The sequence below is a fragment of the Ranitomeya imitator genome, chromosome 2 (assembly GCF_032444005.1).
Source record: "Ranitomeya imitator isolate aRanImi1 chromosome 2, aRanImi1.pri, whole genome shotgun sequence".
NCBI classification, from domain to species: domain Eukaryota; kingdom Metazoa; phylum Chordata; class Amphibia; order Anura; family Dendrobatidae; genus Ranitomeya; species Ranitomeya imitator.
This window is the reverse complement of record NC_091283.1, coordinates 131,801,788-131,873,876: the sequence shown is the minus strand read 5'-3', so window position 1 is coordinate 131,873,876 and position 72,089 is coordinate 131,801,788. Positions and strand designations below refer to the sequence as shown.

The 72,089-nt window shown below is 46.5% G+C and overlaps 2 protein-coding genes across 2 annotated transcripts; one reads left to right on the top strand and one right to left on the bottom strand.

Moving 5' to 3' along the window:
• Window positions 1-10,849: 10,849 nt before the first annotated feature.
• Window positions 10,850-16,873, bottom strand: COX7B (cytochrome c oxidase subunit 7B). The gene is made up of 3 exons (XM_069747243.1): window positions 16,718-16,873; window positions 13,099-13,223; window positions 10,850-11,060 (listed from the first exon to the last, which is right to left on the bottom strand). Exons 1-3 carry the CDS (start codon window positions 16,752-16,754, stop codon window positions 10,983-10,985), a joined length of 240 nt encoding a protein of 79 aa, XP_069603344.1. The 5' UTR covers window positions 16,755-16,873; the 3' UTR covers window positions 10,850-10,982.
• Window positions 16,874-42,766: 25,893 nt separating this feature from the next.
• On the top strand, window positions 42,767-64,459 carry MAGT1 (magnesium transporter 1). Its single transcript, XM_069747242.1, has 10 exons — window positions 42,767-42,924; window positions 54,126-54,295; window positions 55,161-55,278; window positions 57,788-57,928; window positions 58,024-58,164; window positions 58,793-58,882; window positions 60,542-60,605; window positions 61,263-61,337; window positions 62,975-63,065; window positions 64,061-64,459. Exons 1-10 carry the CDS (start codon window positions 42,841-42,843, stop codon window positions 64,074-64,076), a joined length of 990 nt encoding a protein of 329 aa, XP_069603343.1. The 5' UTR covers window positions 42,767-42,840; the 3' UTR covers window positions 64,077-64,459.
• Window positions 64,460-72,089: the final 7,630 nt, after the last annotated feature.

The following is a 72,089-nucleotide window of genomic DNA, read 5'->3' as shown; positions in this document are numbered from 1 at the left end:
CCCACCTCGCAGTCTCGTCTAACGTAATCCCACTGCGGGCCTTGGAACCATGGGCATGCACAGTGCATAACCTCGACTCTCACTCCCCTCCTTCCCTCTTCTTCAGACTGTGCGGTGTCACGGCCGTGGCATGCTAGGGATCAGCTGACGGCGCACAGTCTAAAGAAGGCGGAGGGAAATGAGCGAGAGCCCGAGGGGAAGATATGCACTGCGCATGCCCATGGATCCCAGGCCCGCAGTGTGACTCAATCAGAAGACACTGCGAGGCGGGATCTCGGGCAGCGCGGCCGCACAGGCGCAGCCAGCCTGACACCAAATTATGTCAGAAGACAGGCAGCGCAAATAGGGCATGCCCAAGGGATAACAGAACAGCGCAGGCTCCGTGACAGCTTAAAACAACGCTGAGGAGGCAGCGCATGGCACCAAGGGGGTAGGAATGACGGCTGTGCTGCGTCACATTACGAAGGAAAGTCCCAGCTCCGGGACGGTATAACGGTATCAGTGAACACATTTTATAAGTGTTAAGTTCTGCGTGTGCAAAGAGCTAAAAAAAAGAGCTACCTTTTCCTTGTGCAGCATTACTGCTGCACAAGATGGCTCTTTCAGTAACAAACGACGGGGGGGGGGGGGGACAGGTTCCCTTACATTTAGGTTGTTGTGCCAGCGTGGCGGTCGCAGGACACATTGCCGGCTACACAGCTGGGGATCAGCTGACGTTACTGAAACCCAATAACACTGGGTCGTATGTTTTTACTGTGCAGCCTGCACTTCTGAGCCGCAACTGGCGGTGTTGGAGCCCAGGAATAGCAGTTCAGGTGGTAGAAAGATGAACACAGCAGGAGACCTGGATGACACCCAATTACTTAATCAGGCAGAGGAGTGGCAAATTCCTGCGAGATCCAGGCCTGGTTCATTTTCAGGAAAGTAAGCCGGTCAACGTTATCGGAGGATAGTCGCATGCGACGGTCTGTTAGTACACCACCTGCGGCACTAAAGACACGTTCCGATAAGACACTAGCCGCAGGGCAAGCCAGCACCTCCAATGCATACTGGCTTAGCTCTGGCCATGTATCCAGCTTAGAGACCCAAAACTTGAACGGGGAAGAGCCGTCTGGGAGTACAGTAAGAGGGCAAGCCATGTAGTCTGTCACCATCTGACGGAACCGTTGCCTCTTGCTGACTGGAGCCGCCGGTGATGGTGTAGACATTTGGGGCGGGCACACAAAAGTGTGCCAGAGTTGTGCCATACTGGGCTTGCCTTGGGCAGAGGCACTGCTTCTGCTCCCTCTTTGGGCAGAGCCTCCCCCACTGCCTCGACGCACTGAGCTGCTTTGTAAAGCACTAGCAGCACTCCTCTCAGTTGGACAGGAGAAGATGATGGAATTCACCAGTGTGTCGTGGTACTCCCGCAATTTACGCTCCCGGGTCAACGCAGGGATGAGGTTTTGGACGTTGTCCCGGTAGCGAGGATCGAGGAGGGTGAACACCCAATAATCAGGCATGTTGAGAATGTGGTCGATGCGGCGGTCGTTTCTCAGGCACTGCAGCATGAAATCCACCATGTGCTGCAGAGTGCCAACTGGCCCAGAAACGCTGTCCCCTGCTTGAGACATGATCTCTGCCCGCTCGTCATCACCCCACCCTCGCTGTACACACTGACCACTGGACAATTGTGTCGCTCCCTCCTCTGGACGGAGCTCTTCCTCCTCCATTGACTCCTCCTCATCCTCCTCACAAATTGGCCCCTGCGTACCCCTTTGTGAGGAACCACGTGGCGCTGACTCTCCAGAAGCTGATGGAAAAGGTGACTCCTCATCCTCCACCTCTTCCACCACATCATCCCTTAACCCTTGCAAAGTTTGCTGAAGCAGGCAGATAAGGGGGACAGTCATGCTGACTAGTGCATCATCTGCACTTGCCATCCGCGTGGAATAATCAAAAGGACGTAAAACCTGGCAGACGTCCTTCATAGTGGCCCACTCTGTGGTTGTGAAGTCTGATTGGCGCTGACTGCGACTTCTTTGCGCCTGATGCAGCTGGTACTCCATAACTGCTTGCTGCTGCTCACACAACCGCTCCAACATATGTAACGTGGAATTCCACCGGGTAGGTAGGTCACATATGATGCGGTGTTCCGGAAGGCGGAATCGGCGCTGCAGAGCAGCAATGCGGGATCTGGCCAAGCTGGAACGCCGCAAGTGAGCACACTCTAGGCGGACCTTGTGCAGCAGGGCATCAAGATCCGGATAGTCCCTCAGAAAACTCTGCACAACCAAATTGAGCACATGTGCCAGACATGGGATGTGAGTGAGGTTGCCAAGGGCCAAAGCTGCCACCAGATTTCGGCCATTGTCACACACTACCATGCCTGGCTGGAGATTCGCTGGCAGTAACCACACATCGCTCTCCTGCTTGATGGCATTCCAGAGCTCCTGCGCTGTGTGGCTTCGATGCCCCAATGAAACTAGTTTCAAGACGGCCTGCTGACGTTTGGCCACGGCTGTGCTCATGTCGGTCATAGGTAAACGTTCACGGGTCCATGTGGAGGTGGACTGTGACGGATCCTGCAAAGAGGAATCCGAGGAACTGGTGTAAGAGGAGTCGATGCGTACAGACTGGATTCCTGCAATCCTTGGAGTGGGCAGGACACGTCCTGCGCCACTCGCACGATCTGTACCTGGCTCAACAACATTAACCCAATGGGCAGTGAGGGAAACATCGCCCCTGTCCATGCTGACTGGTCCACGCATCGGTGGTGAGGTGGACCTTGCTACTGACGGCGTTCAGTAGCGCATGTTTTATGTTTGCCTCAACATGCCTGTGCAGGGCAGGGACAGCCTGCCTGCTGAAGTAAAAGCGGCTGGGCACCTTGTACTGTGGGACTGCCAATGCCATCAAGTCACGGAAGCTGTCAGTCTCCACCAGCCTGAACGAGAGCATTTCCAGGGACAACAGTTTGGCAATGCCTGCATTCAGAGCCTGTGCTCGGGGGTGGTTGGCCGAGAATGCCCGCCTTTTCTCCCATGCCTGGACTACCGATGGCTGTAGAGTAGACTGGGAGTGTGAGGATGACTGGGAAGGTGGTGCTGTGGGTGGAATTACACTAGGTCTCTGGACAACAGTGGAGGAAGAGGCAACACGAGATGAAGAGGTGGTAGCTGCCGCTGTTGGTTGGCCTACGTCTTCACTGTGTTTCTGTAACTCCACCGCGTGCCTGTTCCGCACATGTTTCCACATATTTGTGGTATTGAGGTTGCTGACACTTCTCTTTTTACTTTCTGATGACACAGCTTGCATTTGACAAAACAAATGTCATCTGCAACTGTGTCAAAAAAGGACCAGGCACTGCAAGTCTTGGGAGCGCCCTTTTTGGCTTTGGAAAGAGACAGGCTCCTAACGGGTGCCAAAGTGGAGGCTACAGGCTCCGCAGTCTTCCCCCTTCCTCTCCCTCTTTGGCCCGTAAGGGGAAGCTCTTCCTCAGAGCTGCTCCCACCACTTTCCTGTTCCTCACGCCACGATGGGTCAAGGACCTCATCATCTCCACTACCCTCTGCCACCAACTGCTCCTCCTGGGTAGTCTCGGCAGCACAGTACGCATCAGAAAGCGGCACCTGAGTTTCATCATCAGATGCGTACTGCGCTGTGGTCACCGGAGGCACTGGCCCACCTGCCTCTTCAGAGTCAGAGAGATAAAGCTTTTGGGCATCACTGCACACTGCCTCTTCTTCCATTTCTCCAATGCTGCTTGGCTGGCCCCCTGTTTCCAAGCCAAGAGATTCAGAGAACAGAAGTAGAGACGGCTCCTGTCCTGGGCTCTCTGACTGCCTGGCCAATTTGGCAGGTGGTGAAGAGACAGATGGCTGCTCTCCAGTGCTCTGTGCCTGAGAGGATGTGGCACTAACTGAAGTCGATGCCGAGGTGTTAGCTGCCATCCACCCGACAACGGCTTCAATTTGGTCTTCACGTAGCAGCGGTGCACGGCGCTCTCCGACAAAGCTGCGCATGAAGGACTGTTCCCTGCTGAAACTGAGTGACGACGAGTCACCGGCGCCCGCAGCAGGCACAGAATCACCACGTCCTCTCCCTGCTCCGCGCCCACGCCCAAGTGCCTTACTCCCTGCCCTCTTCATCTTGGTTGACAGATAAAGATAAGCAGAAAAGTACTAAGGCCTTAGTGTGCTTATTCCTGAAATGCTCCTCCTAACAGGTGTAAGAAACACTAATGTTGTAAACTGTGGACTAAACTTTATTATTTTTCAAATGTGGCCTACACAAGTGTTAAGTTGTGTTTGGTGAACTTAACTTTTTTTTTGGTGCAGATCGGGCTACAGAGCTAGTTTAAATCACACGGAGACCGTGTAGACAGCCGTAAACGGCGCTGCAAGGCCAAAAAACCCTCCTCTCGGTTATCCTATATAGTGTTTTTCCACTATTTAGCTGGATACGAGTGGAAAGACACTAATAGGAATTTTTTTTTTCAAATTTTAAACTGGCTGCACTATTTGAAAAAAAGGAAATTGTTTTTCAAGGTATGAGGCAGTAACGCACCCGGAGCTGAATCCAACCGGCTATGGCTGCACACAGACTACAGGGCGAGCTGCGCTCACACAGAGACCGTGCAGACAGCCTTAAACGGCGCTGCAAGGCCAACAAACCCTCCTCTAGGTTATCCTATATAGTGTTTTTCCACTATTTAGCTGGATACGAGTGGAAAGACACTAATAGGAATTTTTTTTTTCAAATTTTAAACAGGCTGCACTATTTGAAAAAAAGTAAAATTTTTCTCAAGGTATGAGGCAGTAACGAACCCTGAGCTGAATCCAACCGGCTATGGCTGCACACAGACTACAGGGCGAGCTGGGCTCACACGGAGACCGTGCAGACAGCCGTAAACGGCGCTGCAAGGCCAAAAAAACCTCCTCTAGGTTATCCTATATAGTGTTTTTCCACTATTTAGCTGGATACGAGTGGAAAGACACTAATAGGATTTTTTTTTTTCAAATTTTAAACTGGCTGCACTATTTGAAAAAAAGGAAATTGTTTTTCAAGGTATGAGGCAGTAACGCACCCTGAGCTGAATCCAACCGGCTATGGCTGCACACAGACTACAGGGCGAGCTGCGCTCACACAGAGACCGTGCAGACAGCCGTAAACGGCGCTGCAAGGCCAAAAAACCCTCCTCTAGGTTATCCTATATAGTGTTTTTCCACTATTTAGCTGGATACGAGTGGAAAGACACTAATAGGAATAATTGTTTTTCAAATTTTAAACAGGCTGCACTATTTGAAAAAAAGTAAAATTTTTCTCTAGGTATGAGCCAGTAACGAACCCTGAGCTGAATCCAACCGGCTATGGCTGCACACAGACTACAGGGCGAGCTGGGCTCACACGGAGACCGTGCAGGCAGCCGTAAACGGCGCTGCAAGGCCAAAAAACCCTCCTCTAGGTTATCCTATATAGTGTTTTTCCACTATTTAGCTGGATACGAGTGGAAAGACACTAATAGGAATTTTTTTTTTTCAAATTTTAAACAGGCTGCACTATTTGAAAAAAAGGAAAATTTTTCTCAAGGTATGAGCCAGTAACGAACCCTGAGCTGAATCCAACCGGCTATGGCTGCACACAGACTACAGGGCGAGCTGGGCTCACACGGAGACCGTGCAGACAGCCGTAAACGGCGCTGCAAGGCCCAAAAACCCCCCTCTAGGTTATCCTATGTAGTGTTTTTCCACAATAGAGCTGGAGACTGGTGGAAAAACACTAATAGGAAATTTGAGAAAAAATGTGCAGCAGGCTGCACTAAGAGCAAAAAAGGACAACTGTGTGAGGCAGTGTGAACCCCCCCTGAGCTGAATACAACCGGGTATATGGCTGCACACACACACACACAGAGACCTTGCAGAACGCTGTTAAAACAGCGCTGCAAGGCAAGAGCAAGGTGAACAGTGAAGAACACACAGCGTTTTGCTAAATTAGCCTTTGGAAAGGAAAATAAAGCAATTAGCTAGCTCGACTGGCCCTCAGTTAGAACACAGCGTCCTGTCCCTAACTGAAATCACAGCAGAGTGAGCGCAAAATGGCGGCAGCGTTTTTTATAGTGCAGAGTGACATCATTTCAGCAGCCAATCACAGCCTTGCCAGTACTTACATGCCCACCATGCTAAACAGGATGTGCCCACACTTCCAATCATTCCTCATTGGCTGCTGCGTTCAGTTTGAATTCTGGGAATTTCCGATTCCGGTATCCGATACGCGGGAAGTATCGGAATTCGGTATCGGAATTCCGATACCGCAAATATCGGCCGATACCCGATACTTGCGGTATCGGAATGCTCAACACTAGTTATTAATTTGGTGCATCCTTTAGCAGCCATGCAAGAAATATACTCTAGTCAGCCACCCAATGCCATACCTTTTATCTCCAAACATTGACTGTTCTATACAAGCAGTTCCTCAGGTTCGTTTATGCTTATTTGGTCATTTTGTTAATTTCACAAGTTATTGCTTCTCCACGCTAGCATAGAAACTTTCTACTTTGTGTCCATCTCCTAGTGGCAGAAGCTATAGCCAGGACTCAGCCTACCCAATAAATGCTGCGAGAAAATGCTTCTCTTATCTGACATCCGCTGTAAACATACAGAGCACGTTGCGTCTGCTGGATGGAGCAGGCTCAGGAGTTGAGTCTGCACACCGTGCCTGGCAGATACTACACGCTGCAATATTTAGCCAGCATCCGGCTATCACGGCAGTGTCCGGAGCGAGGCTTCGATCTCTACTGCTAATCTCTAAACAAATGGGAGCCCAGGGCCGCCATTCTGAAAAAATAAAAAATGTTTGACCCATAAAGCTAAAGTAGAAAAAAAAGCACAAAGGTGAAAATTGACTGAGATGGAAAGGGGTTGCAGTAAGTCACAACAAAACAAGTTTTGGAGTGTTTATTGGCTGGGCATGCAAGCAGCTACAAGGAAACAGCACTCCCTGCCCATCTACCCTGCCCGAGTACCCACTGGGCAACCAGGTGAAATCCCAGCTAATTGTATGCAGGAATTCACCGGACAGCAAGCCATGGCAGAAGGACCAGTAAAGAAGCAGGAGGACACTGTGAGAAGCCGGACCTGACATCCAAGATCAGCAGATACCAGAGCAGGCTAGGCAGCCACAGCAGGACCAGCAGCCCGGCGAGCCATCCTGTGCCATGCGAGCCATCCTGTGCCCGGCGAGCCATCCTGTGGGGATATAAAACAGATTGGGTGGCTATGGAAATCCAATCGTCATCAGTCTTAAATGGAACTGGTCACCATGAACATGCAGCCCCAGTTATAAGCAGGGGTGAGCAGAGCAGAATGGTCAATAGTTTTGTGAGAAAAGATTCAGTAAAACTTGTGCAGTAATGCGAACCTGTCGGCAGGATTGTGCACAGTAACCTACAGACAAGCCACCCTGGAGCACCAGAATTTCATTAACCGAAAATAAAGATTAAACAATAACCACAAGACGGATTTCATCACCAAGGTATCAATCAGTATAACGGCGGCGACCTGACATTGCAGGTTACTGTGCACAGCCTGCTGACAGGTTCCCTTTAAATCATTTAATCCTCTGCTCTAAGCGGTTCTATCGTTAACTGACATCTCTGTATTCTAACTTATACAAAGAAAGCGGTCACCGATAGGGATTTTCGGACCTGTGAGTGGTCCTGAAAGAGCAGTTATACTGAATCTTTTCTCACAAAACTATGGTATATATATATATATATATATATATATATATATATATATATATATATATATATATATATATATATATATATAAATAATCAATCTACTCTTCTAAGCTTTATAACATGATGCTTACAGATTGGACTGCATTTTCATGGTGAAAGATTCCCGTTAAAGGATTTGTCCCATGAGTGAAGTACATTTTAAGCAATAGATATTGGAATAGGAATACATTCCACAATTGGATGCGTTAAAAAGAAAATGTTCTTGTGCTGAGAATCTTATGAAATAAAGAAAAAAAAAAAGTCACTATATGCTGTCCCTGACCATGCTCTGCTTCATGGTTGTCACATACCACACCTGGGCAAGGGAGGAAGCATAGGTAACTTACCATAAGTAAATATACATATGAAACCGCATAGGCTCGCAGCTACTACTTTCTGAGATAACATTTCCCTGCCTGGTTTATCACAGGAGCATTTGTTTCTGCGGTATCTCCAGCCTATTGAACTGATCCTAAATAAAGCCATTGACGTAGGAGGTCCATCAGCTGCTGAGCTTGAATTTCACTGACTTGATATACTGTATGATGAGCTCACAGGACTGGTGAAATGGCCAAAGGAAATCACTCCTGTGATAAAACAGCCAAGGAAATGTGTTCCCTCACACAAATAGCTGTGAGACTGTGCTGCTTTGTCCGTCTCGCTTGTGCATCCTCCCCTAGCCAGAAACTGGAGCAGCTCTGCATGGTCTTACATCGCCATCATACAGTACGGGCACATTTATAAGATTCTTAGCAGAGGAACATTTTTATTTTTTAAACATCCAGTTGTGGAACCTATTATTCCAAGAGCTATTAAATGAAATGTACTTAGAAAACCCTTAATATTTTAAAGAATGGTCAAAAGAGAAAGCTTTGAGTTTAGCATCTGTCATCTCCTTACATAGCGACAGTACAGGAATCAATGCAGATTGGCCAGAAAAGTTTCTTTGGCCAAAATATCCTATTTCCTTACATGAGAACTGTTTATATTGTGGCGAAGAAAGATCGCTAGTGTTCTTGTCCGTTTCTCTGTATTCTTAGGAAAAGTGTTCATTGACTCTGGAGCAGCAGAGAATTTTACATAATTTTCATTGGACAAAAGACTTCCAAAGTTCGTTGGCGGATGGCTGTGAAGCCGATCTGTGAATAGCGACATAATACCGGTCGTGGACTTGTTGTCCAACCAGATCGCCCACCGGGGATCATCATGTTTTCATAACGGCCTCAAAGCTGTACCTCCACACCTTCTCTGAATCTCTGTTCTACATCCACAGCCTCTTTTACCTGCCTCTTTCCAGGACTTTGCAGAGGTCTTCTCCAAGCAGATGGCCAACACGCTACCTCCTCATTGGCCATATAAATGGTCCATTCACCTCCTTCCAGGTATGGAACCATCCAAACAAAGATTTTATCCTCGATTTCTCTGAGATGGAGAGAATGTAAGCAGGGCTGTGGAGTTGGAGTCCTTTTTGGTTGAGTCTGTGTCTTGGAAATTGAGGAGTCGGAGGTTTGGCTTACCGACTCCACAGCCCTGATTATAAGCCTATACCAACAAGAAACTGGATAGGGGATTCATCTAGAAACCTTCACCCCGGCCGATACAGGCTTTTTCTTCATTAAAAAGATAGGCCTCTGATACCATATATACAGATAAATATGACACATCAACATGGTAATCAGAACAATCTTTAGAATTTCATAGATATACTCAATATATAAAAATAGATATATATACCATGTAAACTACAACAAAGGAATTGAAAAAGGAGACCGAAACGTGCGTCGGGGCGCACGCGCGGCTACGGGTGTTAGAGTCACATCCCCCACTACCATACCAAGGTAATTATGTGCATGGCTGTTTATAATATGTAGCCTCTTGGTCGGGTACCATTTTCTATTTGTGCGGTGGATGTATCTATGCCCGGGAGATGTGATAGAGCTTTACATATAGGTAGCACATACTTTGGGACCTATGTCCTGCCCATTATAGGTGTATGTGGAGTGTCCTATTATGAGGACGACTATATAGATTATTTATAATAATAGCTGTTTCCTAGGACATAGCAGATAGATTTGGACATTACTCTATTTTCCGTGGTTGTGCGTGTATATGGGTGAATGTGATTTTTGGAGTGGTTCGTCTCTCTCTGTGCACCTTTGCTGTATGTTTTTATAATGTTTTTCAATAAAAATTGTGATTTTATTAGTAATATTTGGCCTTTTGATCATCTTTTTTGTCATTGTCTCTGATACCATATGTAGACTATTGGGATCTAAATAAAATCATGCTGAAAGCCATGTATCCAATGCCACTCCTCCCTCAAGGTGCATTCAACTGTGATTTGTCCTAAATCTGAGCTGTCATTCACAGACTGGATGCAGGCGGAAGGGTTGGGGAATCAGAGGGAGCAGACCCCCTGTACAGTCCAGCCTCTGTGCACCAAAATAAAATTAGAAGGCAAATAGTTATTTAATTAGAACAATGGCATTTTCTTCACTTAAAATGTCAATCTAATCAGTATTTGGCCACATCCACAAGTTGAGCATTTTACCTCAGTATTTGTAATCCATAAATCAGAGAGAGTATAATAAACAAGTCGCCACTTCTGCATTTTTCACCCTCTCCTGGTTTTGGCTTCTAAATACTGATGCAAACTAACCAAATACTGAACATGTGAACGTGGCCTTAAAGCACGCGCCATTACAGTCATGTCTTTACATTACAAAATTGTGTTGACAGGTTCTCTCAATGATAAATTCAAGAAGCTAAGCACTGTGGATTGACGAATCAGGCTCGGCCTCAAAAGTGTTAAGATACCGCCTGGGATTGGTTTAGGAAGAAGTCTCAATGCTGGTACTGTTATCTATAGAACAGAAATCTAGAATGCGTGATGGGAAGGCTGGAAGGAGCAATGCACATCTGCACCGTGCTAAAGGCTGATCAATGGAGGTGTTACACCATTTGGGCATCTGTTCATTTTTGGGGAACATGTGCATGAATAGAGAATATAACAACATAATAGGCACTTGCAATACACTGCTGATGCAAGGGAGGGGGGGGGAAAAAACAAAATACACTCTTCCATGGTCATTTTGTTCCATTTTTATTACAGCAGAAACCTCCTCGCCCTATAAGGGACAATGAGGTTGCATATAAGGTATATACAAAGCATACACTTGATAAAAGTAGGGGAGGTAGGTCTAAGACAGTGGTGTCTGTTCTATTGGTCCCTCCATTCCTTTGGGGTAACTTTACCCACCGGAGACAGATTCCAACAAATTCCAGTTTGCGTTATCACCTGAAATAGGAACAGACAGTCAATGAGCACCAAGTAATGGAAAACATTAAATCTAGAACTCTGCATTAAATAGGAAGATAAGGAGGCAGTTTTAGGGCTTCAATGTATGCCTTTCCTTTCCATGATTATATGTATCTACAGTGTTACCACAGTCAGATAAGGCATGACGTGAAAGTACAACACCAATAAAAGCAACTGAATTATGAAAATGAGGATTTCCCAGGTTACAGGGTACAAAGTTCTTGCAACACATGACAGATGCCTCACTTATTGGTTTCATTCATACAGAACGCTCAAATAGATCGTGTATCAAACATGTTATTTCCAATAAAGCATAGTTGCGCACCACATCACGTCGCCCCATCCCTGGCTGCGCAACTAGGAAGGCAATTTTATTACCCATCTGAGAAACTTGATTTATTGTTTAAATTCAGTTTTTGTGATAAATGGCATGTTTTGTTTTTACACATCAAAATCTAGTTTAATAACAAAAAAATAAAATAAAAAAATCTTGCAATTTTTGAACTGGACAGACCTTGACCCTATTTTGTGTTTTGGAGCATCTAATGAGTGTGTACATGGCTCATTATGAATGGAGGGGGAGCAGGTGAGCTGTGAGAACCAGTCCTGTTGTCCCATGTAATCAACTGTGTAGAGCTGTTACCTCATTCTAAGGCCGGGATCACATGCGAGAAATACGGCCGAGTCTCGCATGTTAATACCCGGCATTGCCGCCGTCACTCAAGAGCAGCAGAAGCATGACCACAACTATGAGATCCATGTTGTATATGTATATGCAAGTGTATTGTGCCAAGCCCGACATGTCTAGTCTGAATGTGATCAGGAGTATGCATATTTGTCTTGCAGCCTAAGGCCGGACAACCCCTTTAATAGAGAAATCATAAGGCAATAATACAGAAAACATGTAACTATTTTACTGTTCAACTTTGCCACATATCTTTTTGTGCAAATAAATATTCAAAGATACAACGGGGAAAATAAGTATTTGATACACTGCCGATTTTACAAGTTTTCCCATCTACAAAGAATGGAGAGGTTTGTAATTTTTATCGTAGGTACACTTCACCTGTGAGAGACAGAATCTAAAAACAAAATCCAGAAAAGTCACATTGTAGGATTTTTACATAGTTAATTTGTATTTTATTGCATGAAATAAGTATTTGATACAGTAGAAAAACAGAACTTAATATTTGGTACAGTTACCAAATTACTGTTGTTGACCAAGTTTGCACACACTGCAGCAGGGATTTTGGCCCACTCCTCCATACAGATCTTCTCCAGATCTTTCCAGTTTCTGGTCTGTCGCTGGGCAACATTGAGTTTCGGCTCCGTCCAAAGATTTTCTATTGGGTTCGGGTTTGGAGACTGGCTAGGCCACTCCAGTACCTTGAAATAATTATTACAGAGCCACTCCTTGGTTGTCCTGGCTGTGTGTTTTGGGTCATTTTCATTCTGGAAGACCCAGCCATGACGCATCTTCAATGTTCTTACTAAGGGAAGGAGTTTGCTGGCCAAGATCTCACGGTGCATGACCCCCATCCAATCACGCTTCAAGTATGTAAAAATCAGACAATGATTTTGTTTTTTTATTTAATATTCTGTCTCTCACAGGTGAAGTGTACCTACAATTAAAAAAAAAAAAAGACCTCTCCATTCTTTGTAGATGGGAAAACTTGGTAAATAGTCAGTGGATCAAATATATATTTTCCCCACTGTACATAGATTACTTTGCAGGCTAAAGTTTCTTACAATCCCCCCTCGGCATCTTCAGAGGATGAGGGAGTTCCCCCAAAATGCTGTGTCCTGCCCGAACATGAAGGAACAATAAGGGCAGACTGCCTGGCACTTCAGCAAGCGGAAAGCTTTATTCTTCAGCGATACATTATATAGCTCTGAACATTAGCAAAAACTAGATGAAGGTGAAAACTCAAGCACTGCTGCACCCGCGGTTATATGAAGCTGATGAACGAGTGAGCTCCCCTGTAAAGGGAGGGACAGCCCTGTGCACAATACTTACATATCCCCAGATGGACACACAGAACACGGCTCCAGATGCCAGAATGAGGTTTCCATACTTGTCATGAAAGTCAGGAGCCGCTCTGCTATGTGTCTGCCTGGAGACCGATCTCTGCACGCCACGGGCTGCAAGACACAAAACGGATTATCAGCACCATATCATCCCCAGAGGTAAGGGCACCCGACATTGGAGTATAGTGGATGAAGGCCGCACGCTGGGTGCAACACCTGATGCTTTCCACAACTACGATTACGCATATTAAAAATCACTACAAAATACTAAAATATTTAGAATTGAGAGTCCTCAGTGGCTCAATTCTAAATATGTTTCTATCTACTGGCTAACAAGGTACAAAGATCTCTATCTTTCCTGTACAACATACAAAGAATGAAGAGATTCCATCTGGTGAGAAGTGTTCTCAGGCCATGTTGGTCAGGATTTCCACGCAGATTGAACAGCCAGGTAAGTAGCACAGCGGCTCAGTTTTAGCACTACTGATTGGCAGCGCTGAGGTCCTGGGTTCTCCCCATATGTGTGGGTTTCCCCCTACAGTCTAATGATAATGGGGAAATTAGATTGTGAGTGACGATGGGGACAGTGATGTGATGTCTGTACAGCGCTGCAGAATATGATGGTGCTATATAACCAAACATAATAAAAAATACTGCAGTCAGTGCCTGAGAAACTATTTGGGCCCAGCTCATAAGCCTGGAGAAAAAAAAAAAAAAAAAAGAACGATGATTTTTATAATCCACAGCACTAGAGGGCTAGTGAAAGTGATACAGCAGGAGAGTCAGACAACGTGATCTGCCTGCTGTACAGGGCTCTGGATGAGCCCAGCACTAGGCCTGCTGCAGTTCAATGATACAACAATCAATAATAGACAAGTAAGTACACCAGCCCGCAGTCACAAGGGCACACAGACCAGTTACACACATTAGGACTGGCGACTACTGTGGAGGTCAAAGCAGGGGGGTATTGTCCATAGCAACCAAAGAAAAGTCTAAGCTGAGACGACACAACTTTGGCCGTGATACAGGTTATAGGGCCAAATATCACAGTATGGGGCTGCTAAGTCACAGTGTAAAGTAGGTGAGAGGGGCTGCACTGCGTCCCACAAAACTACCTGGTTCCCAATGTGCGGCTGCACCCTGCAGGTCGAAATAAGACCCCAGTCACCTGGACTACGATGGACAATGGAGGGTCACATGTGGCTGCACAAGGTGCTCCACGTCCAGCATTATAGAACGCCGTGATCAGACCGGCTGCCATGGAATATACCTGCACACCTTGTCTGTAGTGGTCTGCCATACAGGAGGCCAGAAGGGCAACAGAGGGCACATTGGACGCCACGGTGACAGGGCCCGACAGCCCAGTACGGGCCCACACCTACTGCTGGATCACTAGAGAGCACGCCCTGCACACAGGGTACAAGGAGGACGTGACGCTCCGCTCACACACAGGGCTCTGCTGAGCACTACACCAGGCTTTGTGGCAAAATGCCCCCAAATACTGTATCACGACGGAGCCACCTCACAACGAAGCCAGCGGGGTCACCGTGGACACTGTGCCACTTTATAACCAAGTGCTTCTCTGAAGAAGAAGAAGAGAAATACTGGAGGGGCCACTGCCGGCTTCACTCCAATGAATGGCTGTCGGGGTTAGAATCAGAAAACAGCTTTAGGCTACTTTCACACTAGCGTTTTCTGCAATCCGTCACAATGCGTCGTTTTGCAGAAAAAACGCATCCTGCAAAAGTGCTTGCAGGATGCGTTTTTTCCCCATAGACTTGCATTGACGACGCATTAGCGACGGATTGCCACACGTCGCATCCGTCGAGCGACGGATGCGTTGTGCTTTTGCGGACCGTCGGGAGAAAAAAACGCTACATGTAACGTTTTTTTTCTCCTGACGGACCGCTTTTTCCGACCGCGCATGCACGGCCGGAACTCCGCCCCCACCTCCCCGCACCTTACAATGGGGCAGTGGATGCGCCGGAAAAATGCATCCGCTGCCTCCGTTGTGCAGTGCGTTAAACGCTAGCGTCTGAATCTCTCCCCGACGCATTGCGACGGGGAGATTCCGACGCTAGTGTGAAAGGAGCCTTATTTGGGGATTGCAATAAAACCCTGACCTAGCGCTCCACGCAGAGCCCTGTATGTCTGCAAGCCGGACCCCGCAGAGGATACACCTCAGACCCCCGTACATGACGCTGATGCGCAGGGGAGACCCCCTATATCACATTGCTCTGCAGGGGAGATTCCTACACACTGCAGCCTGACATTGCTCTGCAGGGGAGATTCCTACACAGTGCAGCCTGACATTGCTCCGCAGGGGAGATTCCTACACAGTGCAGCCTGACATTGCTCCGCAGGGGAGATTCCTACACAGTGCAGCCTGACATTGCTCCGCAGGGGAGATTCCTACACAGTGCAGCCCGACATTGCTCTGCAGGGGAGATTCCTACACAGTGCAGCCTGACATTGCTCTGCAGGGGAGATTCCTACACAGTGCAGCCTGACATTGCTCTGCAGGGGAGATTCCTACACAGTGCAGCCCGACATTGCTCTGCAGGGGAGATTCCTACACAGTGCAGCCTGACATTGCTCTGCAGGGGAGATTCCTACACAGTGCAGCCCGACATTGCTCTGCAGGGGAGATTCCTACACAGTGCAGCCCGACATTGCTCTGCAGGGGAGATTCCTACACAGTGCAGCCCGACATTGCTCTGCAGGGGAGATTCCTACACAGTGCAGCCCGACATTGCTCTGCAGGGGAGATTCCTACACAGTGCAGCCCGACATTGCTCTGCAGGGGAGATTCCTACACAGTGCAGCCCGACATTGCTCTGCAGGGGAGATTCCTACACAGTGCAGCCTGACATTGCTCTGCAGGGGAGATTCCTACACAGTGCAGCCCGACATTGCTCTGCAGGGGAGATTCCTACACAGTGCAGCCCGACATTGCTCTGCAGGGGAGATTCCTACACAGTGCAGCCTGACATTGCTCTGCAGGGGAGATTCCTACACAGTGCAGCCCGACATTGCTCTGCAGGGGAGATTCCTACACAGTGCAGCCCGACATTGCTCTGCAGGGGAGATTCCTACACAGTGCAGCCCGACATTGCTCCGCAGGGGAGATTCCTACACAGTGCAGCCCGACATTGCTCTGCAGGGGAGATTCCTACACAGTGCAGCCTGACATTGCTCTGCAGGGGAGATTCCTACACAGTGCAGCCTGACATTGCTCTGCAGGGGAGATTCCTACACAGTGCAGCCCGACATTGCTCTGCAGGGGAGATTCCTACACAGTGCAGCCCGACATTGCCCTGCAGGGGAGATTCCTACACAGTGCAGCCCGACATTGCTCTGCAGGGGAGATTCCTACACAGTGCAGCCCGACATTGCTCTGCAGGGGAGATTCCTACACAGTGCAGCCCGACATTGCTCTGCAGGGGAGATTCCTACACAGTGCAGCCATGTCTAGGTACCAAACACAGTCGGCACGTCCGATCTGTGTCACCATAACGCTGAGAGGACTGCCGCTCCACAACAATGAGCGCAGTGACCGCCCGCAGCGGTCTCACCCCACAGGACACAGGCGGGAGCGAGCATCTTACCGGCCAAGGACAGCGCGGACCTCGCCAGAGGAAACATGTCACCACCTCACTGTACCCTTGAGCAAATGAAGGAAAACAAAATGGCAGTTCAGGATATCCCGCAGTGGCCACGCCTCTTTAGAAACGTCAGGAAGTCCTGGTGCCACTGCCGCCTAGACGCAATGCATGCCGGTACTTGTAGTTCTACTTCCTGCTAAATCTATCATGGCCCATGCTTGAAATTGTCTCATTTTGCGTTTCTCTCTGTGGCACAATGCACCCCTAACGTTCACACGTCACGTGACCTGCGCCACCCCACCTCAGGGCACGGCAGCACAGTGCCTCGTTTCCTGCAACTTTCAACGTGCCGTAAAGCTGTAGCCCCAGATGCTGCAAAGTGGAAGCTGTGTTTTGTCAAATTGTGACCAATTGTGTAGGTGCATCCCCATGGTCTTGGCATTGCTTACTGCCTTCTCTCATAGGTTTTCATTAACACTGCATCCAATTGTATAGAATATGACGGCTCCTGCTATTTGTAGTGGTGTGTAACCTCACATTGCAGTTGTCACATAGGGACTATGGCCTGGAAGCAGGCGGCCGCCTGAGCTGTGCACATTGCACAATGCCTTGCGATGTGACTGGTCTGCGCAGGTGTGGACCGGCCCACAGGAGAGCAGGAGAATCCTCCGGTGGGCCACCACCCTCATATATGAGCAGTACTTGGCACAATACACTGGAGTCACTGTGTAAAGACAGAGGCTGCATCTTATGCATTTATCAATCTGCCCAGCTCATTGTTATATAAATGTGTGGCTGAGGATAATGTCTCTTTTGTATGTAGGTGAAGAGTGGAGCCTGGAGTTGGTTACTGGTGGGCCCTTAGCACCCCAGTCCGACACTGGATGACGGCGTACCTTCTCAGTTGTTACAGCAGAAGACACTTCAGGAAAACGCCAGTGAAGCGCCTATGGTGCCTTTCTGGTCATTGTTGCAGTGTCTTTGCCACCAGCATCTTTTTTTTTAAATTTTTTTTAAACTGTATAAATAAATAAGTGAGCGGCGTCCTAGGAGAAGTGTCAAGAAGAATGGTCGGGTCACTGCTATTAGCCATTTTACGGCATATGAAGCTCCAACAGACTGAACATAGGAACAGCAAGTCATTTTTTACATTAAATTGCATATATTCATGCTTTTTAGCATTATTAAGGACTTATCTAGGCAGATTTCAGGCGGAATCGGCTTTAAAAGGAACCTGTCACCCCCAAAATCGAAGGTGGCCTAAGCCCACCAGCATCAGTTGCTTATCTACAGCATTCTAGAATGCTGTAGGTAAGCCCCCGATGTATCCTGAAAGATGAGAAAAAGAGGTTAGATTATACTCACCCAGGGGCGGTCCAATCCGATAGGCGTCGTGGTCCGTTCCAGGGCCTCCTATCTTGTTACGATGACATCCTTTTGTCTTCATGCTCCGGCGCAGGCGCACTTTGCCCTGTTGAGGGCAGATCAAAGTACTGCAGTGCGGGAAAGGTCAGAGAGGCCCAGCGCCTGCACACTGCAGTACTTTGCTCTGCCCTCAACAGGGCAAAGTGCGCCGGAGTCGCAGCGTGAAGGCAAGAAGAGGACGTCATCGTAAGAAGATGGGAGGCCCCGGACCGCAACACCCATTGGACTGGACTGGCGCGGGACAACCCCTGAGTGAGTATAATCTAACCTCTTTTTCTCATCTTTCAGGATACATACAGAATGCTGTAGATAAGCCCCTGATGCCGGTGGGCTTAGCTCACCTTCTATTTTGAGGGTGACAGGTTCCCATTAAAAAGCATACACCCTAAGTTCTTCCAGCACTGTTACAGGAATGGCCACTACAGCGCTGCACTTAACAGCTAGTGTCCATCATAACATAGAAAAACATACAGTACCTCCCGGACCAGCACCATTCCTCTATTGTCTGTCAATCCAGGAGCAAAGTATATGTTCTTTTATCATGGACACTGTGATAAGATTGGCTTTGACCAGTAGTGGACAGCCCCATAATGGGGGTTATCCCACAAAGAACAGTATGATCAGTGGAGTCCAACTGCTGGGACCCCCAGCAATTACGAGGCAGGGTACTGTGTCACCTATGTGACTTGGGCAGTAGTGCACACAGGTGATCACTGCTCCATTTACTGTCTATGGCTGAGGTCACACGGTTGTAGCAAAAAAAAAAATAATCTGATTTTCATCCATAAAAATGGACAACTTTTCCTTGGCCTTGTCACCCATGCGGGACTCATTTTTATACATCAGCAGTAAATAAAAGACCAAATACAGATTCCTATGTTCATAATTCCAATGTATCTGTAATAATCGGATGCAATACGGATGATCCATATTGGATCCAAATGCACTCATAGATTTGAATAGGTGAGTCTTATCCGATATCTGGAAGACACTAGTGTATGCTGCAATGGTTTTTTTTACATTAGGTCCGTATAAAACAAAAAAACATTTAATCTGAACAGCCCTAAAGAACATTGTTCCTAGTGCTGTCTCGGTGATATTTTCTCACAGGCAGCACTCAGACCAGCAATACAGTCGTTTGAATGTACATAAACGTTTGCACTCAGACATAGAAGGGAATAAGTGGTGTTCCAACATGTGTATTATCACTCCATTCATATAGGACTTTGAGCCCTCAGTGTTAAGCGTGTTAGGTTTGTAGTGGTCCAGTGGTGGGTCCTCCACCTATCATACATCTCCACAGACTACCAAATGACACAACCTGATGTGAACATGAAACAATGGAGGATAATAACATATATAAAATGAAACCACAAAAAACAGTGAAACTAAGTCTCAAATAAATCTAATCTTTAATAATTTATCACAAGGAAAAACTTAACAGTGGAAACAAAAAAAACGGCCATTTAAAGCATAATACCCATTTGTGAAGGTAAAAAGCTAAGGATAGAAGTAGCAACCAATGATGGTCAATGCCGAAATTTTATAAAGATAATATCTCAAGAAAATGCCAAAAATTCATACAAGTAGATAAGTTTTGAAAGCCTTCACTAATGACAATAGTGTCGGCTACATGTCCCCGCCTCAAGGCGCATTTTTACAAATCTTCCTCAGGAGACATGCCCACGGACTAGCTGATAAACATTGTTCATGGGATAATCTCATTTTACAATTTTTCCAACTTCAAAAAACTTGGCCCCATACACTTGTGTACATATTTCTTAACGTACAGTGCAGGTACTCACCTTCCCCGGGTCCAGCACATCTATGCACCACTGTTCCCAGTGCAGCTGTCTTTTTTCACTGGCTGCAACAGTGACTTAAAAACAGCAGCACACATCACTGCTGCAGCCAATCTCTGAGCTCAGCCGCTGTACAAAGCAAGAGCCTCTGATCCCATTACAGTGCTCTGTCAACAAACTTTGTATAAATTAATAGTGCAGGCGATTATAGGAAACTTTGTAATGTATCTTATCAGAGAAATTTGTTTATTTCTACACCTATCGGACTCTTCTCTCCCCCAACCCCCCGCCCCCGCACCCTCCTGAACTTACCACACACTCTGAAAAAAAAACTGCTGAAATCTGTCTTACTCAGACAAGAGGGTTTGCAGATGTCATGTGACACAGTCCATGATATTCTATTGGATGGCGGAGGGGCAGATGTCATCTGTATGACAGCTTGGGAAACGACGGCACTGTGGTTCTTATCGGCGGGAGGAACGCTACCGCCGGTAAGACCATCAATCAGAGCACTGCGGGGTTATGCTGTAACATGTCAGCGTGACCCCGCAACTGTGACTCGTTGCTGTGACCTGCAGTAAAAAGCTTACCGTAAGTCAGCAGGCGTGGGCTGGTGAGACTACTGCTCCCATCGGGCTACGTCGGCTGTCACTGATAACACTGACAGTAGATGCCGCTGATGGGAAAGGTAGTCTCATCTGCCTGAGCCTGTGCTCACAGTTAAAAAAAAAAGTTAAATAGTTACATACATGTTCAAATACAAATAAAAACCCATTATACTCACCTAACATCAAATCCCCGATACCCTCAACTTCTAGAAATAATGTAAAATAATAAACCAACATATGCTCACCTGTCCGCTGTAGTCCACGTAATCCTGAGTGTCCCACTGTGATCTCACATGTAGAACAGTCACATCAGGAGATGTGACCGCTCTAACCGGACACTGGCGATACACTGACAGGAGGTAATCTCTCCCACAGTGCATCACTGAGCTGCCATGAGAGAGGTCACCGGAGTTCATCAGCTGATCAGCTCCAGTGCTCTCACGGCAAAGTTGCATGAGAATTTTCAAACAGCAGTGCTGCCGTAAGGCAGATCACAGGAGCTGATGAACTCCAGTGAACTCTCTCACGGCAGCTCAGTGATGCACTGCGGGACCAATTACCTCCTGTCAGTGTATTGCCGGCTGTTTTTGAGAGCAGTCACATCAGTGACTGCTTTCAAAGTCATCAGGATGGTCGTGGGACATTATGGATTATCTGCTCTGTGGACAGGTGAGGAATATTATTGTTTATTATTTTATTCTTGTTAGAGGAGACGTTGGCTTCGGTGGATTAGGCATTGTGAGTATGATTTAATTAAGATTCATTAAATGAGTCTGTAATTATTTCAAATAAAGGACTTTATTCTGGGTGTCTATGTTTTTTTATACAATATCACTATGGGGCTACTAATGGATAGGTATCTTATAGACTCCTCTCCATTACTAACCTGTGGGCTTGATGTCATCTGACAATACAAAGGTGACATCAACCCCACAAATATGAACCCCACTTGCCACCGGTACAGGGCAAATGGGAAAAGAGGCTAAGCGCCACATTTGGCACATCTTATAGATGCGCCTTTTCTGGGGCGGCTGAGAGCTGATGTTTTTAATATCAGCCCACAGCTGTCTGCCTAGCCTTTGCTGGTCAAATTTTTGGGGGGTCACCTTGTAAACTAGCCAGTAAAGGCTAAGCAAACAGCTGTGAGCTGATATTAATAGTCTGGGAACCTATATGGCTATTGGCTCCTTCTCAGAATATTAACTGTTCTGTCCTCACTAGCTGAGGCAGGCTCATACGTAGCTATACAGTCAGCTAAACCGCTATACCGGGGTCCAATAAGGAGACTGTGGTTGAGTCTGTGCTTTATTAAACGTAGTGGTATATTGATGCGGTGAAACTGTGAACAATGATATACATAGAATCAGTGCATGGCATAGAACAGATACATAATACACATGATATACATTATGCATAACATTTAGAAAGCTAGTAACTAAACTGGGAGTACAACTGGTTAAACTAAGCTAATATAGAGCAGGAATATCTATAGGAAGCATAAAGACATACCGGCAATGCAATCGCAAGGGGGATGAAGTGAAGCGTCTTTCCTTGAAGGCAAACTGAAGAAAGTGAAAGGAAAAATGGAGGGAAATTGAGGCTGAGCTACCATAATGCATTGCAAAGGAGGAGGAGAATCAGACATGGATAATACAAAAACAAGATTGAACTGCCAACATAACTCTGACCGCTAGAGGGAGCCAAAGCATCACAGATGAATAAAGGCATGAATATATCAATACTGTATACTGAGGAAACTTCAATTATGCAAGCAAATAATCAGGGTAACAATATTAGATGGCGGAGACAGAACACTCCCCGTCTGGCATCAACGGATGTCACTACTCCTTTCTTCCGAAGGCAACAATAGGACCAGTTCAGATACCGGTCTGGAAAATGTCTTAGGTTCATTCCCTTTGGTCATCCTTAGCTCAACTTTGCGGACGTTGCCGTCCTTGCTCGGGAACGTTGCGGTAACTAGACCAAGTGGCCACTGGTTCCGATGAATCTGACAGTCTTTCACAAGAACAAGGTCACCTATGTTCAGATTAGGTTTAGTAGATTGCCACTTTGTACGTGGCTGCAGGGTAGACAAATATTGTTTGCGCCACCTGTCCCAGAAAGTATTTGCAAGACTTTGTACCTGTCTCCATTGGCGCTTGTAGAGGTCCTTAGCGTCGAATCCTCCTGGAGGGGCACTGGACAGTCCTGTTTTCTGGGTAAGTAGAGTAGCTGGAGTCAATAATAAGAGCTCCTCAGGGTCGTTAGGAACTGGAACCAGGGGTCTTGCATTGATTATAGCTGCAGCTTCAGCCATGAAGGTGATTAGGCTTTCGTGGGTAAGCCTCGCTGCTCCTTTACATTTTTCCACGTCATGAGTTCTGGTGGTCCTGAATGAGCGAGCTATATGTGTCAGGCAGGTAATGGCTCGAGTAAGTGACTTCCAACTTGAGAATCTGTAGAACCTGCAAGATCCAAGCTGGATAACAGAGGTCATTGTATGTAGTGTAGACACCTGAGGGCGGATTTCAGCATCTGAGTCCTCTCCTACAAGTTCGAAGGTGTCTGGAAAACATTCCTCAATGTACAATAGTTTTGGTCCAGAGAGCCACGTTGTGCTTCCTAGTCGACTTGCGTTAACTGCTCTAGTTGCATGATCTCCGGGATTCTGGTCTGTGGGTATGTAATGCCACTGCTGTGGGTGAACTGATCTCCTGATTCGTAGCACTCTGTTATTGACATAAACGTAGAATCGCCTGGTTTCGTTGTGGATATATCCCAGGACTACTTTGCTGTCTGAGTAGAACTTGGCCTGTTTCAGGTCGATATCCATTTCGGATGCGATGAACTCCGCTAACTCAACGGCTAAGACTGCGGCACAAAGCTCTAACCTGGGTATAGTGTGCTCTGGTTGTGGTGCGAGTTTGGCCTTTCCCATGACGAAACCAATGTGGCACTGACATTTGGAGTCTACAGTTTTGAGGTAGGCAACAGCGGCAATTGCTTTGACAGAAGCATCTGCAAATACGTACAGTCTTTGGCTCTGTATCTCAGTAGATGGCACAGGGGTGTATGGTCTTGGCACATGCAGGTTGGAGAGTGCCGCTATGAGTTCTTCCACTCTTCCCACTGGATCCTCTTATCAGGTGGCAGAGGTGCATCCCAGTCAGATGTTTCCCTAGTTAAGTCTCTTAGTAGGGCCTTGCCTTGTATAGTAACAGGAGCTGCGAAACCCAAGGGGTCGTACAGACTGTTGATGGTAGACAGGACGCCTCTATGTGTGAAAGGCCTTTCTTCCTGGCTGACCTGAAAGGTGAAAGTGTCTGATTGTAGATTCCAGAGAAGCCCAAGCCTGTGTTGCATTGGTGCGGGGTCTGACCCCAGGTCCAGGTCTCTGAGACCATTACATAGGTCTTGAGAAGGGAACGCTTCCATGAGTTCTTGGCTGTTTGAGGCTATTTTATGAAGCCTAAGGTTCGAGTAGGCAAGCATGTCCTGAGCTTTCCTGAGAAGACTGATGGCAGTCTCATTTGAAGGCATGGCTTTTAGACAGTCTGTCATGATTCCAATGGCAGGGAATCACAAAAGGACAAGCACCAACGAGCTCTAGGGTGATGGAACCTGAACTGACCGCGACCCTAAACCTGAACACACAAATAACAATAGCCGGGGAACGTGCCTACGTTGATCCTAGACGTCTCGCACCAGCCGAAGATCTAACTTCCCCTATTAGAAGAAACACAGACCTCTCTTGCCTCCAGAGAAATACCCCACAGAAATAGCAGCCCCCCACATATAATGACAGTGAAATGAGAGGAAGGCACATATACAGTATGAAATCAGATTCAGCAAAATGAGGCCCGCTAAAACTAGATAGCAGAGGATACAAAAGTAAACTGCGCGGTCAGCAAAAAACCCTTCAAAAAACCATCCTGTAATTACTTGAACTCATGTTCCAACTCATGGAACATGAGGAGCAATTACAGCCCGCTAGAGCAACCAGCAGCAAAGAAACAATTATATGCAAGCTGGAAAAGACAAAAATAAATCAAAACGTGGAACAAGAAAATCAAAAACTTAGCTTGTCCTGAAGATTACTGAAGCCAGAAGCAGAGGTAACAAAACACTCTGATAACCTTGATAGCCGGCGGGGAAATGACAAGAAAGCCCGGTTAAATAGGAAACTCCCAAATCCTAATAGAACAGGTGGACACCAGAGACGGCAGAACACAAATCACCCAGTACCATCAGTTACCACCAGAGGGAGCCCAAAAACAGAACTCACAACAGTACCCCCCCCTTGAGGAGGGGTCACCGAACCCTCACGAGAACCACCAGGGCGACCAGGATGAGCCCTATGAAAAGCGCGGACCAAATCATCAGCATGAACATCAGAGGCAACCACCCAAGAATTATCCTCCTGACCATAACCCTTCCACTTGACCAAATATTGGAGTTTCCATCTGGAAACACGAGAATCCAAGATCTTCTCCACAACATACTCCAATTCTCCCTCCACCAGCACCGGAGCAGGAGGCTCAGGCGAAGGAACAACAGGTACCTCATACCTCCGCAACAACGACCGATGGAACACATTATGAATAGCAAACGATGCCGGGAGATCCAAACGAAACGACACAGGGTTAAGAATTTCCAAGATCCTATAAGGACCGATGAACCCAGGCTTGAACTTAGGAGAAGAGACCTTCATAGGAACAAAACGAGAAGACAACCACACCAAGTCCCCAACACGAAGTCGAGGACCCACGCGGCGACGGCGATTAGCAAACTGCTGAGCCTTCTCCTGGGACAACTTCAAATTGTCCACCACATGACTCCAAATCTGATGCAACCTATCCACCACCATGTCCACTCCAGGACAATCAGAAGGCTCCACCTGACCAGAGGAAAAACGAGGATGAAACCCCGAATTACAAAAGAAAGGAGAAACCAAGGTAGCAGAACTAGCCCGATTATTAAGGGCAAACTCGGCCAGCGGCAAAAAGGTAACCCAGTCATCCTGATCAGCAGAAACAAAACACCTCAAATAAGTTTCCAAGGTCTGATTAGTTCGCTCCATCTGGCCATTCGTCTGAGGGTGGAATGCAGACGAAAAGGACAAATTAATGCCCATCTTAGCACAGAACGTCCGCCAAAATCTAGACACAAACTGGGATCCCCTGTCAGAAACGATGTTCTCCGGAATCCCATGCAAACGAACCACGTTCTGGAAAAACAGAGGGACCAACTCAGAGGAGGAAGGCAACTTAGGCAAGGGTACAAGATGAACCATTTTAGAAAAGCGGTCACACACAACCCAGATGACGGACATTTTTTGAGAGACAGGGAGATCCGAAATAAAGTCCATGGAAATGTGCGTCCAAGGCCTCTTCGGGATAGGCAAAGGTGACAACAATCCACTGGCTCGAGAACAGCAAGGCTTAGCCCGAGCACAAACCTCACAAGACTGCACAAAAGAACGCACATCCCTAGACAAGGAAGGCCACCAAAAAGACCTGGCCACCAAGTCTCTAGTACCAAATATTCCAGGATGACCTGCCAACGCAGAAGAATGGACCTCAGAGATGACTCTACTGGTCCAGCTATCCGGAACAAACAGTCTCTCAGGCGGACAACGATCAGGTTTACCCGCCTGAAACTCCTGCAAAGCACGTCGCAAGTCTGGGAAGACGGCCGACAAAATCACCCCATCCCTAAGGATACCAGTGGGCTCAGAATTTCCAGGGGAGTCAGGCACAAAACTCCTAGAAAGAGCATCCGCCTTCACATTCTTTGAACCTGGCAGGTATGAAACCACAAAATTGAAACGAGAGAAAAACAGTGACCAACGAGCCTGTCTAGGATTCAGACGCCTGGCAGACTCAAGGTAAATCAGATTTTTGTGATCAGTCAAGACCACCACACGATGTCTAGCACCCTCCAGCCAATGACGCCACTCCTCAAATGCCCACTTCATGGCCAAAAGTTCCCGATTACCCACATCATAATTCCGCTCAGCAGGCGAAAATTTTCTAGAAAAGAACGCACATGGCTTCATCACCGAGCAATCGGAGCTTCTCTGTGACAAAACCGCCCCCGCTCCAATCTCGGAAGCATCAACCTCAACTTGGAAAGGAAGCGAAACATCAGGCTGATGCAACACAGGAGCAGAAGAAAACCGGTGTTTAAGTTCCTGAAAGGCCTCCACAGCCGCAGGAGACCAATCAGCAACATCAGCACCCTTCTTAGTCAAATCCGTCAAAGGCTTAACAACACTAGAAAAATTAGTTATAAAACGACGATAGAAATTAGCAAAGCCCAAGAACTTCTGCAAACTCTTAAGAGATGCAGGCTGCGTCCAGTCACAAATAGCCCGAACCTTGACGGGATCCATCTCAATAGTAGAAGGGGAAAAAATATACCCCAAGAAAGAAATCTTCTGGACTCCAAAGAGACACTTTGAGCCCTTTACAAACAAGGAATTAGCCCGCAGGACCTGAAACACCTTCCTGACCTGCTGAACATGAGACTCCCAGTCATCAGAAAAAAACAAAATATCATCCAAATACACAATCATAAATTTATCCAGATATTCACGGAAAATATCGTGCATAAAGGACTGGAAGACTGAAGGAGCATTAGAAAGTCCGAAAGGCATTACCAAATACTCAAAATGGCCCTCAGGCGTATTAAATGCGGTTTTCCACTCATCACCTTGCTTTATTCGTATAAGATTATACGCACCCCGGAGATCAATCTTAGTGAACCATTTAGCCCCCTTAATGCGAGCAAACAAATCAGTCAACAAAGGCAAAGGATACTGATATTTTACGGTAATCTTATTCAAAAGACGATAATCTATACAAGGTCTCAAGGACCCATCTTTCTTGGCCACGAAAAAAAAACCTGCTCCCAAAGGGGACGAAGATGGACGGATATGTCCCTTTTCCAAGGACTCCTTAACATAATCCCGCATAGCAGTATGCTCTGGCACTGACAGATTGAACAAACGACCTTTAGGAAATTTACTACCAGGAATTAAATCTATAGCACAATCGCAATCCCTGTGAGGAGGAAGCGAACTGAGCTTAGGCTCCTCAAAAACATCCCGATAATCCGACAAAAATACAGGAACCTCAGAAGGAGTAGATGAAGCGATAGAAATCGGAGGTGCATCATCATGAACCCCCTGACATCCCCAGCTTAACACAGACATTGTTTTCCAGTCAAGGACTGGATTATGAGTTTGTAACCATGGCAGACCAAGTACTAGAACATCATGTAAATTATACAACACCAGGAAGCGAATCACCTCCTGATGAACGGGAGTCATACGCATGGTCACTTGTGTCCAGTACTGAGGTTTATTCATAGCTAAAGGTGTAGAGTCAATTCCCTTCAAAGGAATAGGGACTTCCAGAGGCTCAAGACTAAACCCACATCGCTTGGCAAATGACCAATCCATAAGACTCAGGGCAGCGCCTGAATCTACATAGGCATCGACGGAAATGGATGATAATGAGCAAATCAGAGTCACAGACAGAATGAACTTAGACTGTAACGTACTAATGGCAACAGACTTATCAACCTTTTTTGTGCGTTTAGAGCATGCTGATATAACATGAGCTGAATCACCACAATAAAAGCACAACCCATTTTTCCGCCTATAGTTTTGCCGTTCACTTCTAGACTGAACTCTATCACATTGCATTGTCTCAAGTGCCTGTTCAGAAGACACCGCCAAATGGTGCACAGGTTTGCGCTCCCGTAAACGCCGATCAATCTGAATAGCCATAGTCATAGACTCATTCAGACCCGTAGGCGCAGGGAACCCCACCATAACATCTTTAATGGCCTCAGAAAGGCCATCTCTGAACTTTGCAGCCAGGGCGCACTCATTCCACTGAGTAAGCACTGACCATTTCCGAAATTTTTGACAATATATTTCTGCTTCATCTTGCCCCTGAGAGAGAGCTAATAAAGCTTTTTCAGCCTGAATCTCTTGGTTAGGTTCCTCATAGAGCAAACCCAATGCCAGAAAAAACGCATCCACATTAAGCAACGCAGGATCCCCTGGTGCCAATGCAAATGCCCAATTTTGAGGGTCACCCCGCAGGAAAGATATAATAATCTTAACCTGCTGAGCAGGGTCTCCAGAAGAGCGAGATTTCAAAGAAAGGAACAGCTTGCAATTGTTCCTAAAATTCAGAAAACTAGATCTATCTCCAGCAAAGAACTCTGGAATAGGAATTCTAGGTTCAGACATAGGAGCATGTACAACAAAATCTTGTATATTTTGAACCTTAGCAGCAAGATTATTCAAGCTGGAAGCTAAACTCTGGACTTCCATGATAAACAGCTAAGGTCAGAGCCATTCAAGGATTAAGAGGAGGAAAAAAAAAAAAAAAAAATCAGCCAGACTGCAATTAGGGCTAGGCAGCAACCTCAGAGGAGAGAAAAAAAAAAAAAAACTTCCTCAGACTACTTTTCCTCCTACTTCAGCCCAAACATTTTGTGGCCGGCTATACTGTCATGATTCCAATGGCAGGGAATCACAAAAGGACAAGCACCAACGAGCTCTAGGGTGATGGAACCTGAGCTGACCGCGACCCTAAACCTGAACACACAAATAACAATAGCTGGGGAACGTGCCTACGTTGATCCTAGACGTCTCGCACCAGCCGAAGATCTAACTTCCCCTATTAGAAGAAACACAGACCTCTCTTGCCTCCAGAGAAATACCCCACAGAAATAGCAGCCCCCCACATATAATGACGGTGAAATGAGAGGAAGGCACATACACAGTATGAAATCAGATTCAGCAAAATGAGGCCCGCTAAAACTAGATAGCAGAGGATACAAAAGTAAACTGCGCGGTCAGCAAAAAACCCTTCAAAAAACCATCCTGTAATTACTTGAACTCATGTTCCAACTCATGGAACATGAGGAGCAATTACAGCCCGCTAGAGCAACCAGCAGCAAAGAAACAATTATATGCAAGCTGGAAAAGACAAAAATAAATCAAAACGTGGAACAAGAAAATCAAAAACTTAGCTTGTCCTGAAGATTACTGAAGCCAGAAGCAGAGGTAACAAAACACTCTGATAACCTTGATAGCCAGCGGGGAAATGACAAGAAAGCCCGGTTAAATAGGAAACTCCCAAATCCTAATAGAACAGGTGGACACCAGAGACGGCAGAACACAAATCACCCAGTACCATCAGTAACCACCAGAGGGAGCCCAAAAACAGAACTCACAACAACAGTCGTCGACATAAAAGTCCTTTTCTATGAATTGTCTGACATCTGCTCCGTATTCTGGTTCTCCTTCCTGAGCTGACCTTTTGAGTCCGTAAATGGCAACTGCAGGTGAAGGACTGTTGCCAAAGATGTGCACTCTCATGCGATACTCTGTGACTTCTTTAGTAGGATCATTGTCTCTGTACCAGAAGAATCTTAGGAAGTTCCTGTCTCTCTCTCTCACAAGGAAACATTTGCTGGATGTCAGCGATGAAGGCAATGGAATCCTTACGGAAGCGCATAAGTACACCCAGTAGTTTGTTATTGAGGTCTGGTCCTGTCAGCAGAACGTCATTCAGGGAGACATCATTAAATTTAGCACTGGAATCAAACACGACTCTGATCTGGTCTGGTTTCTTAGGGTGGTATACTCCGAACATGGGTAGGAACCAGCATTCTTCAGAGTCTTTGAGAGTGGGAGCTAGTTCTGCGTGACGGTTTTCAAAAATCTTTGACATGAAGGAGAAAAAGTGATCTTTCATCTCTGGTTTCTTTTGCACATTACGAATGAGAGAGGAGAAACGTTGTAATGCCTGATTTCTGTTGTTCGGTAGACGTGGTCTGTGGGTTTTGAAGGGAAGAGGTGCGACCCAGCTGTTGGTCTCATCTTTAACGAGTCCCTTGTCCATTACCTCTAAGAACAACTTGTCCTCTACCGACATTGCCACTTGGTTGTCCTGCTTAGTTCTCTGGAAGACTGTGCCCCCTAACTGATCCTCATAGCTTCCCGACACTATACTGCTGTCGTGAGTAAAGTCTATTAAATGATCGGGCAGTTGGATGCTGTGTGGCAGTTCCCTGACATGGAACTCACTGTTACAAGGTTGAAACAGAGATGGACGTCCTTTCTTTAATGTATTTGTCAGCATGCTTGTCACAGAAGATGGGGCGTGCATGCGTCCCAAGCATACGTTGCCAATTATGACCCATCCTAGGTCTAGCCTTTGGGCATAGGGAGCATTGTGGAGTCCATTGATATGACGTCTCACTTTATGAACCTGCAGGATATCTCTCCCCAACAGCAGAATTATCTGGGCCTGATGGTCGAGTTCCGGTATAAGGTGTGCTATTCGTTTTAAGTGAGCGTGATGGATTGCTACATCTGGCGTAGGGATTTCAGATCTGTTGTCTGGGATCTGGTTACATTCGATGATCGTAGGTAGCGGTAGGCAGAATTGTCCGTCTAAAGACTCGATCTGGTAGTCAGTAGCTTTCCTGCCTGCTGTTGTCACAGTACCTGCACACGTCTTTAAGGAGTAGGGAGTGCTTGGCCCTTTGATGTTGAATAGGTCAAAGAACGTTGATCTAGCCAAGGATCGATTACTTTGGTCATCTAAGATAGCATACAGTCTTACAGCTTGGTCTCTATGGCCCTTCGGGTATACTTTGACGAGGCATATTTTTGAACAGGACCTACTGTCTATTGTCCCTTTGCAGACCTCGGTACATTGTGAAGTGATCTCTGGCGTAGCTGTATCAGTGCTCCTTTCCTCCCCGCCATGCTCACTGTCAGCTGGCGTGTTTTGTCTACTCCATGGAGCTGGGCCAGGGTGTAGAGCAGTGTTATGATCTGTGGTGCCACATTCTGTGCATTTTACACTGACCTTGCAATCCTTGGCGAGATGAGCTGTGGACGAGCAGCACTTGTAGCAGATACCGTTTTCTTTCAGGAAGCTTCTGCGATCTGGCATAGATTTTCCTCTGAAGGCTCTGCATTTCAGGAGAGGATGAGGCTTCTGATGAAGTGGGCACTGCTTGTCAGGGTCCTGCACCTTTGTCTCTGATTGGGAGCAGCCAGCAGACCTGTAATTAGAACCTGGAGAAGAAACATAAGTCTTGTGTACTTCCACAGATGTTCTGCGTGGATTTGCAGGTGGTGACGGTGTGGCATATGGTATTGCAAAGTCAAAGCTGGGATCGTTTCTAATTCTTGCTTGTTGGTGTATGAAGTCAACAAAAACGGAGAAGGGAGGGAATGGAACGCTGTGTTTGTATTTGTACGTGGAACCATGTGTGAGCCACCTCTCCTGTAGATTGTAGGGCAACTTCTGGACTATAGGATTAATGTGCGGTCTGCACCTTGACAAAGAAGACGAAACGCGCGTCGGTGGCGGCGGGGAGCATCGGTCCCGACCTGGCATTAGCATGGGTAAGCAGATTGGGTAGTGTATGAACCGGGCTGTAGGTTGTAGGTAGTGCGCACTACATTATACAAAGGATTTAATTAGTCATTGGACTTTATATTGATTTACTACCCTGGGTTCCTCTATCTATTGATGGCACTTAGCCTGCTTTCTTTTTCCCATGTTGGCCGTTTATTACATCTTATTGGTCGGGACCCTTGCCCTCCTTTTCCCGATCCTAGTCGTGTAAATTCTGTATTTTGTACACTATTGTTGTTAATATTTAATAAAGTTGTTATTTTGTTATCTTTGGACCTTTCTCCATTTTTCTTATGTAGTATATAGCTTGGGATTTTGCGCGGCTTCTAGCGATTCTGCTTCGGCGAGGGCTGCGGCAGCTTCCCTTTTTGCTGCTAGGCTTTCTAAGGCGGCATCCACACGTGCCTTCTCTAACTGCGTTCTTCTCTCTTGGTCGGCTCTCTCTAAGCGTGACCTTCTCTCTTGCTCGTCTCTCTCTAAGCGCGACCTTCTCTCTTGCTCGTCTCTCTCTAAGAGTGACCTTCTCTCTTCGTCATCTAGGCGTGCTTTTTCTAATTTAAGTTGCATCTCTTGGTCAGCAAAGCTCACTCGTACTTTGGCGGCTTCAGCATTTGCGCGGGCAATGGCGACCGCGCTGCTGATGGATGTTGTCTTTGAGGAGACGGAAGTAACAGATCTTGTCCTATGCGATTTGTGAGACATGGTGTCTTGGGAAAGTGCTTGGCTGTGCAGAGATTGCTGTAGCTGTATTTAGTCTCTGAGTAGCCGGTGACTTGAATCCCACTAGTTGGATGGCTGCCGTTTCACTGTTCTGTCCTCACTAGCTGAGGCAGGCTCATACGTAGCTATACAGTCAGCTAAACCACTATACTGGGGTCCAATAAGGAGACTGTGATTGAGTCTGTGCTTTATTAAACGTAGTGGTATATTGATGCGGTGAAACTGTGAACAATGATATACATAGAATCAGTGCATGGCATAGAACAGATACATAATACACATGATATACATTATGCATAACATTTAGAAAGCTAGTAACTAAACTGGGAGTACAACTGGTTAAACTAAGCTAATATAGAGCAGGAATATCTATAGGAAGCATAAAGACATACCGGCAATGCAATCGCAAGGGGGATGAAGTGAAACGTCTTTCCTTGAAGGCAAACTGAAGAAAGTGAAAGGAAAAATGGAGGGAAATGGAGGCTAAGCTACCATAATGCATTGCAAAGGAGGAGGAGAATCAGACATGGATAATACAAAAACAAGATTGAACTGCCAACATAGCTCTGACCGCTAGAGGGAGCCAAAGCATCACAGATGAATAAAGGCATGAATATATCAATACTGTATACTGAGGAAACTGCAATTATGCAAGCAAATAATCAGGGTAACAATATTAGATGGCGGAGACAGAACATTAACATCAGCCCTTAGCCGTCGTCTTTCCCTCTGCTGGTTATGAAAATTACACGGGAGACCACGTAATTTATTTTTTTATTTTTTTTAACCCCTTAGTGACGGAGCCAAATTTTTGAAATCTGACCAGTGTCACTTTATGTGGTAATAACTCTGGAATGTTTCAACAAAGCCCAGTGATTTTGAGATTGTTTTTTCGTGACACATTATACTTTATGATGATGGTAAATTTAGGTTGATATGTTTTGTGTTTATTTATAAAAAATATCAGAAATTTGAAAAAATTGTTACAAAATTAGCAATTTTCAAATTTTGAATGATTATCCCTTTAATCCCGATAGTCATACCATAGCAAAACATTAATAAATAACATTTTACACATGTTGGCTTTACATCAGCACTATTTGCAAAATGTTATTTTATTTTGTAACCATTTTAGGAGGTTTAAAAATGTAGCAGCAATTTATATTTTTTTCAAGGAAATTTACAAAATGAAATTTTTTAGGGACCCATCCATGTTTGAAGTGAATTTGGGGGTCCTATATATAGGGAAACCCCCACAAGTGATACCATTTTAAAAACAGCGCCCCATGACATATTGAAAACTGCAGTCAGGTAGTTTGTTAACCCTTCAGGTGATTTTCAGGAATTAATGCAAAGTGGCATGACAGAAATGAAAATGTGCATTTTTAACACCTAAATGTCACTAACTTCTGAACAGATTACTACAGCCGTCAGACTCTATGGCCGCTATTTGGCCGTGAATTGCCATGGCAAACATCAGGACCACAAAATCATGATCTGAGACCACCAATTGGGATAAAGAGGAAGCCCCCACACTCTGTTAACCATTTATAATGATGTAGTCACTGCTGACAGCAGCATCTAAGGGGTTAAATATATTTGGATGGTGCAAAAACTGATAATGGCTGATGCAGCAAGTTATCAGCTATAGTGTCCAGTTGACAGCTGCTGGATTGTCACCTGTATGGGGATATAAGTCTCTTATATCTCAGGTCAGTTAAAAGGCGTATTGGCGGTCATTAAGGGGTTAAAAATGAACAGTTACTGTTTGATTACAGCTTATGTAGGTTCATTCTGTTAACGCTCCTACATAGGCTGGTGACAATGTGGGACATCGCTTTAACCCTTGGGTTATTGTTGGACCTGGGGTGAGTATATTGGGTTGATATAAATGATAAAAGAAAATGTCTGTTTTTATTTCAAATAAAGTGTTTTATTCTCAGTGTGTGTTTATTAATCTACTTACCCGTTTAGTAATGAGGGTGTCGGACTGACACCTCTTCATTACTAAGCCTAGGGCTTGGTGTCAGTGAGAGCTGTTGACACTAAGCCCTAATCCCATTACCCTGATGCCACTGCATCAGAATGAAAAAAGAAGGGGTTGAACAAAGAAATTACAGCACAAAACAATTTTTTTTAAATAAATCTTTATTTAGGTCAAAAAGCCTTCATTGTTGTACAAAACTGCATGCAAAAAACGCATACAAAAACGCAAGTTTTTACTGCCAGCAGTAAGGTAGCTACAGGGGGGCAGAGGTGGTGGTGGCCCAGGGCTCCGTGCTCTGAGCGGGTCCATCCAGAGCTAAGCTATGTAACTGCATCGGCGTGCACAGCGCGCCGATACAGTTACATTCTCTGGCAGAGCAGGAAGACACGTTCTCCCTGCTCTGCCTCCGGGCTGCTATGCGGCCCCTGAGGAGGCGGTGGGGGGCTCTGTGCCAGCAGTGGGCCCCCCGCCCGTCATCGCAGGGTCAGCTTGATGAGAGAGAAAGCTTTACACTCCTCCCATCATCCCCCTGTCAGCATCTGATGTCACCGACGCCGACACTGACGGGGTAGCGATGACGTCAGTACCCAGCACCCGCTGTAAAGATGAGCAGGCGCTCAGAGCACCGCGGGAACAAGGAGGAAGAAAGGTGAGTATTGTTTTGTTTTTTTATCTGGTGCATTATACTATACAGGCTGCCTAATAGGGATGCATTATACAATACTGGCTGCCTAATGGGGGTGCATTATACTATACTGGCTGCCTATGGTGGTGCATTATACTACACTGGCTGCCTAATTGGGGTGCATTATACTATACTGGCTGCCTAATGGGGGTGCATTATACTATACAGACTGCCTAAAGGGGGTGCATCATACTATACTGGCTGCCTATGGGGGTGCAATATACAGTACTGGCTGCCTAATGGGGGTGCATTATAGTGTACAGACTGCCTAGTGAGGGTGCATTATACTGTACAGACTGCCTAATAAGGGTGCATTATACTGTACTGGCTGCATTATACTATACAGGCTGCCTAATGGGGGTGCAATATACTATACAGACTGCCTAATGGGGGTGCATTATACTGTACTGGCTGCCTATGGTGAGTGCATTATACTGTTCAGGCCTATGGAGAGTGCATTATACTGTACAGGCCTATGGAGAGTGCATTATACTATACATGCTGCCTAATGGGAGTGCATTATGCTATTATGCTGCCTAATGGGAGTGCATTATGCTAGACTGCCTAATGGGGGTGCATTATACTGTACTGGCTGCCTATGGTGAGTGCATTATACTGTACAGGCCTATGGAGAGTGCATTATACTGTACAGGCCTATGGAGAGTGCATTATACTATACAGGCCTATGGGGAGTGCATTATACTGTACTAGCCTATGGGGAGTGCATTATACTATACAGGCCTATGGGGAATGTATTATACTATATTGATGACTATTTGGCACATAAAACTATATGGAGGCCATCTAGTGGGCCATCATACAGTGTGGGGATTACAGTGAAGGGACCATCACACAGTGTTAGGGACATCAAGCAATTTGGGGGCTACTAAGGGGTCAGTATACTGTGTGGGGGTACATTACAGTGAGGAGGCATCATGGTATGTATAAGATACTATCATACTGTGTATAGGGGAGCTGTACATGGGGGAGACTTGGGACATTATTCAATGTTAAGTGGGAACTTAGTGTTATAGGGGAACTCAGGTTACTGTGACTATCAAAGAGGCACACAGGGCAATATTACTTTCTAGGGAGCAAAATATGAGCACTGTTTTCTAGAACACTTGCACAGAGAACCACACAGCAGGTGCAGTAATAGGGTCACATATAGCAGCAGCGGCTCAGTATTGGGGTATCAGGTGCAGTAATAGGGACACATATGCCAGCAGCGGCTCAGCATTGGGGTATCAGGGGCAGTAATAGGGAGACATACGGCAGCAGCGGCTCATTATTGGGGTATCAGGTGCAGTAATAGGGACACATATGGCAGCAGCGGCTCAGTATTGGGGTATCAGGGGCAGTAATAGCGTCACATACGGCAGCAGCAGCTCAGTATTGGGGCATCAGGAGCAGTAATAGGGACACATACGGCAGCAGCGGCTCAGTATTGGGGTACCAGGGGCAGTAATTGGGTCACATACGGCTGCAGTTGCTCAGTATTGGGGTACCAGGGGCAGTAATAGGGTCACATATGGCAGCAGCGGCTCAGTATTGGGGTATCGGGGGCAGTAATAGGGACACATACGGCAGCAGCGGCTCAGTATTGGGGTATCAGGGGCAGTAATAGGGACACATATGGCAGCAGTGGCTCAGTATTGGGGTACCAGGGGCAGTAATAGGGACACATATGGCAGCAGTGGCTCAGTATTGGGGTACCAGGGGCAGTAATAGGGACACATACGGCAGCAGTGGCTCAGTATTGGGGTATCAGGGGCAGTAATAGGGACACATACGGCAGCAGTGGCTCAGTATTGGGGTATCAGGGGCAGTAATAGGGACACATATGGCAGCAGTGGCTCAGTATTGGGGTACCAGGGGCAGTAATAGGGACACATACGGCAGCAGCGGCTCAGTATTTGGGTACCAGGGGCAGTAATAGGGACACATACGGCAGCAGCGGCTCAGTATTGGGGCATCAGGGGCAGTAATAGGGACACATATGGCATCAGCGGCTCAGTATTGGGGTACCAGGGGCAGTAATAGGGACACATACGGCAGCAGTGGCTCAGTATTGGGGTACCAGGGGCAGTAATAGGGACACATACGGCAGCAGCGGCTCAGTATTGGGGTATCAGGGGCAGTAATAGGGACACATACGGCAGCAGCGGCTCAGTATTGGGGTATCAGGGGCAGTAATAGGGACACATATGGCAGCAGTGGCTCAGTATTGGGATACCAGGGGCAGTAATAGGGACACATACGGCAGCAGTGGCTCAGTATTGGGGTATCAGGGGCAGTAATAGGGTCACATATGGCAGCAGTGGCTCAGTGTTATGCTAGGCAATTCAGTAACACAATGTACATAGCGATCAGAGCACATACAGTGATCTGACAATAACCCAAAATAATAGAACGAGCTCTGAGACGTGGAAACTCTGTAGACCGCAATTCCTGATCCTCTCAAACACAACTAGAGGCAGCTGTGGATTGCGCCTAAAGCTCCCTATGCAACTCGGCACAGCCTGAGAAACTAACTAGCCTGAAGATATAAAAATAAGCCTACCTTGCCTCAGAGAAAAACCCCAAAGGAAAAGGCAGCCCCCCACATATAATGACTGTGAGTAAGATGAAAAGACAAACGTAGGGATGAAATAGATTCAGCAAAGTGAGGCCCGATATTCTAGACAGAACGAGGATAGGAAAGATAACTTTGCGGTCTACACAAAACCCTAAAGAAAACCACGCAAAGGGGGCAAAAAGACCCTCCGTACCGAACTAACGGCACGGAGGTACACCCTTTGCGTCCCAGAGCTTCCAGCAAAACAAATAGACAAGCTGGACAGAAAAAATAGCAACAAATAGCAAAGAAGCACTTAGCTATGCAGAGCAGCAGGCCACAGGAATGATCCAGAGAAACACAAGTCCAACACTGGAACATTGACAGGAAGCATGGATCAAAGCATCAGGTGGAGTTAAGTAGAGAAGCAGCTAACGACCTCACCAGATCACCTGAGGGAGGAAACTCAGAAGCTGCAGTACCACTTTTCTCCACAAACGGAAGCTCCCAGAGAGCATCAGCCGAAGTACCACTTGTGACCACAGGAGTGAACTCTGCCACAGAATTCACAACAGCTCAGTGTTGGGGTATCAGCAGGATAAGGAGTTTGTGCAGGTTGGGAATAGATGGTGATGGGCAGGGCTGCCACTAGAAATTTCGGGGCCCCATACTGGCAAAATTTTCGGGGCCCCCTTGAAACTCCGCCCAGGCTCCACCCCAGCCCCGCCTCCGGGCTCCACCCCTCGAACTGTCCACAGTCCCACCGCTCTCTCTTGGAAAATCTCCACTTCTCGCCTATCACACATTAACAGTTCCCATCACCAGATCACACATATAGCTGGCAGCTTTTGTTTTGGCCAAAAGATTTTTTAAGCCGCCACCATAACATGGTAGACACTTTTGGCCGGGCCCTACTCTACTGTAACCTACTAAGTATTTGTTAAAATATGCAATACAATTTAGGTATATTTTTATTTATTTTTCAATTTTTAAAATGACCTATAATACTACATACAAGGAACAAATACCACAGCACTATGACCAGATGACATATTACCACCACAGTGATCGAATAATATAAAATACAAGGAACAAATACCGCTACACCATGACCAGACCGCACATTACCACAAATGACTGAATACTACAATACTGATCAGTAATAATAAAAAACCACAATACTATCACCATCAGTGCCATTATGCACAGGAGATCTGTATATAATGTATAGGTAATACAGTGATCACTGGTAACATTGTACACAGGACCGCTGTATATAGTATACAGTGTATAGTGTCAGTGTAAAGGTAACATCGATATTTGCAGATGATACAAAACTATGTAAAGCAGTTAATACAAGAGAAGATAGTATTCTGCTACAGATGGATCTGGATAGGTTGGAAACTTGGGCTGAAAGGTGGCAGATGAGGTTTAACAATGATAAATGTAAGGTTATACACATGGGAAGAAGGAATCAATATCACCATTACACACTGAACGGGAAACCACTGGGTAAATCTGACAGGGAGAAGGACTTGGGGATCCTACTTAATGATAAACTTACCTGGAGCAGCCAGTGCCAGGCAGCAGCTGCCAAGGCAAACAGGATCATGGGGTGCATTAAATGAGGTCTGGATACACATGATGAGAACATTACACTGCCTCTGTACAAATCCCTAGTTAGACCGCACATGGAGTACTGTGTCCAGTTTTGGGCACCGATGCTCAGGAAGGATATAATGGAACTAGAGAGAGTACAAAGGAGGGCAACAAAATTAATAAAGGGGATGGGAGATCTACAATACCCAGGTAGATTAGCGAAATTAGGATTATTTAGTCTAGAAAAAAGACGACTGAGGGGCGATCTAATAACCATGTATAAGTATATAAGGGGACAATACAAATATCTCGCTGAGGATTTGTTTATACCAAGGAAGGTGACAGGCACAAGGGGGCATTCTTTGCGTCTGGAGGAGAGAAGGTTTTTCCACCAACATAGAAGAGGATTCTTTACTGTTAGGGCGGTGAGAATCTGGAATTGCTTGCCTGAGGAGGTGGTGATGGCGAACTCAGTCGAGGGGTTCAAGAGAGGCCTGGATGTCTTCCTGGAGCAGAACAATATTGTATCATACAATTATTAGGTTCTGTAAAAGGACGTAAATCTGGGGATTTATTATGATGGAATATAGGCTGAACTGGATGGACAAATGTCTTTTTTCGGCCTTACTAACTATGTTACTATGTTACTATGTAACACTGACTCACCAGTGACGTCTCTAGGTGAAGTCCTTCATCTTTCATCCAGCACAGACCGCCATCACTTCATCCAGCCAGGACTCGTCTCTGCAGGAAATAAAACAGTTATCTCGAGTTCCGCTTGTAGAACACATTACTTAATTTTCCCAACTTCTACATTACACCACATGAAGGCAACATAGTATCACTCTACACAGTAACAGGACCGCCCCCCCCCCATTTAAAACAGTATACTCAAAAAATAAAATAAATACATCACTGCAATAATAATATCCCTTAATTAGCCCCTATGGTAATATTCGCCATCCTAGCCCCCGTGTGTCCCATTCCAGGCTCCAGCCATATGTTCTCCCATCCTGCCCTCATGAGTATCCATTCTGCTCCATATGATCTCTCCATCCTGCCCCATCTGTCTCCATCGTATCCATCCTGCCCCATCTGTCTCCATTCTGCCCCATCTCTGTCTAGCACTCTGCCCCATCTCTGTCCAGCACTCTGCCCCATCTCTGTCCAGCACTCTGCCCCATCTGTGTCCAATCCTGCCCCATCTCTGTCCAGCACTCTGCCCCATCTCTGTCCAGCACTCTGCCCCATCTCTGTCCAGCACTCTGCCCCATTTCTGTCCAGCACTCTGCCCCCCATGTGTCCAGCTTTACTACCCCCTCTGTTGTGGATTCTGTTTTTGGGCTCCCTCTGGTGGTTACAGATGGTACTGGGTGACTTGTGTTCTCTGCGGTCTCTGGTGTCCACCTGTTCTATCAGGATATGGGAGTTTCCTATTTAACCTGGCTTTCTTGTCATTTCCTCGCCGGCGATCAATGTAATCAGTGTGTCTTGTTACCTCTGCTTCCCGCTTCTGTAATCTTCAGGACAAGCTAAGTTTTTGATTTTCCTGTTCCACGTTTTGCTTTATTTTTGTTTTAGTCCAGCTTGCAGTTATGTGATTCCTTGTTGCTGGTTGCTCTTGTGGGCTGATATTACTCCTCATGTTCCATGAGTTGGCACATGAGTTCAGGTAATTTCAGGATGGTTTTTTGTAGGGTTTTTCGCTGACCGCGCAGTTCACTTTTGTATCCTCTGCTATCTAGTTTTAGTGGGCCTCATTTTGCTGAATCTGTTTTCATTACTACGTATGTGCTTTCCTCTCATTTCACCGTCATTACATGTGGGGGGCTGCTATTTCTGTGGGGTGTTTCTCTGGAGGCAAGAGAGGTCTTTGTTTCTTCTAATAGGGGAAGCTAGTCCTTCGGCTGGCGCGAGACGTCTAGAATCATCGTAGGCACGTTCCCCGGCTACTGCTAGTGTTGTGAATTAGGTTCAGGATCGCGGTCAGCTCAGTTTCCATCACCCTAGAGCTTGTTCTGTTTTTTGTGTGCTTGTCCTTTTGTGATCCCCTGCCATTGGGATCATGACACCCCTCTGTGTCCAGCTTTACTGCCCCCTCTGTGTCCAGCTTTACTGCCCCCTCTGTGTCCAGCTTTCTGCCCCCTCTGTGTCCAGCTTTACTGCCCCCTCTGTGTCCAGCTTTCTGCCCCCTCTGTGTCCAGCTTTCTGCCCCCTCTGTGTCCAGCTTTACTGCCCCCTCTGTGTCCAGCTTTCTGCCCCCTCTGTGTCCAGCTTTACTGCCCCCTCTGTGTCCAGCTTTCTGCCCCCTCTGTGTCCAGCTTTACAGCCCCCTCTGTGTCCAGCTTTACTGCCCTGGGACCCCCCCCCCCCCCCGACGTCAGACGCCGGCGACCTGCACGCTGCGGCTGGCAACTATTGACGTGCGGGAGCGGGCCTGCATGTCAATAGCGTACAGCTGTAGCGCCGGCCGCCGCTAAGGGCCCGGTTCAGCCTGCGGCTGCCGGTAGGGGCCCGGTGAGCAGGTAAGAGGGGCGCCCGATGCGGGCCCCCTCTGCTCACCGGGCCCCATACGCCAGTCACGGCTGTAATGCCGTGATGGCGGCCCTGGTGATGGGGCTGGAATATGAGAAGTTAAATGTGTCTTTGTTGTATTCTCTGCAGACGAGTCGTGGCTGGAAGAAGTTGTGTCGGTCTGGGCCAGAAGGAAAAAACGGGAAAAATGAACGATTCCATCAGAAAGAATGTCAGCGGTAAGTCATTATCTGTAACTGTGCTGTGATCTCTTATATGTCCTGCAGGGCTGGTATCTACCACTGACCATATGGCGGTAATATCCATGTTGGTCTTTATATAGAGATTATCTTCAGTAACAGCGCGGTTATCTCCTGAGAAACCTTGCAGAAGTTTCTGCAAGCAAATACCCAACGTGTGCACATACCTAACGCTGGCATAAAATGATTAGAGAACATTAGAAACCTGGTAAATTTCACGTAGACGCATGGGAACCGCCTGGCACTCGGCCGCACGTCACACACAGAAGCGCACACAAACCTCACAGCGCCGCGGCACAACATGAATGAAGCTGTCACACTGGCTCCACCCACCGCACTGCTGACGAATAAGACTGTAACAGCTTGCTGCTGGCTGATTGGATGAGACTGCCGGGCGCAGCCAATCAAGGACAGCCACTGAATGATCCCGCCCCCTCACTGTGGACGTTGTGACGCGGTGACGCCTCCTGCCGGTCTTCCTGGTCGGAGAAAAGTTTAGCCGGGGAGATGGCGGCGGTGCGAGTGCTGCTGGCCGCGGTGGTCCTGCTCGCCCTGTGCGGGGGTCTCTCTGACGGCCAGAAGAAGAAAGAGGTGGGTCAGGTAGACGGCGGAGAGCGCCCGGCCTTATGGTGCAGGGACAGTCCGGGGGGACCTCAGCCATTACTGGCTCCTGACTACACAGTGCGGGGTCGGTAGAGCTGCACCCTGGTGACGTCTCGTATCCGTTCGTCGGGTCCGGCTGCCTCCTGACTGGGCACCATGGACTATAGTGTGACCACTGCAGCCAGTCACCCGCTCACAGCAATCACCATTCTGCCGTGTGATTGGCTGCAGCTGTCACGTGTTCATCCCCCCCACAGGCAGCAGCATAATACTGCCAATATCTGTGGGTTGTGTATGCCCCCGTAAGCGCCAGGTCTCTCCCCCCATTGTCACAGGCGCCCGCAGTCCTGCTCAGCAGAGGGTGAGATCCCCAGAGTATGGGCAGAAATGGTCCATCCTGTGACCCCGGGGAGCCTGGGCCGGCACGGAGTGGCTGCCCAGTGTCCGGCCGCTCCCAGTAATGGCGGTCACAGAGGTGGCTATCCATCCACTGCCTCCTCTGTGGTCACAAGATGGTGGCATAAGGCTAGGGTCCGGGAACTTGGATAAGTAGAACCACTCCAGTGCTGGAATAAACCCAAATGTTGGCGCAGGGCTTTACCGCTTCTGTTTGCAAACCCTGAAGCGTTTCTAAGCCGACAGTAGACACAACGTGTGCACAGTAATGTCGTCCTGACCATGCTGCACAATATTCATATTATGGGGCCTGGAGAACATGATCAGGGATGTTTTTCCGCAGTCCCCTATCACATGATCGCCGTTATTTGGTGAAGTATGATTTAAAATTAATTTCGCCCTCCTGTATGATCTAGCATATCAGAGAAGTTAGAATCGGGGGTCCCCGGGCTCTCCTACTCTGTCCCCCGGGCCCTCCACATCTTTGGGTCCATGCGCACTGCACCTGCTGAGATCTGCCAGCCGGTACCCGGCAACAGTAGGGAATTGTTCCTATTGGTTCATTTTGATCACTGTGACTGACTCTATCACAGTGATCAAAATAAAAAAATATAGTCAATCAAATCCCCCTTTTACTCTTAGAAAAAAAAACCAACAATTTTTAAACTTATTTTCCATTGTTTGCGGGTAAAGTTGGGATAAGGATTGTGTTGAGGTTGGAGTTGAGAATATTTTTTTTTTTTCTCTCAAAAGTAAAAAAAAAAAAAAAAAGACACTATGATGGCTAGTGTTGAGTGCAAGTGCTCACTAAAGTTTGCGTTGGGTGCTCTGGTATGCACGGAGTATTGCGAATCCCTGCATGGTTTTTTGGGTGTCTAAGGCTGGGTTCACACTTGTGTTCGGCAGCCCTGTGTAGGGCTGCATACTTTCTCCCTTAAGCTCCGCCTACTTCCACATGCATCCTGCGTACTCATCTTTAACATTGGGTACGCAGGGACATGCGGATGCGTCCACATGTGGCGTTTTGACGTGCGGCCCAATGCAACATGTTGTATTTACTTACGTTCATCCGCAAGTCAAAACACCACATGTGGACGCATCCGCATGTCCCTGCGTACCCAATGTTAAAGATGCATGCAGAAGTGGGAGGAGCTTAAGGGAAAAAGTATGCAGGGCTACCGACCGCAAGTGTGAACGTAGCCTAACAGCTGCGAAAAATGTGGGGCAGGGACTTGAGCACCCTCAATATTTGGTGCGCACCTGATGCAAACTGGCGTAGCAAGCACTGGCACTCAACACGAATGACTACATATTCAATACAACGACCTAATGTTATCAAATTCTCTGTCCTACCTGTGGGTTCAAAATGCTCACTATACCCCTGTCTAAAATCCTGGAGGGGTGTGGTTTCCAAAATGGGGTCTATGGGGGGTTTCCACTGGCGTAAAATACTGACCAAATACGGAACGTGTGAACGTGGCTTTAGTAGGACTATAAACTCGGCACAAGTTCTGCAGTGACTATCATTATATTTAAACATAGATATTATGTACTTGCAGAAGCGCCTGGCTTGGATAAGTGTGAGCTGTGATGCTGGAGACTGTAATTCTACAGGAATGATAAGAGTAGCTCAGCAGAAGATGGGAGGGAGGTAAATGAGCAGATAACAGCTGTATAGAAATCAATGGGCAGGAGAGAAGAGGCTGCTATGTTAAGAATTAACCCCTGGAATGTAACTACTGTGCACACAGGGTCTAGGCAGGCACTAGTAGCTGAGCGCTTGGAAGCCAGCTCTACACTATAAGATAAAAACTCTCATTTCAAGAGAATGACATCAGATGGAAAAAGCAACTCCATTGCAAACTTGCTTCTTTTCATGTTGCCTAACTAATGGAACCAATTAACCCCTTCATGACCCAGCCTATTTTGACCTTAACCCCTTCCCGACCTTTGACGCCACGTAGGCGTCATGAAAGTCGGTGCCAATCCGACCCATGACGCCTATGTGGCGTCATGGAAAGATCGCGTCCCTGCAGATCGGGTGAAAGGGTTAACTCCCATTTCACCCGATCTGCAGGGACAGGGGGAGTGGTAGTTTAGCCCAGGGGGGGTAGCTTCACCCCCTCGTGGCTACGATCGCTCTGATTGGCTGTTGAAAGTGAAACTGCCAATCAGCGATTTGTAATATTTCACCTATTAAAACTGGTGAAATATTACAATCCAGCCATGGCCGATGCTGCAATATCATCGGCCATGGCTGGAAACACTGATGTGCCCCCACCCCACCGATCGCCCCCCCCCCCCCCAGCCCTCCGATCTGTCCGGTACACTGCTCCGGCTCCCCTCCGTCCTGTGCTCCGCTCCCCCCGTGCTCTTGTCCGCTCCCCCCGTTCTCTTGTCCGCTCCCCCCGTTCTCTTGTCCGCTCCCCCCGTTCTCTTGTCCGCTCCCCCCGTGCTCTTGTCCGCTCCCCCCGTGCTCTTGTCCGCTCCCCCCGTGCTCTTGTCCGCTCCCCCCGTGCTCTTGTCCGCTCCCCCCGTGCTCTTGTCCGCTCCCCCCGTGCTCTTGTCCGCTCCCCCCGTGCTCTTGTCCGCTCCCCCCGTGCTCTTGTCCGCTCCCCCCGTGCTCTTGTCCGCTCCCCCCGTGCTCTTGTCCGCTCCCCCCGTGCTCTTGTCCGCTCCCCCCGTGCTCTTGTCCGCTCCCCCCGTGCTCTTGTCCGCTCCCCCCGTGCTCTTGTCCGCTCCCCCCGTGCTCTTGTCCGCTCCCCCCGTGCTCTTGTCCGCTCCCCCCGTGCTCTTGTCCGCTCCCCCCGTGCTCTTGTCCGCTCCCCCCGTGCTCTTGTCCGCTCCCCCCGTGCTCTTGTCCGCTCCCCCCGTGCTCTTGTCCGCTCCCCCCGTGCTCTTGTCCGCTCCCCCCGTGCTCTTGTCCGCTCCCCCCGTGCTCTTGTCCGCTCCCCCCGTGCTCTTGTCCGCTCCCCCCGTGCTCTTGTCCGCTCCCCCCGTGCTCTTGTCCGCTCCCCCCGTGCTCTTGTCCGCTCCCCCCGTGCTCTTGTCCGCTCCCCCCGTGCTCTTGTCCGCTCCCCCCGTGCTCTTGTCCGCTCCCCCCGTGCTCTTGTCCGCTCCCCCCCGTGCTCTTGTTCCACCCCTCCCGCGCTCCGATCCACCCCCCCATGCTCCCCCCCCCCCCCCCACCCCATCATACTTACCGATCCTGCCAGGGTCTGTCCATCTTCTCCCTGGGCGCCGCCATCTTCCAAAATGGCGGGCGCATGCGCAGTGCGCCCGCCGAATCTGCCGGCCGGCAGATTCGTTCCAAAGTGAATTTTGATCACTGAGATATAATCTATCTCAGTGATCAAAATAAAAAAAATAATAAATGACCCTCCCCCTTTGTCACCCCCATAGGTAGGAACAATAAAAAATAAAGAATTTTTTTTTTCCACTAATGTTAGGCTAGGGTTAGGGCTAGGGTTAGGGTTTCGGTATGAGCACACGTATTCTGGTCCTCTGCGGATTTTTCCGCTGCGGATTTACCGCGGTTTTTCTGCGCATTTCACTGCGGTTTTACAACTGCGATTTTCTGTTGGAGCAGTTGTAAAACCGCTGGGGAATCCGCAGAAACAAGTGACATGCTGCGGAATGTAAACCGCTGTGTTTCCGTGCAGTTTTTCTGCAGCATGTGTACAGCGATTTTTGTTTCCCATAGGTTTACATTGAACTGTAAACTCATGGGAAACTGCTGCGTATCCGCAGCGTTTTCCGCAGCGTGTGTACATACCTTTAGAATTAGGCCATGTGCACACGGTGCATATTGGCCGCTGCGGATCCGCAGCAGTGTTCCTTCAGGTTTACAGTACCAAGTAAACCTATGGAAAACCAAGTCTGCTGTGCCCATGGTGCGGAAAATACCGCGCGGAAACGCTGTGTTGTATTTTCCGCAGCATGTCAATTCTTTGTGCGGATTCCGCAGCGTTTTACACCTGTTCCTCAATAGGAATCCGCAGGTGAAATCCGCACAAAAAACACTGGAAATCCGCAGAAAATCCGCAGGTAAAACGCAGTGCCTTTTACCCGCGGATTTTTCAAAAATGATGCTGAAAAATCTCACACGAATCCGCAACGTGGGCACATAGCCTTAGGGTTGGAATTAGGGTTGTGGTTAGGGGTGTGATTAGGGTTATGGCTACAGTTGGGATTAGAGTTAGGGGTGTTTTGGGGTTAGTGTTGGAGGTAGAATTGAGGGGTTTCCACTGTTTAGGCACATCAGGGGTCTCCAAACGCAACATGGCGCCACCATTGATTCCAGCCAATCTTGTATTCAAAAAGTCAAATGGTGCTCCCTCACTTCCGAGCCCCGACGTGTGCCCAAACAGTGGTTTACCCCCACATATGGGGTACCAGCATACTCAGGATAAACTGTGCAACAATTACTGGGGTCCAATTTCTCCTGTTACCCTTGTGAAAATAAAAAAATGCTTGCTAAAACATCATTTTTGAGGAAAGAAAAATGATTTTTTTATTTTCACGGCTCTGCGTTGTAATCGTCTGTGAAGCACTTGGGGGTTCAAAGTGCTCACCACATATCTAGATAAGTTCCTTGGGGGGTCTAGTTTCTAAAATGGGGTCACTTGAGGGGGGTTTCTACTGTTTAGGCACACCAGGGGCTCTGAAAACGCAACGTAACGCCCGCAGACCATTCCATCAAAGTCTGCATTTCAAAACATCACTACTTCACTTCCGAGCCCCGGCATGTGCCCAAACAGTGGTTTACCCCCACACATGGGGTATCAGCGTACTCAGGAGAAACTGGACAACAACTTTTGGGGTCAAATTTCTCCTTTTACCCTTGGGAAAATAAAAAAATTGCAGGCTAAAAGATCATTTATGAGAAAATAATTTTTATTTTTTATTTTCATGGCTCTGCGTTATAAACTTCTGTGAAGCACTTGGGGGTTCAAAATCCTCAACACACATCTAGATTAGTTCCTTTGGGGGTCTAGTTTCCAAAATGGGGTCATTTGTGGGGGATCTCCAATGTTTAGGCATACAGGGGCTCTCCAAACGTGACATGGTGTCCGCTAATGATTGGAGCTAATTTTCCATTTAAAAAGCCAAATGGCGTGCCTTCCCTTCCGAGCCCTGTCGTGCGCCCAAACAGTGGTTTACCCCCACATATGGGGTATCCGCGTACTCAGGACAAACTGGACAACAACATTTGGGGTCCAATTTCTCCTATTACCCTTGGCAAAATAGGAAATTCCAGGCTAAAAATCATTTTTGAGGAAAGAAAAATTATTTTTTATTTTCATGGCTCTGCGTTGTAAACTTCTGTGAAGCACCTGGGGGTTTAAAGTGCTCAATATGCATCTAGATAAGTTCCTTGGGGGTCTAGTTTCCAAAATGGGGTCACTTGTGGGGGAGCTCCAATTTTTAGGCACACGGGGGCTCTCCAAACGTGACATGGTGTCCGCTAAAGAGTGGAGCCAATTTTTCATTTAAAAAGTCAAATGGCGCTCCTTCCCTTCCAAGCCCTGCCGTGCACCCAAACAGTGGTTTACCCCCACATATGAGGTATCAGCGTACTCAGGACAAATTGGACCACAACTTTCGTGGTTTAGTTTCTCCTTTTACCATTGGGAAAATAAAAAAATTGTTGCTAAAAGATAATTTTTGTGACTAAAAAGTTAAATGTTCATTTTTTCCTTCCATGTTGCTTCTGCTGCTGTGAAGCACCTGAAGGGTTAATAAACTTCTTGAATGTGGTTTTGAGTACCTTGAGGGGTGCAGTTTTTAGAATGGTGTCACTTTTGGGTATTTTCAGCCATATAGACCCCTCAAAGTGGTCACAAAAATGAACTTTTAGCAACAATTTTTTTTTATTTTCCCAAGGGTAAAAGGATAAACTGGACCCTGAAAGTTGTTGTACAATTTGTCTTGAGTACGCTGATCCCTCATATGTGGGCGGGGGATTCACTGTTTGGGCGCACGGCAGGGCTTGGAAGGGAAGGAGCGCCATTTGACTTTTTGAATGAAAAATTGGCTCCAATCTTTAGCGGACACCATGTCGCGTTTGGAGAGCCTCTGTGTGCCTAAAGATTGGAGCTCCCCCACAAGTGACCCCATTTTGGAAACTAGACCCCTCCTCCCCCCCCCCCCCCAAGGAACTTATCTAGATGCACAGTGAGCACTTTGAACCCCCAGGTGCTTCACAAATTGATCCGTAAAACTGAAAAAGTACTTTTTTTTTCACAAAAAAAATTCCTTTAGCCTCAATGTTTTCATTTTCTCATGGGCTACAGGATATAATGGATCATAAATTGTGTTGGGCGATTTCTCCTGAGTACACCGATACCTCATATGTGGTCACAAACCACTGTTTGTGCACACGGCAAGGCTCGGAAGGGAAGGAGCGCCATTTGACTTTTTGAATGAAAAATTAGCGCCAATCGTTAGCGGTCACTGTCGCGTTTGGCGAGCCCCTGTGTGCCTAAACATTTGAACTCCCCCCACAAGTAACACCATTTTGGAAACTAGACCCCCCCCCCCCCCCAAGGAACTCATCTAGATGTGTGATGAGCACTTTGAACCCCCAAGTGTTTCACAGAAGTTTATAACGCAGAGCTATGAAAATAAAAAATAATTTTTCTTTCCTCAAAAATAATTTTTTAGCCCACAATTTTTTTATTTTCACAAGGGTAACAGGAGAAATTGGACCCCAAAACTTGTTGTCCAGTTTGTCCTGAGTACGCTCATAACCCATATGTGGGGGTAAACCACTGTTTGGGCGCATGGCATAGCTTTGAGGCTATGTGCACACGTACAGGTTTTTTCGCGTTTTTTTCGAGTTTTTTCACGCTAAAAACGCTATAAAAACTTATTAAAAACGCATACATTATGCATTCTATCATTTAGAATGCATTCTGCATGTTTTGTGCACATGGATGTGTTTTTTTTCCGCGAAAAAAACGCATCGCGGTAAAAAAAAATGAGCATGTTCATTATTTTTGCGGATTTTCAGCGTTTTTCCCGCTATTCTATGCATTTGGGAAAAAACGCACAAACGCGTCAAAATCGCGGTAAAAGCGCGGTAAAAACGCATGCGGATTTCTGGCAGAAATCTCCGGTTTTTGTCAGGAAAATTTCTGCAAGAAATCCTGGCGTGTGCACATACCCTGATGGAATGGTCTGCGGGCGTAACGTTGCGTTTGCAGAGCCCCTGATGTGCCTAAACAGTAGAAACCCCCTACAAGTGACTCCATTTTTGAAACTAGACCCCCCAAGGAACTTATCTAGATGTGTGGTGAGTGCTTTGAACCCCCCCAAGTGCTTCGCAGAATTTTATAACGCAGAGCCGTGAAAATAAAAAACCTTCTTTCTTTCCCACAAACATAATATTTTTAGCCCCCATTTTTTTTATTTTTCCAAGTGTAACAGGAGAAATTAGACCCCCAAAATTGTTGTACAATTTTTCCTGAATACGCTGATACCCCATATGTGGGGGTAAACCACTGTTTGGGCACACGTCGGGGCTCGGCAGGGAGGGAGCACCATTTGAGTTTTTGATTGCACGATTGGCTGGACTCAATGGTGGCGCCATGTCGTGATTGGAAACCCCTCAATTCTAACTCCAACACTAACCCCAACACACCCCTAACTCTAATCCCAACTCTAACTAGAACTGTAATCACAACCCTAACCCCAAAACACCCCTGACCCTAATCCCAACCATAAACCTAACCTCAACACACCCCTAACCCTAATCTTAACCCTAATTCCAACCCTAACCCTAATTCCAACCCTAACTATAGTTCCAGCCCTAACCCTAAGGCTATGTGCCCACGTTGTGGATTCGTGTGCGGATTTTTCCACACAGTTTTTTAAAAATCCGCAGGTAAAACACACTGAGTTTTACTTTCGGGTTTACTGCGGAGTTCAGTGTTTTTTGTGCGGATTTCACCTGCGGATTCCTATTGAGGAGCAGGTGTAAAACATTGCGGAATCCGCACAAAGAATTGACATGTTGCGGAAAATACAACGCAGCGTTTCCGCATGGTATTTTCCGCACCATGGGCACAGCGGATTTGGTTTTCCATAGGTTTACATGGTACTATAAACGTGATGGAAAACTGCCACGAATCCACAGCGGCCAATCCGCACCGTATGCACATAGCCTAATTCTAACCCTAATTGCAACCCTAGCCCTAACCCTAGTTCTAACCCTAGTGGAAAAATAAAAATATATTTTATATATATATTTTTTTTCATTATTTTTCCTACCTATGGGGGTGATAAGGGGGGGCTTTATTTACTTTTTTATTTTGATCACTGTGATAGGTTATATCACAGTGCTCAAAATGTACCTGTAACGAATCTGGCGGCTGACAGATTCGGCGGGCGCACTGCGCATGCGCCCGCCATTTTGGAAGATGGAGGTGCCCATCGAAGATGTCCGACTGAACTCCCGGGACTCCAGCAGTACGGGGGGTGGGATCGGACAGCGGGGGGAACCGGAGGGGAGAGGAGGGCAGCGGAGCACCGAATGGAGGGGAGGAAAGACTGACAGCGGCGGCAGATCGCCGCTGTCAGTCGGTTGGGGGGGTCAGATTGGGTTCTCCAGCCTTGGCCGATGACATTGCAGCATCGGCCATGGCTGGATTGTAATATTTCACCAGTTTTCATAGGTGAAATATTACAAATCGCTCTGATTGGCTGTTGAAAGTGAAACTGCCAATCAGAGCGATCATAGCCACAAAGGAGGGGGGGGGGGGGTGAAGCCACCCCCCCCTGGTCTGAAGAACCACTCCCCCTGTCCCTGCAGATCGAGTGAAATTGGAGTTAACCCTTTCACCCGATCTGCAGGGACGCGATCCCTCCATGACGCCACATAGGCGTCACAGGTCGGATTGGCACCGACTTTCATGACGCCTACGTGGCGTCAAAGGTCGGGGAAGGGGTTAATCCCATATGACGTACTATCCCTTCAAGGTGACCTGGGACTTAATTCCCAGTGACTGGATAGTACGTCATATGCGATCGGCCGCGCTCACGGGGGGAGCGAGGCTGGGTGTCTGCTGACTATCGCAGCTGACAAACGGCACTATGTGCCAGGAGCAGTCACGGACCGCCCCTGGCACATTAACCCCCGGCACACTGCGATCAAACATGATCGCAGTGTTCCGGCAGTACAGGGAAGCATCGCGCAGGGAGGGGGCTCTCGGCGTGCTTCCCTGAGACCCTCGGAGCAACGCGATGTGATTGCATTGCTCCGAGGGTCTCCTACCTTCTTCTCCCTGCAGGCCCCGAATCCAAAATGGCCACAGGGCTGCATCCGGGTCCTGCAGAGATGTGGCTTCACATCGCCTGCTCAGAGCAAGCGCTGGTAAACCAGGAGCCCTTTATGTCAGATCGCTGATCTGACACAGTGCTCTGCAAAGTGTCAGATCAGTGATTTTATTGTTAAATCAGCCATCAAGTGCTGGGAAAGATGTGGGCTCTGTGTGCGAGACGGCATCAAAGGCAGGGACACAACCTTTGACGTACAGGTATGTCAAAGGTAGTCAAGGGATTCAAGGACCAGTCACCTGATACATGCTGCCTGATCCACATGAATGCGATCCTGGTTGTGTGATTGCAGTTAGTTATGTTTGACCCTGAAACGCTGCAGCAGAGAAACCATAGTTTCCCTAGCCGGCCGGGGACTATAGGGAGACGCCTGACTAGTCAGCTGCAGTCAGGTTTTTCCTGCTCAGCTCCAGGTGATGAACAGGTCTCTATATGTACCCAGATCGCTCCCCCATATAGTTCTCGAATAGGCTCTTCAATCTACCGTATGTTTTTCTGCATGACTGCAGTCGTACAGCCAGACTGATTCATGCTGCCTGTGGTCCGGGCAGAATGAACCTTACATGTTTCCTTAAGGGGAACCTGTCACGTTATTTCAGGCATCTAAACTGTCAGTACTGCGTTGTCGGTGGAGCAAACTTTTAACTCTTCTAACTCCCTAACAACAAAAAAATGTTTAAAAAATGATAGTGATGTAAAGTAGACATGTGGGAAATGTTATTAATAGAGTTGAGTGAATTTGTTCGGATTCCCTCTTATTTGGTAAGTTATAGCACTTGCTGAATGAGCTGCAAAGGGAACCCGGATTGTGGCGGCTGATCGGCTCCACAGCTGCATGTGTGGCGGCTATGTAACAGCACATGTTTGTGGAGCCCAACACTTAAGCTCTCCATGCATGTGTGGTGCCTGTCACATGCAGCTGCGGAGCCGAACATCTGATCAGCCGGAGCGATCCGGGAAGCCGCGTTCCCTCTGCAGCTTATTTGGGAAGCGCTATAGCTTGGCGACTAAGAGGGAACTCGAGCAAATTCGCTCATCTCTAGTTATTAACTCTTTTGCGCTGATTAATCAGTTGCAACTTTTTGTGCAACCACAATCCAGTTTTCTCCTTGGAGTAATTTTCCGTACTTCTAAAATATATGATGCTGAAATTTTGCATCCTTACAGCAGAACATGGGTGAAGACGACAAGAGCGTTTTACATTTTAGAATTTGTGCAAAACCCATGACCACATGTCAGATTTTTATGACACAAAGGGGCTGTCTGGCCTTGGGCTACGAGTCTGCAGTCACTTCTGCAGGCTTCTGTGAAGTGTCACTACTGGTAGATCCCAACAGTGCCGGGGGGGATAGAAAAGCAGAATTTGACATGAAACAAAACAATCTGTCTGAAACCTTGTCTGGCTCCTTATACCTGTAGCCTGCTTGTTACGTTTCTGCTTCTTGTCTGTGCAGATGGTGTTATCGGAGAAGGTGGGGCAGCTCATGGACTGGGCCAGCAAGAGACCCGTCATTCGTATGAATGGAGATAAGTTCCGGCGATTAATCAAGGCTCCACCGAGAAACTATTCTGTGGTCGTCATGTTCACGGCGCTGCAGTCACACAGGCAATGCGTCGTCTGCAAGTAAGGATATAGAAATGTCGTGTATATATTCAGATGGGCAGATTATTCTCCTATTATAGCACATCACTGCTGCAGGGTTTTTATTTTCCTTTTTATATGGAGATGTTCAAAATTGCACCATTTCCCCATAGCACAATATAGTATTGCATCTTTATGTATGTGTATACACAAGACTGTGGAATTACCCGGCAGTGTTTGTTTCCTCTCCCACATTGGATTTTTTTATTACATATAATGAACACCATATTTCTTCCTATTACATCATTATTAAAGGGTTTTACATATATTTCTGCAGTTTTGAAAGTGACTGCAAATTGGCAAACCCCAAGTGTGCATCACGCATACTGTCAGGATTCACCTCAATTGCCAGATCAAGCTGGCAGTTGTGACCACCGGTATACAGTCTGCCCTCGATCTGGCAATTAAGTGGGATCCTGACAGTGTGTGTAATGCACAGTGTTGCGATATGCAAATCTGCAGTCACTTAGAGAGCTTTGTCCCAGGATATGACTTTTCTGTGTTCCCTGAAGATCCACTAAGCATACAACACAGTGCAGATTAATGCGCCAGCCCCGATTCCTGCGCTTTTGTTCTGGATAACAGAGGTAAGGTATATCCCGAGCCTGCATAAAGCTTCACCTTTTATTGGTAACGTGTTAAAACTCCATACAGTAAAGAACTAAAGTAGCAAACCTAGGCCGGTGGCCTTAATCATGGTAGGATCGGTATGTTCTGTTTTGTTCTTCACCATCATTCATTTTAGTTTGAGCATAACTATTGATGCGACGTAATGCAGAACCAGCCCTCATTGTATCAGTAAAATAAGCTGGAAGAGGCCTTGTTCTCATGCAGTGTTTCTGTGCAGGCAAGCTGACGAGGAATACCAGATTCTGGCCAATTCCTGGCGTTACTCCAGTGCATTCACCAACAGGATATTCTTTGCTATGGTGGATTTTGATGAAGGATCAGACGTCTTCCAAATGGTAAAGTATGAAAGATGTCTCAGTGGGTGTGTATGTACAGTACAGAGCAAAAGTTTGGACGCACCTTCTCATTTAAAGATTTTTCTGTATTTTCATGACACTGAAAATTGTAAATTCACACTGAAGGCATCAAAACTATGAATTAACACGTGGAATTATATACTTAACAAAAAAGTGTGAAACAACTGAAATTATGTCTTATATTCTAGGTTCTTCAAAGTAGCCACCTTTTGCTTTGATGACTGCTTTGCATACTCTTGGCATTCTCTTGATGAGCTTCAAGAGGTAGTCACTGGAAATGGTCTTGCAACAATCTTGAATGAGTTCCCAGAGATGCTTAGCACTTGTTGGCCCTTTTGCCTTTACTCTGCGGTCCAGCTCACCCCAAACCATCTCGATTGGGTTCAGGTCTGGTGAGTGTGGAGGCCAGGTCATCTGGCGTAGCACCCCATCACTCTCCTTCTTGGTCAAATAGCCCTTACACAGCTTGGAGGTGTGTTTGGGGTCATTGTCCTGTTGAAAAATAAATGATGGTCCAACTAAACGCAAAGCGGATAGAATAGCATTATGCTGCAAGATGCTGTGGTAGCCATGCTGGTTCAGTATGCCTTCAATTTTGAATAAATCCCCAACAGTGTCACCAGCAAATCACCCCCACACCATCACACCTCCTCCTCCATGCTTCACGGTGGGAACCAGGCATGTAGAGTCCATCCGTTCACCTTTCTGCGTCACACAAAGACACGGTGGTTGGAACCAAAGATCTCAATTCCTTGTGTTCTTTAGCCCAAACAGGCCTCTTCTGCTTGTTGCCTGTCCTTAGCAGTGGTTTCCTAGCAGCTATTTTACCATGAAGGCCTGCTGCACAAAGTCTCCTCTTAACAGTTGTTGTAGAGATGTGTCTCCTGCTAGAACTGTGTGTGGCATTGACCTGGTCTGTAATCTGAGCTGCTGTTAACCTGCGATTTCTGAGGCTGGTGACTCGGATAAACTTATCCTCAGAAGCAGAGGTGACTCTTGGTCTTCCTTTCCTGGGGCGGTCCTCATGTGAGCCAGTTTCTTTGTAGCGCTTGATGGTTTTTGCCACTGCACTTGGGGACACTTTCAAAGTTTGCCCAATTTTTCGGACTGACTGACCTTCATTTCTTAAAGTAATGATGGCCACTCGTTTTTCTTTACTTAGCTGCTTTTTTCTTGCCATAATACAAATTCTAACAGTCTATTCAGTAGGACTGTCAGCTGTGTATCCACCAGACTTCTGCACAACACAACTGATGGTCCCAACCCCATTTATAAGGCAATAAATTCCACTTATTAAACCTGACAGGGCACACTTGTGAAATGAAAACCATTCCCAGTGACTACCTCTTGAAGATCATCAAGAGAATGCCAAGAGTGTGCAAACCAGTCATCAAAGCAAAAGGTGGCTACTTTGAAGAACCTAGAATATAAGACATATTTTAAGTTGTTTCACACTTTTTTAAGTATATAATTCCACATGTGTTAATTCAGTTTTGATGCCTTCAGTGTGAATGAGCAATTTTCATAGTCATGAAAATACAGAAAAATCTTTAAATGAGGTGTGTCCAAACTTTTGGTCCGTACTGTATGTCTGTAAAATTTTTATATATAATTTATATTTTTTTTGGCCTTAAATACAAAGGAAATGTCATTTTTAACTTTAGTTTTAGGCCTATTAGAGATAATTTCATCCTCAACTTGCTTAACTGTTCACAATAACAGTAATTTTGACCAGAGGCGTCCAAACGTTTACATGCCACTGTATGGGTGGGGGGTAACTTGCTGATCTCTGGGTGTCTTAAGAATGGACCTTTGCAGAGCCCCAATCTTGACTGGAGCTGAGGTGAACATGCTCAACCTCCATTCATTGTTTTTTAGACTGCTGGGAAAAGCCTAATACATTGCTGGACTATTTCCCGCAGTCCTATCAACAATGAGTGGAGGTTAAGCATTCACATCTCCACTCTGTTCAAGATGGGACACTGCAGAGCTCAGGATTGCTGATAGTCCTAGGGAGCAATGAAAACATTATCCCCCTATTCTAGACACAGAATTATTTGCTGTTTTGAGTTAAAGAATTACTTTTTTGGGGGGGACTCTCTGTATGTTGGGGATATATCAGAGAAAGGGTCTCTTCAGCTCCATCTTGAATGGAGCGGCGTTGTGTGCTCTGCATCCATGCCAATCATTGTCCATGAGACTGCTGGAGAGAGACAAGCGCTGTGTGTGGGGATTTCCAACAATCCTGCTGACATTGAATGGCGGCCTCGCATGTGCACCTTCTCTTCATTCAGGACCGGGCTTCACAGTCCCAATCTCGGGATCAGTGGCGGTCTCAGTGGTTGGATCCCAGCGGTCCATAAATGATCCCCTATCGCATGGATAGGGAATAATTTACTATTTTGGGAATAATCCTTAAACGTATATTGTGAATATGAAAACCATTGTGTTTTTATATAAACTAATTACCTTGTATCCTGTTTTCCAGCTGAATATGAACTCTGCACCGACCTTCATTCACTTCCCTCCTAAGGGGAAGCCCAGGAGAGGAGACACGTATGAGCTACAAGTGCGGGGTTTTGCTGCAGAACAAATTGCTCGCTGGATTGCAGATAGGACCGATGTCAATGTAAGAGTATTGGCCATTTAGGGCAGGTTTCATTGTTTTGTACTTCATGAAACCGGGGATATTAAAATTGTAATTGTTGTCTTCTGTCTTTACAGATCCGTGTGATAAGGCCTCCTAATTACGCTGGCCCTTTAATGCTTGGCTTGCTAATAGCGGTGATCGGAGGATTGGTGTATTTGAGGAGAAGCAGCCTTGATTTCTTGTACAACAAAACGGGATGGTCGCTGGCTGCCCTGGTAAGTGAATATACGCTTGTATCTGCATGTGGCTTTTAAATGGCGTGGAAACTATTTAGATCTATTAAAATATCATTTTTGGAACGTGACCGAAGAAATGTTCTAAAATAAAATCTATTATTGACTGGTAAAACCTGCTGCTGTTTGAGCTCTGCAGCTCCTGTGGTTCCTACCATTTTTTTTGCAGTGATGTCATGTACATAATGTGACCACTGAAACAAGTGATTATCTGCAGCGGTCACATGAATGATGCATGTGACATCATCCCAGCAGGGCAGGCGAGAGTCCCTTGGATGGCGGTGTTGGAACATTAAGGGGGATTGACAGGGTAGCAACGTCTTCTTTATTTATTAACACTAAGGCTATGTGCACACGTAGGAAGGGGGCTGCGGGTTTTCCCGCAGTGGATTTGATAAATCTGCAGGGCAAAACCGCTGCGGTTATCCCTGCAGATTTATCGCGGTTTGTGCTGCGGGTTTAATCCTGCACTTGTTTTACTATTGATGCTGCATATGCAGTTTATTAAATTTACTCGTGGTGGGATATTGAAAAAGCGGCTTTTAAATGGCATACCTTTTTGCTAATTGCTCTTGACATTCCTCTCTATTGTTCTTCCTTCATGTCCCAGTGTTTTGTGCTAGCAATGACATCTGGACAAATGTGGAATCACATCCGTGGACCCCCATATGCTCACAAGAACCCCCATACCGGTCAAGTGGTAAATGGCTTTTATTGCTTTTATTTTTAGAGGATTATGTTTATTTTCTTCTTTATTTCTGTTTATTTCGGGTTGCCAAACCGAAGACCCCTCTGTGGCTATAAGCCCTAAATGGGCAAATTGATTGACGAGACCCTCCAGCTCACAATAAATGCATTATGCTTGGTTAAAATTCCTTTTTTTGGCACGGTTGCTCTGACTTCCAGACATCTTAATTCTCAATGGCTGCCAACTTCTCAAACTACTCTTTGCGCAGACAGTCCGCCCCACCGCTCTCTTCTGGTCCATTCAGGAGTAGGGCAGTATCTCAGGAAAAATGTAGTTAGAGTGAACCAAGAAAACTCTAGATTAGTAAGGTGATGTGATAGATTTGTCTAAAATGGCTTGTTTTTTGGGCAGGTTTATAGTTGTTGTGTAGGGTTGGAAAAGAATTGTCTGCTTTCCTTCAGAAACTGCATCGCCCCTGACTATTGGGCATGTCAGCCCCATGGAAGTGACTAGAGCTCAGCTCCAGTATCAGCCACAAAACCTGCGATCAGCAGTTGGTCAGTTTCTGAAAAAATCTATACATGTTTTTCTATTCTTAGACTACCACTTTATAACTTTTATTGTCTGAAGGTATTAAAACCAGAAAACAGGCTCAGAACTACAGAATTGTTTGAGACTGGAGTGGGAGGTTGGGACTATGGAAAATATTGAAGGAGGGGATATATGATAGTTTCATTCTGATTTAGATGCGCAACCAGTGCAATGACTGGCAAATGAGGGAAGCATCTGTGTAACAGCTGGATAGAAATGAGCTAAACTGTGCATCTAGGATAGATTGAAGAGAATTTAGCAGGAGGAAGTCTGATTTTTTTTTTTTTTTTTTTTTTAAGTAGTGGTTCAGGAATTAAAGGGAATCTATCATGTCCCCAAATTCTATTAACCTATAGATCTAGGATTAATCTGCAGCTTAATAGAGTTCTAAAGCCTGAATCTGAATCCCACAATGCATTGAGCAGGGAGTTGGACACTATGACCCTTGAGGTCCCTTCCAATTCTAACTTTTGTATGATTCTAAAGCCATGCAGCATCAAAAGAATGGCTAACGAGAAGAAATTAACTTTTGTCCCAGCAGTATCTGTCTTTCAGTGATGGAGGTGCAGCTTCTGTCACTGCTCAGTAGGTAGAGATGCAGCTGTAACTGCACCCGACACTGACAGCCAGCTCACCAGTGCATCCTTACAGATCCGGCTGTCAGTCAGTTCCGTGGTTACAGCCGCCGACTAAGTAGTGACTAAAAGTCTATGACTGAAAGCCGGAGACTGCCGAGAGGAATAAAGTACATTTCTTTCCGACAGCGGGGCTTTCAGTGTGGTGGTCGCACAACTTCAGAACACAAATATCCTGCAGATTAACCCTATATCTACAAGTTAATCGCATTTTTTGACATGTTTGGTTCCCTTTTAAGATGAGAATTACCCCGAGTGACAGAAGTTTACTGTTTTGATGGTAAGAAAAATGCAGATTCTGAAGAGCGTTACTAATTGTAGAGAACACATTATTTACATTGTAGCTGACGCTGTTGAATGGTAAAACCAGTGCTTTTTATATTGCCTCCTACTATATCTATGCCAAATACTATTGATTTTTTTTTTCTTCTCATGTTTCTTGCAGAATTATATACACGGAAGCAGCCAAGCTCAGTTTGTGGCAGAAACTCACATCGTTCTCCTGTTCAGTATCCTTTCTTTGTGTTAACCCCTTCTTGACATGAGGTGTACATGTACGTCACATGTTGAGTGTGGCTGGATGGTTGTGTACCCACTGAGAGGTCACTGTCAGTCTCTGACAGCATCATTGTAAAAGGAAATTAGAAAAAAAATTAAATTTACAGTTTTTGATATTTCTGTAAAACCAAAAAGACCTTCATTAAAGCCGAGGTTAAGTAGCCTGAGTTAGTTACAATTATTCAGATGAGTTTAGAAAAACAATTTGCAGGACCCTGGTCAAGCAGGTGCGTGATTAGTCTGTGGTCACTGGACCAAGTCCTACGACCTCCTACCTGCCGGCATCCCCGGCATCTCTTCTGATTAGAATGCCTGACTTCGTACGTTCATCACACCACAACGGGTATGTCATGGCGGACCTACTAATCAGAAGAGGTGCTGGGGATCTCCGCAGGTAGGAGGTTGCAGGGCTTGGGTCTGCCGATGTGGCCGCTGGACCAGGGTCTTGGGAGTCTTTTTGCTCAACTTGAGTTATTTACCATGAAGTGTTTTTGCTCTGCTTCCAGTAAGTTGGAAGGAGTGCAGTAGACAAACAAGCTACTATTACACTAGATCACATAAGGCTTAGTGTGAATATGCTTTCCTTTTCCCTTACATCTGACTTCTAGATGGTGGAGTAACTTTGGGAATGGTCCTTCTACATGAAGCTGCTACTTCTGACATGGATGTAGGAAAGCGAAAGAGTGAGTAATATAAAAATGGAATGTCAAATAGGACTGCAGTAAAAAGCCTCCTGTTAGGGGCCAGATGAGTCTGTTACTTGGAGCCATGTACTCCCTTTAGATTTGTCAGGTGCGGTGTTATCAGGGGAACCTCACATGCAAGAGTTCAGGTCTCAATCTACATCAAGGTCTGGACTGAATAGAAGCAAATTGTGTTTTATGTGAAACTATTGATGGACAAGGGCTGCGATCACACAGGATCTCAGTGACTGTAAGGGGACATGCTGTTAGAAGTCAGTAGTGCAGCGCCAGGCTTTGGGCCGGTTATTTCTACTGATTTGGGTCTCTGCACACTCAGTCAGATTGGAAAATGGTGACTTGTTTAGTCCAGTGACTTTGCAGATAGTACTTGTGGCTATTTCTTGTACAGGACAGGATTTGTATGAACGGGAACCTGTCGCCAGGTTTTTGTCACTTAATCGGAGAGCAGCATAATGTAGAGACAGAGTTCCTTATTCCAGCGATGTGTTACTTACTGGGCTGCTTCTTGTTGTTTTGATAATCTCCTGGTGATTAAAACATGGATTTTATCACTAGAGGACTATTAAACCTGTTGCCATGTAGTCCTCCATATTCACGAGCGCTGTATAACCTGGCCCCATCACTGATTGGCAGCTTTCTGCCTATGAACAGTTGGCTGCTTTCTGTGTACACTGTTCATAGGCAGAAAGCTGCCAATTGGTGGTTTAGGTGAAGTTATTCAGCGCTCCACATTAGAGAACTGCAACAGAAACAAACAGCTCTTTAAGAGATCCATTGCTGAACCAGGGTCCTACATCATGCTGTCGGTCAGTGCCGGGGCGTGCTTCCATCCATTACTGTGTGTAATAAGCGATGATGAAGCCGCACCTCTAGAACTGAAACTCATCGGCTCCATGGAGGAAATGAGGTCATTTTCTCCCAGTGACCGCATGTTCAGTAATGTGGTCGGGCTCATTGTAACGCTATCTATCTGCAGATTGACCCCATTTCTGCATTTGAGGACATGACAGGTTCCTTATAAAGATTAACCAAAACTTTACCGCACTCAACACCATGACTAAAAGAAGTGATTGTACATTAGTTACCTAACAGTAAGATTGTGATGGCATGACATTGTCAGTTGCCAAAAAGAAAAGTATTTTGGGGCAAATCAATTCCCGCTATTCAGTTAGGTTTAGTATTCTCACAATTTCAAAAACATTTCAAAAACCTGACCGGCACATCCAAACATAGACTAAGTGTGAACAGGTGCTGAACCTAGAGTCGCCAACTCGTATATAGTTAAGTAAATAAGGCAGCACACTGCAGCGCTAGAACATGCAAACTTGAAATACGAAATTTGAACTGCATTACTGCACTAGAAATATGAAAAATTTTAGTATTCTCACAATGACTCGCTCCCTTTTCAATGGCTTAATAGACTGAGATAGAAAATCCTACTAAAGTACCAATATCTGTAAAGAATTATATTTTTGTTTTTTACTTTATCATGTTTTTAGCTACTGTTTTACCTGCAATTTACCAATTTATGGCCATCTTGCACATAAAGCATTCTGTGTTTTGGGGAGAAAGTTTCATTCTTCCATACAGTAATGCGGACTATCTTCTTTTCATAGTGATGTGTGTGGCAGGCCTGGGGCTAGTGGTGCTATTCTTCAGCTGGCTGCTTTCCGTCTTCAGATCCAAGTACCATGGATACCCATACAGGTAAATTGTTACATTTTAACAATTGTAATTTATTTTTTTACCATCAAATTTTTTTTTCTTTTTGAGTGGGTGATAAACATCTAAAAAAAAATTTTTCTTCAATGTATTTGAGTGCAGTGCCTTTAGCTATTCCTTCAGCATGTACTAATGGAAAAAGTTAGACTATTTCCCTATTCACCTTTTGTTCTTTCTATTGGACATACTGCCTTTAATATAATTGCAATTAATTGTGGTACTTAAAAAAGGACCTGTCAATCACCCAAAATAATTGAGTTAAAATTCCTTAACTCCCCTGATTCTGCTGGTTTTTTTCAGTTTTGCACTGCACTACTCCAGTGCAAAGATATACAGATTTGACACTTTTTAGAGGGCAGTATGTGAAATCTCTGATTGCAGTGCAACTGGACTTTTCTTCAGCATCTTCTCTAGGGGGTATACACTTTGCACCTTGTGTGCATCTGAGCTGTGATTGGCAGTATGTGGGAGGGAGGGTGAAAGTGCACACACCAGAAAAAATTCTGAAGAAACGCTCAGTTGAACTGCAAGCAGAGATTTCACATACTGTGCCCCAAAAGTTAAAAATAAAATGTGAGTGACTCACCAAAATTGGGAGAACTTGGGAATCATTTGTTTAATTTTTTTTATACTAGTTATTTAACTAGCTGCAGACAATGAGCTCAACTGTTGATGGCACGAGCCTCTCAGAGCAGAGATTGTCTGCAGCTCTGTTGGTGTGACATCAACACTACAAACAGTAAGACACTGGGAGCAACGCTTTGGATTTGTATGCCAGCTGCTTTCAGCTTATGTCTGTACATAGTTCAGGGACTTGCAGAAAGCATGTCTCTGTGGGGAAGGTAGTTGTGATATATGTGCACATAAGGCTAAGGTTTCCCTATCACACGAAAGAAGATGTAGACGTACAGTTTGCAACGTAGCATCTATGTTGTGGTTGCACACAAACTTATCGTGGTTTTTTTTAATTTTCTTTTTAGCTTTCTAATGTCATAGAAGCAGTTCCATCATATTGAAGATGTTGGTAAGACCCAGGAAAGGTTCATGCTACATCTAGAGACTCCCTCCCATGAGGATTCTATACGTTGGATTATACATAACGATATGAGAACTTGTTCTAAATGAGATTGTTTGGTCTAAGACTATTGGTAACCGTGAACCAAAGACCTGATGCAGTGCCTTAGTCAAATGCAGTGAAACCCCATACAAGGTACAGAAGACCCCCTCCCTGTTCTAAATGCAAAGCATAAGAAATAAATTGGGTTTCATCTTTGTGTTTTGCACAAGCGTTAACAAGATTCCAAACGAAGCCGCCTCCTGAAGCCCGCTACACGATTTCCTTATTTTCTCTCATAATAAAATGAACTTTCCTATTTTTAGTGATCTGTTCTTAGTGTGATTATTTACTTTGTGCCGGGTGGAGGGGACGTGCTAATTATTTAGTTTTATACGTTAAAAAAATGAGTGGATTCACTTTAGAAGCACAAGCTATGAATATGAGGGGAGTCCTGGGGTTATGCTGAGATAAGTGTAAGGGTCCTGCTCGTCACCTACCATAGCATTTACTAGATGGTGGGGCCATCTAACAGCTCATCTTAGGTAATGGAAGGGAAAAGGATCAACTCCCATCAGAAGATACCTTCAGAAATACGAGAAGATGCCAATGTCTTCTATGGCGATCATTTATGTAAAATACCCAGTAAATATATCACCTAACGAAATACAACTCTGCGGTTATACATGGCTTTCTGCACAGATCCTTCACATGTGGTGAACGGATCTCTTCTACCTATTTCTCCAAGTAAACTAAAAGCACCAGCTCTAAACCCTTTGTGACAGTCACTGGTGAAGTGATGGAGGGAAGATACGTGTCGCTGTGCATGATGGTGTTCGTGCTGTAAAACCAGACGGTTTATGGACAGTTACGTTGTGGGCTGGTTTTAGTGGACCTCCATAGAGCAGTTGGGAGGGGGTCTACCGTATCTCCACATGCAGAGTCCTGACAGGACCTGTGTGATGTCAGGATCATGTGACTGATCACATGATGGAGGAGTCACATGGTCTGGGCTTAAATGGCTGAAGGGGAGAGCTTTCAGTGTTCAGTGTGGGTCTGGAGAGAGAGAGCATTCCAGGAAAGTGTGTGCTAAACCTGAACTCTGGGAATGGCTTCCTGTGAGTGGGCAGATTCCCGCTAGGAAAAGGACTGTTTGGGTTTTTTTTTTTTCTTTGTTTTGCCCAGAGAGGACGTTTTTACTTTCCCAAGCTTGGCTTATGCTGTCTACAGTATACCAAGCCTTTTCTTAGAGACAGTGTTCCAGTTATACCTCTGTGTCCAGCCAAGTGAGCTGCTCTACCACGGTGTGGTCTGGTTAGATAGGTGTTGCTGGTCTGTCCTCGAGACCTCCTCTCTCTCCCCACAATCGCCGTCCCTCTGGTCTTTGATGGATGTGGTGATGTTTCTTACATCATCCAACCAGCATTGCAAATCTTGAGCCTTTGCATTGAAGCATAGGCCTGAGAGGCTTGCCTTATCTTGAGAGAGCCGCTGACCCAGAAGCGAGGCGGATGTTTGCCAGGCTTGAGATTTGCAGCACTGAGTGGATGATGTCCATCAAGTCAGTAGGGCCGGCGATTATGGGAAGAGAGGAGGCGCCGGGCACAGACCAGTGACACCCTTCAGTCCAAACCATGCTGATTTGTAAATGGTTGTGTGAGTACAAGATATTTTGACCAAGGGGCAGGAGGCTTATATACAGACAGCTGGAGTGATGTGTTGGATGGCTTAACCCCTTCAAGTTGCGGTCCTTTTTCGTTTTCATTTTTCACTTCCCTCCTTCCCAGAGCCATAACTTTATTTTTCCGTCAATATGGTCATGTGAGGGCTTATTTTTTGCGGGACGAGTTGTACTTTTGAACGACACCATTGGTTTTACCATGTCTTTTACTAGAAAACGGGGAAAAAAATTCCAAGTGCGGTGAAACTGCAAAAAAAGTGCAATCCCACACTTGTTTTTTGTTTGGCTTTTTTGCTAGGTTCATTAAATGCTAAAACTAAGCTGTCATTGTGATTCTCTAGATCATTACGAGTTCATAGACATCTAACATGTCTAGGTTATTTTTTATCCAAGTGGTGAAAAAAAAATTCAAAACTTAGCTTAAAAAAAAAAGTGCCATTTTCCGAAACCCGAAGCGTCTCCATTTTTCGTGATCTGGGGTCAGGTGAGGGCTTATTTTTTGCGTGCCAAGCTGACGTTTTTAATGATACCATTTCGGTGCAGATATGTTCTTTTGATCGCCCGATCTATCAATTAAAAAAAAGCATTAACCTGATCGGTAAACATCATAGCGAGAAAAAAATTCGAAATGCCAGAATTACGGGTTTTTTTTTTGTCGCCGCGACATTGCATTAAAATGCAATAACAGGCGATCAAAAGAACGTATCTGCACCGAAATGCTATCATTAAAAACGTCATCTCGGCACGCAAAAAATAAGCCCTCAACCAACCCCAGATCACGAAAAATGGAGACGCTACGAGTATCAGAAAATGGCGCAATTTTTTTCTTTTTTTTTTTTTCTTTTTTTTTTTAGCAAAGTTTGGAATTTCTCCAGTCACCTTCCACGACAGCGGTACTGGAGGATGTCTCCCCGCCCTAATGGGGGACAGGAAACACAAAGAGGTTAAATACCCTCCCCTTCCTGCCACCTCGAGTGTTTTTCCTGTCCCCTATTGGGCATGAAGGGGTCCTGCGGTAGTGCTGCCGTGGCCGGCGATCGGAGCACTCAAGATCTTACGGCACTGCTCCCGTCTCCTCACAATGTGCGGACTCGGGACCCCTCCTCCGCTCCTCCCGCACTCCTTCTGGAGTAAAGCGGAGCGGTGTGGTGCGGCCGGGGTCCACGCGCGGCTCCCCGGCATTCCTCCTCTCCTGCATGGCCGGAAACGGTGGACGCGCGATCCGGAAGTACCCGAACTTCCGGTTCACGGCATGTGCGTTCCAGCGGTGGAACGCACGCGCGTCGGAATGCAGTTCTGATGGCGGCATAGCGGTTTTTTCCCCTACGCCTGGGACCGGGAGGAGGAGCACAAGATTGGACGCAGCTTCCACGGTATTTAACCCTGGTAGATCACCTCCAGGTAAGGCCCCCTGTCTGTCTGACTGGACTGCAGTACTGACTGACCATGGAAGGTGACAGACCTGTCTCTGCTTCTGCCGAGCCCTGCGTCCTCCCTCCTACCGTGAGTAGTGGGTTAAGGTCCCTCTATCCCTGTATTCCTTAGGGTGCTATATACTTAGTCCCCCTTCTCTCTCTCTTTTAGGGACACAAGGCCTCTGCCCCTAGGAAGGACAGATCTTCCAAGACAAAATCGGAAGATCGAAAGTGTGGTTTGTGCATCAAAGCTACCTTCTTACAAGAAGAAACTGTGCCAGCCCTGCACTGATGAAATATTACGCTCAGAACAGCCATCCTTGTTCGAGAGCATTAAATCCCTCATTAAACAGGAAGTTCAGTCCTCGGTATCAGCCCTTTCCCAGTCTCTGTTACCTCCGCCACCTCCTCCTAAAAAAAGGAAGATGGCAACAGTTACTTCTGATTCAGACTCTGGTGAACTTCATTCCTCCGGCTCGGAGGATTTGTGGGAGAATGAGGGCTCCACTTCCACCCCCAAAGAGGAGAGTAAAAAATACTATTTTTCCTCAGAAGACATACATGAGTTAATTAGTATGGTCAGGGGGACAATGGGCGTTGAGGAGGAGGAGGAGAAACCATCAGTGCAGGATGAGATGTTCGGTGGGTTAAAGCCTAAAAAATTAAAGGGGTTTCCTATACACGAGAATGTACAGAGTCTCATTCTTCATGAATGGGAATCGCCCGAAAAGGGATTTACTGTTCCCTCTGAGCTAAAAATCGTTTCTCTCTCGATGGAGACGTCTCTCTGTGGGATACCCCTAAGGTAGATGTGCAGGTCTCTAGAGTATCAAAAAAGACAACCCTCCCTTTCGAGGATTCTTCCCAACTCAGAGACCCTATGGACCGCAAGATGGAGAGTTTACTAAGAAGATCTTGGGAGACTTCCATCAATCTCCTTAAAACAAACATTGCGTCCACCTGCGTGGCTAGATCCCTATTCCGTTGGCTCCGCACGCTTGAAGACCACCTTACCCAGGGAACATCTAGGGAAGTAATCTTAGATTCTCTCCCGCTTCTCCAGAAAGCTACGGGCTTCCTCGCCGATGCTTCGGCAGAGTCCGTTAGAGTGGCTGCCAAATCTGCAGTTCTCTCTAACTCAGCCAGAAGAGCTCTATGGCTGAAGTCTTGGAGTGGGGACATAACGTCCAAAACAAAGCTCTGTGCCATTCCATTTCAGGGCCGCTATCTGTTCGGGCAGGCCCTGGACGATATTCTGGAAAAAGCAACGGACAAGAAGAAAGCGCTTCCGGAACAGAGAAATCCGAAGAAACGTTTTTTTCGTCCCTCAAAAGAACAACCCTTCCAACGAGAGTTCAAAGGGAAAGGCAAATCAGGACGCTGGAGCTATCCTAAAGGGGGGAAGAGTAGGAACATCCTGGTTCCCCAGTCCCAGCAGACCCCAGACAAGCAGTGACTACGCCCAGGGCGTTGGGGGTCGTCTCTCGAGCTTCATCAACCAGTGGAGTTCCATTTCGTCGAACCAGTGGGTACTCGACACTATTCAGAATGGACTAAAATTAGAGTTCGAGAGCCCTCCCCCTCATCACATAAGGATAACCTCATTGCAGAGTCTCAGCCCTCAGGGCGCATTCCTTTTCGGCCTTCAAGAGTTACTCCAGGGAGGAGTAATTTCCCCAGTACCTCAGCAAGAAATAGGCAGAGGACACTATTCCCACCTGTTTCTGATCAAGAAACCTTCGGGAAAGCACCGAATAATAATCAACTTGAAACCCCTGAATCGAGTAATAACCTACAGGAGGTTCAAGATGGAGTCGGTCAAAACACCGATCCCTCTGATAGGACAGGACTGGGCGATGGCTACGGTGGATCTGAGGGACGCTTATTACCACGTCCCAATCCATCCAGAATTCCGGAAATACCTAAGATTCGCAATATCTCAGGATCGGGAGATAGTACACTACCAGTTCAACTCCCTTCCCTTCGGAATCGCCTCAGCTCCCAGAGTCTTTACAAAAATCATGACAGAAGCCATTATATTCATCCGTCTTCAGGGGATCTGCATAGTACCCTATCTAGACGATCTACTCATTGTCGCTCCTTCAGTCTCCCGCCTCAGGGCGGACTTAACAAAATCTCTAGAAATCCTAAAGTCGTTGGGTTGGATCCCGAATCTAGAGAAATCGGACCTACTTCCCTCCAGGAGGAAGAAGTTCCTAGGGGTCCTTCTGGACTCTGAGGTGAGGAGTTCCTTTCTGCCCAGAGAACGTCAACTCGATCTGGTACAGAAGATAACTGCATTCAGAACCCTGAAGGCTCCTACTCTATGACATTCCATGTCTATTCTGGGATCTCTAACATCTTGTATCCAGATGGTATCTTGGGCCCAGGCCCACACGAGAGTCCTCCAAACCCATGTCCTATCATCCTGGGACGGACAGCAGAGTTCTCTTTCCAAAAGGATTTCCCTCCCCAATCATGTCAGGGCATCCCTGACATGGTGGCTACGGCTGCGAAACCTCCAACGGGGGGTCAGTTGGGACCAGATCCCGCTAAAGACACTCACATCGGACGCCAGTCAAAGGGGATGGGGAGCTATAGTCGAAGGAACCAATTTCCAGGGCACCTGGGCCCCAGACATCAGAGCAAGCTCTTCAAACTTCAGAGAACTGAAGGCGGTGGAAGAGGCGTTAAAAGCCGCATCCTTTATTGTTCAGGGACACCATGTCAGGATATATTCCGACAATATGACCACAGTAGCATACCTTTGTCATCAGGGAGGCACGAGATTCAAGAAACTAAAAACCTTAGCCTCAAACATTTTTTTTCTGGGCAGAGAGGCACCTCCTCTCTATTTCGGCAGTTCACCTGAAAGGGTCAGCCAATACCCAGGCAGATTTCCTGAGCAGAAGGGATGTACATCCAGGGGAATGGTGTCTGGACCAGGAGGTCTTCCTCTCCCTGATTTCCAGATGGGGGATCCCAGAAGTGGACCTTTTTGCCAACAGTCAGAATAACAAGCTGCAAACTTATTTCTCCCTAAATATGGCAGACAGAGCACTGGGCATGGATGCGTTCTCTCACCCGTGGAGGTTCAACCTCGTCTATGCCTTTCCTCCTATCCCATTGCTATCAAAAACTCTACAGAAGATCCGATCGGAGCGAGTTACGGCGATTCTAATCGCGCCAACATGGCCGGGGAGGAGTTGGTACAGCGCCCTGTTAGACATGGCTCAGGAAGGTCCAATATGTCTACCTCGGAAGGAGAATCTTCTTCATCAAGGACCTTTGCTGCATCCAAACCTTCACAGGTTAAATCTTTCAGCATGGCTTCTGAGGCCGAAATACTAAAGGCAAATGGTCTCTCAGATGAAGTAATTCATACTCTCCAAAACAGTAGAAAACCCGTAACAAATGCCATTTATGCCAAGATCTGGAAGAAGTTTTCTTCATGGTATCTTCCAGATATTCCAGACCCATTTCATCCAAATATTGCCAAAATTCTAGACTTTCTGCAAAGGGGTCTAGAGTTGGGTCTTAGGCCCAATACCTTTAAAAGTACAAATTTCAGCACTTAGCTCCTATTTTGACCAAGAACTAGCCAAACATCGGTGGATCAGGCGTTTTATAACTTCAGCAAGTAGAATCCGTCCCAGAGTTCTCAACAATACTCCTCCTTGGGACCTTAATTTGGTCCTTAATAGTCTAACTCGGGACCCTTTCGAACCTTTATCTCAGTCTTCATTAAAGGTTCTTAGCCACTAAAAAGACCGTTTTTAGGGTATTACCTCTGCCAGACGGATAGGAGAACTACATGCCCTATCCATACAAGAGCCTTACTTGAGGGTAACATCGGATAGTATAATCCTTCGTCTAGACCCTACCTTCTTACCTAAAGTAACATCAGACTTTCATAGAGGTCAGGACATAGTGTTGCCCTCATTCTACCCGGATCCTTCTAATGTGAGAGAAGAGTCCTTCCACACTCTGGATGTCCGCAGAGTGGTTCTATATTATCTTTCACAAACAGAGAGTTGGAGGATTGATCAAAATCTCTTCATTCAACTCTCCAGAAAGAACAAAGGTAGAAAGGCGACAAAAAATACTATCGCCAACTGGATTAAACAAGCCATATCTCTGGCATACTCATCCCAGAATCTACCACCTCCTCCATCACTGAAGGCCCATTCTACACGGTCGGTGTCAACATCATGGGTAGAGAGAGGTGATGCTTCTACGGAGCAGATTTGCAGAGCTGCCACTTGGTCATCAGTGCATACGTTCACCAGGCACTACAGGCTTGATTTCAACCGGGATTTAACTTTCGGCAGAACAGTTCTGCAGGCGGTTGTCCCCCCCTAGAAATTGTTTGTTGGTACTACTCCAGTACCGCTGTCGTGGAAGGGGACTGGAGAAAATAGAATTATTCTTACCGTTAATTCGGTTTCTAGGAACCTTCCACAACAGCACTAATTTCCCTCCCTATCTGATAATTTTATTGGATGATTCCTGCAGAAAAAACACTGGAGGTGGCAGGAAGGGGAGGGTATTTAACCTCTTTGTGTTTCCTGTCCCCCATTAGGGCGGGGAGACATCCTCCAGTACCGCTGTCATGGAAGGTTCCTAGAAACCGAATTAACGGTAAGAATAATTCTATTTTTTTTTCACCACTTAGATAAAAAATAACCTAGTGATGTTAGGTGTCTATGAACTCGTAATGACCTGGAGAATCATAATGGCAGGTCAGTTTTAGCATTTAGTGAACCTAGCAAAAAAGCCAAACAAAAAACAAGTGTGGGACTGCACTTTTTTTGCAATTTCACCGCACTTGGATTTTTTTTCCCGTTTTCTAGTACACT

Coding starts and splice junctions, on each gene's coding strand:
- COX7B (XM_069747243.1), bottom strand. CDS start 16,754: ATGTTTCCTCTGGCGAGGTCCGCGCTGTCCTTGGCCG. Junction 13,224..16,717: donor GTCCGCGCTGTCCTTGGCCG/GTAAGATGCTCG, acceptor TGTGTCTTGCAG/CCCGTGGCGTGCAGAGATCG. Junction 11,061..13,098: donor GTGTGTCCATCTGGGGATAT/GTAAGTATTGTG, acceptor TTCCTATTTCAG/GTGATAACGCAAACTGGAAT.
- MAGT1 (XM_069747242.1), top strand. CDS start 42,841: ATGGCGGCGGTGCGAGTGCTGCTGGCCGCGGTGGTCCTGCTCGCCCTG. Junction 54,296..55,160: donor AGGCAATGCGTCGTCTGCAA/GTAAGGATATAG, acceptor GTTTCTGTGCAG/GCAAGCTGACGAGGAATACC. Junction 61,338..62,974: donor GGATGTAGGAAAGCGAAAGA/GTGAGTAATATA, acceptor TTCTTTTCATAG/TGATGTGTGTGGCAGGCCTG.